The sequence below is a fragment of the Vidua macroura genome, chromosome 10, assembly GCF_024509145.1.
Source record: "Vidua macroura isolate BioBank_ID:100142 chromosome 10, ASM2450914v1, whole genome shotgun sequence".
NCBI lineage: Eukaryota > Metazoa > Chordata > Aves > Passeriformes > Viduidae > Vidua > Vidua macroura.
In genome coordinates, this window is record NC_071580.1 from 11377162 (window position 1) to 11447801 (window position 70640).

The 70640-nt window shown below is 45.7% G+C and overlaps 1 protein-coding gene across 2 annotated transcripts; it reads left to right on the top strand.

Moving 5' to 3' along the window:
* Window positions 1–1026: 1026 nt before the first annotated feature.
* Window positions 1027–45855, top strand: CCDC50 (coiled-coil domain containing 50). 2 transcript variants are annotated; one of them, XM_053986498.1, is made up of 11 exons: window positions 1027–1156; window positions 18900–18962; window positions 20289–20418; window positions 24914–25004; window positions 27831–27948; window positions 33841–33947; window positions 34478–34522; window positions 35065–35169; window positions 36087–36166; window positions 37171–37268; window positions 45662–45855. In XM_053986498.1, exons 1-11 carry the CDS (start codon window positions 1108–1110, stop codon window positions 45751–45753), a joined length of 978 nt encoding a protein of 325 aa, XP_053842473.1. In that variant the 5' UTR covers window positions 1027–1107; the 3' UTR covers window positions 45754–45855. The 2 variants fall into 2 exon arrangements, with proteins under 2 accessions (XP_053842473.1, XP_053842474.1); XM_053986499.1 differs by lacking the exon at window positions 45662–45855 and adding an exon at window positions 38268–40642.
* The last annotated feature ends 24785 nt before the right edge of the window (window positions 45856–70640 follow it).

Consider the following 70640-nt stretch of genomic DNA (forward strand, 5'->3'; position numbering starts at 1 on the left):
ATCCCAGTCACCCACAGGGCAGAGCTTCCCAGAGCCTGTTGGAGAGGTGGAGCAGCAAATGGGCTCAGCCTCAGTATCCCCCTGCTCACCAGTGGCACAGGAGCCATGGGTCATTGGAACAGATGCTGGGAGTAACTAATTTTGAATGTGGCAATATTAACTTCTTCTGCTGCCTGCATAGTCCTCAGTGTCATGCATTTTGATCAAACATAACAGCTGACATGACTGACTGGTTGTGCTGAGCACAGCCCAGAGAAGCTCAGACATCCCTAAACCCCAAATCCTCTTCCTCTTATCTTCTCCCCTTTGCCCACGGAACATCATCTCGTTCTCTTTCTTTGCTGCCGGCAAACCAAGGTGGGCAGCAGCTCTAAGTCCTCCCGTCTCCGCCGAGAGCTGGCAGCATCCCGTGTGTGGCAGAGCGCTGCCGGGTTCACAGGCCTCTCACGGTGCTCCTGATCGGGAATCTCTCGCCTCTCCTCGAGAGGTGCCCGTCCCAACACTGTCACCGCCCTCGCCCTCAGGGACACGGTGCGGGGGCCGTGACACCGCTGGGCGGTGGCTCTGAGGCTCCCCGGGACACGTCTGCTTCTCCCAGGCCGGCGGAACAGAGCGAGCACGGGGGTGGGATGGTTTGGGGATGAAGGGGCAGAGGCATGGGGACCCGGTACGGGAGAGCGCCGGGGGACCGGAGCTGTCCGAGCGGTCTGACAGCCGCCCCGGCCTCCCGGCCGTAGCCTCAAAGCAGCCAACACATATCCCCGCCAAACAATAAAACAACAATAATAATAATAAAACCCCAAATGTATAAATAACTGCCTTCGGAAGCTGCCCGTCCCGCTGAGCTGCCGCCCGAGCCCCGCCGGCGAAGGGGAGGGGGAAGCAGCCCGGGACGCCCCCGTCCGCCTCCCCGGAAGGGGGGCGAGGGGCGGCGAGGGGCGGCGAGGCGCCCCGCTCCGCCCCGCCCGGCGCTTTCTGTCCGCTCTCCCGCGCCGTACGGCCCGGCCTCGCCGGCTCCATCCGCTCCCAACTTTGTGGTGCGGGGCGCGGGCGGCACCGCCGCGCTGCCCTCAGCGGGGCCGCCCTCAGCGGGGCGCGGGCCCGGCCATGGCCGGCATCGGCATCGACCACTCCAAGCTGCCCGGAGTCAAGGAAGGTGCGGCTCACCCCGGCGCGGAGAAGAGGGGGCGCTGGACGGGACGGGGCGTTGTGGGGAAAATGGGACAGAGGCAGGAGAGAAACTGTTGGTTTGGGGTGGTTTTTCTTAAACATTATCATTTTACAATTTCCAGGCGCCGCTGCGGTTCGCGGCGCTGGCGGGGAGCCGGGTCAGCGGGAGGGGACGGGGCGCTCCGTGCTCCGGCCATGGCCCCGGGGTTCGCGGGGCTGGCGGGGCCGTCCCGCTGCCGGTGCGGGGTGTCCGGTGCCGGGAGGGGACGGGAGGTGGAGGCCGGCGGCGGAGCAGGGGCAGTCGCCGGACAGAGCCGCAGCCGCTGGACAGAGAGCCGTGGCCGCTCTGCTGGCCTCGCTTCCGGCTCCCCTCCCCGGGCGAGCGGCGGGGGTCGGGCTGGCAGCGCCGCTTCTCCCCGGGAGAAGGGGAGCGGCGCTAGAGGAGGGCGCAGCCCTTTGTCTGCGCCGGGGCCGCCGCCGGCGCCTCCGCCGCGCTCCCCCCGCCGCGCCCGGGCAGCCGGGCTGGGGGCGCCGGCCGGGGCTGCGCTCCCGCGGGGGATGAGGCAGCCCGGGCACCCTGCGGGAGACGGACAGCAGGGATGTCTGTCTGTCTGTTTGTCTGTCCTTGGCAGTTACGGCTCGGCCGGGGCCGGAGGCTCCGCTCGGGGCGTTGGAAAGTGGGAGCAGAACTGTGAATATTCACAGATTTGGCGATTTGAAGGGGACTGGTGATTCTGAGGCCCCGGTTACAAACACTTAACGTACAGGTTTTTATGAAGACTGGCCTGCACTGAGCTTGGGAGCGCCAAGCAGCCGCTCCCAAGAGAGCCCCGCAGAGCCCCCTCGCCCCCCTCGCTTTCAGGGGTCCCGCTGGCTTGGCCTGTGCTCAGAGCACGGATTCACCTTGTGTTGGGCCGACTGGCCTCGGCTTCCCTGCTAGCACAGTGTCTGCCTCACACGTGTGCCTCTGAGCTCAATTAAATGTGCCCTGGAGCTGCTTTGGGTTTAGAAAGCTTTATAGGCAATGGTTTGTTCTTTCTGACAGTGATTTGGGATATAAACCAGTAGAAGCTCTGTCATAATCAAGTTCGTTTAGATTTACTCTCTAGTAATAGAGAGCAATGGTTTCCTGCCTAAAAGAAGCCAAACTTCCTTAAACTTGTTTCTCTTGCCACTGGTCATTTTTTTTTTTTTTCCAAATTTCAATTCTTACAAAATAGCAGTTGTGAATTTGATGATTTAGCAGGACAAGAGTAGAAAACCTAGTTCTGTGCAGGCAGCTGGGGGTTCCTTTTGACCTCCTGTCAACCTTTAATGCTTCACTTAGTGTTACTGGAACAAAAGCTAAAGCTGACGTTTTAGGGGTTAATATTCGTCCTGTTAAGTCATTAGCAGAACTGGTTTTGACCATTTTAGTGTGGTCAAGCTCTCATCCTTAGTGTCTGTCCACACATGGTTGGTAATTCAAGAAAATGAATCCAATTAACCTTTCCAGTGGGTTGATTAAAGTGAATTAAATCCCTCTGTAGATGCTCATATTCACAATTTAAGTAGGCTGAACTTGATTTGCCTTTATTAGTTTTTGAATTGAACTAACTGGACTGAGCTAAGGTCGTTTCCATGCTGAATGAAAGTACATTTACTGCGTTACAGTGTAACTCAACCAGTCCCTGGGAAATTTGCAGCTATGGTATAGTGTGGATTGAGCTTCAAGAGTGTCCTGTTACTACGATCTGTTGTTACTTGATAGCAATGGGATTAAAGTCGTTTGCCAGAGCAACGTGCAAAGTAGATGAGGTTTGAGCCATGTTCTGCAAAGCCTCAGGCATCTGTCACGCTTTTAGTTTAATGGCATCACTTGTTGTTGTTTTGGAAAGTGTTGAGACTGAGCTATGGTTTGGATTAGGTCTTTTCGTGCTCTGTGTCAATGCCAGCCAAGGAAAGAAAAGCATTGCCTGCCATACCGAGGGAAATATTTATTGTTCCTAATAGAGAAATCACTGTTGATCTTTCTGGAAAAAGCATTCCCTTTCTTTATCTGGGGTAAAGGTCAGCTTAGTCATTCATTAACAATGAAGAACAACCTTTTGGTTTGAGTACTTTGTTCTTCACCAGCTCTGCATCAGGACAGGAGGTGTTGTGTCCGAGTTCTCCCTGTCTGCAGGTACCCAGGACTGCTGAAAGACAGCGTCATCCTCCTCTTCTGGAGTGATCTCAAAAGCTCTTCTAAAAGTGGGATCATTTCAGTGCAGCGATGGTAGTGAAAATCTGGTAACTAGCTAGGTGCTGCAGGAAGTCTTGCTTCTTGTGTTTACTTTCCTCTTTTATCTCTAAAAACATTTATATCAGCTCAAGGCCTGATGTGGATGGCGTTTTGCTGGTGAAAACCACTTCAGCTGGTCCAGCTTATTTTGTGGGCAGCGGTTTACTGGTGTAAAATATACCCTCAAAAGACACTTTTCCTAGTATAAACTACACCTTGCTGCTGCAGCCTGGTGTTACAGACCCATTTTTCCATGAGTAGTAGAGTGGATCTGACCTCTGTGGCCAGTAAACCTCTTGTAAGTTATTTGTTGAAGGTTTTGGTGTTAGTAGCAATCTGTGGCCTGTGCTTCTCTGCCTGCATTTCTGTTCATCTCCCAAGCGTCTGTGACATACTTGCTTTTCACAAAGCAGCCTTTGCTGTTTGCTCTTTTGACCTACCTCAGGAGATTGCTCAGCTTTGTGTGTGTGTAGATCTTTTTTTACTAGAGGTCTCATTTGTGAGCCTTTTGGTGATAAAAACATCCTAGAAACATTATTTTTATTAGCTACTTATAAAGCAAATAAAGCTGTCTTGGGCTCTGCTTGATCTCTAACTGCCTCTCATCTCTTGTGACCTGATGCATTACTAGGAGCTGTGTTTGGGAAGGGCTCCACCCTCTTTTGGCTGCCTGCTGTGAGTGAGCCTTTGGACTTGAGAGGCATTTCTGGCTGCATGCAGGCAGATTGAGCTGCACGGGAGGTGTTTTGGAGCTGTGCAAACCGTAGCCCTCTCTGGAGGATGTACCTGTAGTCCTGTTTGCTGTTGCCTTTCCAAAGGTCTGAGGCAACATCTTTGTGAGAGGAATGCCTGTCTGCTCAAGCTGAGGCTCAGTCCCTCATCCCTTGCAGTCTCCAAGAGCCATCAGTTGTTGGCAGCAGCAGAAAAAACCCAGGTCCAGGCATTCTCCCAGGGCCTCCTCATCTTCCTGCTAGTTTGAATCCTCTGTGAGGAGAGAAAAGGGAGAGGTGGGGTTGGAGGGGGGCGGGGGGACTCTAAACTCTGCTGCAGTAGTGTGCAGCTCTGGAGAACTGTGGAAATTTGCAGTGGGTGAAGTGTTTTTATTGACTTTTATTTTTAGTAGTACTGTAAGGAAATGCAAGGGTGGTATGTCTGGGCTGATGATTAGCACTGACCCTGCCACTACTGTCTGGAGCTCCAGCCTTGACAAAGGCTGATTGTGGCACCTGTGCATGGAGAGACACAACAATGCTCACACTGCTTTCTACTCTTTGTTCAGCACCTGATTTGACTTTTGGGAGCTGTACATTCAAATGCTGCTGGTTGTAATCTGCTGCCCCAGAGGCCAGTATCCAAACCGTGGTAGTAAAAGATACAGCTCTGACTGCAACCTTGGGGAAACAGGAGGAGCTTGAATATTTTCTGTCTTGGCAGGGTGTTCTCTGGGGCAGGTAGTCTGGCTGGCTCTCTTTTGCCTTAGCATAAATTGAATAAAAGTTTGCTGTTAGCATCAGTCTTCCTCTTCCTCCCAGCTACAGACCTATCTGCTGACCTCTGCAGCTTTTCATGACCTCTTCTGAGACTCCTGCAATAAAAACCTCCTGGCTACTGACCCTCCAAGTGACTGGGGAGGTGGATGAGGTCTGAGGTGCAATGTGTCAGGCTTCCATGGAGCAGACTGAGGTTATTGGCTTATAATGAGGCCTTTGGTGCCTCTCTGTGCTCAGCAACATGAGAGTGGACAGGAGAAATTTGATGTCTGTCAGAGATGGAAGGGGATTGAGGAAGTGTGAATGGCTGGCACAGTGTCTGATGAGGAAAGATTCTGCTTAGGGGTTTTTCAGGGGAATGGTTTTGAGGGATGACCTGTCAGCTGTGTTCATCTGAAGGAAGCATTGGCCTTTAACTGGATTAGTATAATCAGGGCAACAATTTTGAGAGCAGCTGAGGGTCAACCGGGTCATTGTGAAGCCACCTGCCCCATGCCCTTTGGCTCCAGCTGGGATTTTTCCTTGCAGCATCATGATTTTCTGCTTTGTGACTTCCTTGTTTAGGGGCTCTGAGAAATTCAGGCAAGATGGATGGCTTGAGGGCAGCAGGGAGGTGGAGAGTGATGGGTCATAGACACAGGTCACTGGTTCACATCCAGCTCTTCTGGGTAACAGGAGATCTGTTTTTCCAGCCTGCATGAATTCAGTAGCTGAGGCTGTGGCACTCATTTCACTTCTGGTTAAAGCTGGGTGAAAGTTTTATTTTGCATTCAGTGGTTCTGGGTCTGCAGTGCCTGGCAGAGATGGGCAAGATTAGCATATTTCATGCTCTTGGCTCTGAAAGGCAGCTGAACAAGCAGGTCTGCCTCCTCCCATCCCTAAATCCTTAACATTTGTCTTCTGTGAGCTGCTGTGGAGGTTGAACTGAGGCTTTTTGCAGAGATGTTTCCTTGGCTCCTGACAGATTTTTGGACAGGGCTAAGAGGGGACACAACCTATTTTTGCACTGATTCCTGGGGGTACAGGGGTAGCAGTGGGGGGTTTTCTCCTGTTTATGACACGACATTGTGTCATCCATCACAGTCTGGTCTCTGAGGAATGCTCCCAGCTGAGCAGTGTGTTTACGGTCACCACGGGCCTCTGTTTAATCTTTCATTTCCTGTGGCCATGGGAAGAGTCAGAGGATGCCAGGCAGGAGTTGGAGATGGCTGCTGCAAGGAGCAGGAAAGGCCAGTTCTGCTCTCTCTGGTGCAAGAAAAGCCCCACTTGGAAAAACAATGGGATATGCCTTGGAGCTGTGTGAAACTTCTGTTTTGCTGGAATAAGCTTTATTTTTCTTGTTCAGAGTCATCCAGTTCACATGAATGTGCTGATTTATAGGACAAAGTGACAAGTTCCCTGCCTGCTTCCTTCTCCCCTTTCCAGAGTGTCCCAGCTGGTTGGCTTCCTGCTCCTTCGCTGCTACTCCTGTGGAGTGCTGGTTTGAAGGCTGAAGGACTGAGGGAGGAGGTTGATCTGTTGGTGAAATTACCTTAAAACTTGAGAAGCTGTAGGTCCATTTTCTGGCGTGACACTCACAGCTGGTTTGACCTTCAGCTGTTCTCCAAGAAGGTGATAACGACAGCTGCTGTTCTGCTGCTGGTTGGCTGCATTTCAGGGAGCAAAGGGCATGTTTGCTGGACATTTCCACCGGGAAAGCTGCAGTCTCCCAGGAGGCTGATGTGTGTCAGTGATGCTCTCTGTTCACCTTACAGCACTGGCTTTTCCACAGAACATGTATAGGACTTTGTCAAGGTCCCTTGACACTTCATTTATACTTCTTTTTTGAGAAGTAGAAATTGGAGCCTTCCTGCTGTTTTCTTTCTCAGTACTCGAAAAGATACCACAGAGCTCGCTGAGTGAGTGTTGTGTGGCCTTGATACTGTATGGCTGCTGGGATAGACTTTTAGCTGGGCTGGGAAGAGAACAGGAGAGTGCTGTGTAAGGGGTGCATAAGGGGTGCAAGGCAGTGCTGTTGTGAACCTTACCTTGAGCAAAGGGGATCAGTTAGGCCTTAGTGCTCATAAAATTTACCCTGTAACCCCAGGCACCCTGTGAATTAAGTTTGCCAGAAGTGTTACACTTCCTGGGGAGAAAGGTGTAGATGAAAGCTTGCTCAGAGCCTAGCACAGCCCATATGCACCTGCCCAATTATTTTGTGTCAGACTCCTGAAGCTCAACTGATGGTCATTTTAATTGCACACCAACCCATGATGTCACTGCCACAATGCTCTGTCACCCAAACTAAAATAGTGAGATTTTTTTGTCTTTGGTCTGGCTTGGTAGAGGTTTGGTTTGTGTGCACTTGGTAGCTCTACCATGCATTATGTGCTCTTCAGGATAGAAAGTCAAAGTGGGTTTGTGAGTGAGTCACTTTTTTTTCACTTCTCTTTTCAAAAGAGGTGTAACAAGCCATGTGCAGTAAAACCGAGTTCCTGTGTGCATTTTCGTTCATCCTTTCCTGAGACTTTTTGCTGAACCAGAACTTGGTAACTAGAGGAATCAACTCTAAGGGGAAATGTTATGTGGGCTCAGTATGTGGTGTTCAATAAGTGATGACAAAGGGGAAAAGGACATAAGTGAGGAAATATTTGAAAACACTGAGACACAGACATTCCATAAGGACACTGACAGGAGTGACATGAGAAGTAATGGGGCAAAAGGGAGGAAGGAAGTTTATGCAAACAGGAGTGTTTCCTGGCAGTGAGAAGGCAGGGGTTTTAATTCCTTTCTGCATTATATGTGTAACATTGGCTCTTTACATCCAGGCAGGACAAGAGGCTGGAGTGTGCTCTGGCTGGAAATGCTCCTTGCAGAGGGACTGTTGCACTGACTTGGCACATGGGTTGGGGTAATGCTGGTCTGGCTCAGGGAAGCCTCCCCTGGTGTGGATAGAAAGCTTCTCCATCTCTGCACAGCACAATGACTGCACTGCAAAAACAGCTTATTACATCTATCTATTCTGGTTACAGCAAGCATTACTTGTAGCATCCTGGTGCAAAGAAATGGCCTCTCCTTCTGCTCTGGTATTAGTTTTATTATTGGGGTGCTGGCTGGTGGGATGGGAAGGATTTATGACCTAAATTCACCAGCAGCTCCTGAAGTCTTTGGCAGTGCTGCTGAGGTGAGGTGGTGGAGCACAGCACAGAGAAGGCCTGGGAATTTTCCAAGCCACCAGGGTGTTGGCTGTTTTCATGGCAGGCAGAGAGCTGTGCTGTTCTCAGGGCCGTGCTCTCCTGCAGGTGCCAGGTTTCCAAAGGAAGTTGATGTTGGGAAGAGGCTGGGCTCTTCTGACCCTAATTGCAGTGCTGGAAGGACTGAGTCCTTGGCTAGGGCTGCAAAGCCCTGCCTGGATTCCACACATCCCTGATGCAAGGTGGAAAAAGCAGGTTTGTCTCCAGCTCAGTGCTCAGTTACTTGGTATTCCAGGCAGCTGACATTGCCCACAGCATCCACTCTGGCTGTGTAACAGGTGAACTTAACTTGGTTCTGATTTAACTGTTCTTTTTTTTTTTTCACTTTTTCTTATTTTTAAGAAGCTGTGAGTATGCAATATCACCTGAACATGATACAGTTCCCAAAGCAAAAAAATTTACCTTTACTGACCTGGAGCTCATTTAGTACCCTCGAAGAAGAGAAAAGGCTGCCAGCCTGCTTCTCCCTCGTGCTTTGCAATGCATATGAACTGTGGGCTCAGATGCCACAAAGCAGTTTGCTTCAAAATGATGCAGGGAGCTCTGCCTCCCTGTCTATCTGGTCTCAGAAGCCAGAGACTTATTCTTACCCTTGTATGCCAGTGTTTTAAATCTGAAGTTGCACTTAGGGCAGTGTGCCAACACCAGGCTGTGACAGGAAAAGGAACATGTATTGTTAGTGCTGTAGCTTTACTGATTTGTGACTTGTAGATGGATGTGGAATTTTGACTGATCTGGGGCCAGCTTTGGTACTTTGTGTTCCCCAGAGCTGACTAATAAACCTGGAGAACTTAAACACAGGAAACAAGGAGAGAGAGGGGGGAGAGTACCTGTGAGGAGCTAGCGGAGCAAAGGAAAAAGGTTTTGAAACAAACCAACAGCCTTGGTTGGTTGAGTAGAGGATAGTTGTTCTTGCAGAGCAGCTTTACAGTGCTGGCAGCAGCTGAACAGGTGGCAGACAGGAGTCTTTGCTTGCATCCTAGCAGCCACCTTTCTAGGGAAAAGGAAGCTGATGGAATCTGTGCAAGAATTGGAGCTGACTGCAGGGTTAGTTCAGATACCTTCAGCTTTGAATGCAGCAGCTGGCAGGGTTTCCATCAAGGCTGGGAGGCTGCTCAGAGGCTCATCCTGCTGGAGCTTTGCTTCTCTTAGTATCTGATCTGGAGGAATAAAACCTGGCTGGTTGGAATGTGCACTGACACTGTGGTGTGTCCTTTCAGCTGTAGCTCTGGTTCAGCTGCAAGCCATGGAGCAGTCTCAGGCTTGGCTCTAGTCGTCCAAAGGCTGAAGAGGAGGTGGCATCTCTGGGGACTCTTTATTCTGCTTGTTTTTTCCAGAAGTTATTGTTTCTCTGTACAACTGCAGGTCACTGTCATGTAAAAGCACACTGTGGGTTTAGAGAGGAACTTGAACCTTTTTTTGGCACTTGGCAGCTTCTGTGTGGGTGTGAGGTTTCCAGCAGTCAGCCTTTTGTAAGCAGTCGCCAAACTGAGTCAGGGCATGAAGTTGTACCAGAGGGGCGTTCAAACCTCCCTTTTTGCATCCTGTCTCCCTTATATTTTTCTACATTATCTTCCAAGATTAAGCTAGAGGAGACCCCCGTGAGAGCTGATACTTTGCATTATCTCTGCTCACAGCTGCCTCTTTGGAGCTGCTGTGTGAAGTTATTCACTACAGCCTGAGGGCTAAGAAATGCTGGTGAAATATCTGCAATCCAGGGTGCCATGACTCCTGAAAGCCACCCTGAACCACAAAGTGGGCCTGCCAGCTCTCTGCAGAGAAACTGCTGAACTGAGCAAGGGGTTTCGCTGTGCATTCATCAGAGAATGGACATTTTGCCTATCTGGGAAACTTAGTGTGTGTAAGAGAACGGAAATTTTGCTTATCTGGGAAACTCACTATGTCCTTCCAAAAGTTTTGTGTGGTGTAAAATTGGGTAAAATGCTAAACTAAAAGCTGAATTAAATAGATAAAACAACAGAATGCAGTGATTGCTATTGGAGATGGGTGTGGGGTAAGGGAGTGTACATACAGTGCAAATCTCTTGAGATGCAAGCTCCATGCCCCAGCAGTTTTCTGAGTGGGTGGCTGTTTTGAGTTGCACTTGATAAGAGACTGTTTTTCTATTAACCCTCCCATACACCAATTTAAATGAGTGGTGTTGGGCTTAAAGCTAAAGGTGCCATGGCATTGTGTCTGCAAAAGAAACCAAAAAACCTTCCAGAAAAGGAGTGTCGTGTGATCCATGGGGCACAGCTAAAGGCGTGTCTTACAGTTACAGTGATGCTCATGGGGCCTGTATGGGCCAGGGATTTTAACCTCTCCTGGTGAAGGTAACTCCTGCCCTGCTCTCCAGTGATGTGTATGGTAGTTTGCTTTTGGGGTAAAGGGTAAAGCACAGTTGTTGGAGTCAAGTGTTGTTTGTTTTGCTGTGGTCCATGGTTGGGAGGTAGTTGTTAAAACTGACTCCTAGGAAAACTCCCTGCCTTTATTGCTGGTTGTTCCTTTTGCATATATGGTATTTAGCTGAGTCAACTGAAGCTGTGTCAAATGCTGGACAGGATGAACTAAACAAACAGCTTTTGTTCTCGCTGGTGATTGAGATTATCTTCTTCCATACACAGACTCAGTTACAATCTCAGATGTTGTGAGTGAAGTGTTTGGCTGCCTGAGGTCTGCTATTTGACTGTGGTGTCAAACCAGCCAGGCCATCCCTGACAAGTATACCTACCTTGAAGTTTTTGTGGTAGAGACCCACCTGTGTGTTACTGGTGGGTCTACAATGGCTGAGCTCACTGGTGATCTTTTGGGTGTAGGCAGTCCTGGACAGGTAGATGGACATTGGAGCAATCAAGAAATTTCTACAGAGATGAGTGTTCTGAGCCTGGCAGGTAACGACTTGCAGACATTAACACATATCATATTATCTATCTGCTCTCTGCTTTAAAGTGTTAATATATTCTGTGTGTTGAGCCCCTGCAATAGAAAGCAGCAGCTGTAGCAGCAATGTTGGCTGTAGGACTTGGGAGTGTTGGACAGCTCTTGTGACTCAGGGTACTCCGTGCCTGGGGACCCAGCTGGGCATGGCTGAAAAGGGTGAATTTTCAAAGCATGGATGTCATTACTTTTTAAGGCTCAATGCCATTTTTAGGTACATCTGAAAGTCTTGGCACAGAGTAGCTGGAAAACTTCCCAATGGAAAAGGACCTGGGTGTGCTGGTCAGTAGCCTGCTAAACATGAGCCAGTGTGTGCCCAGGTGGCCAAGAAGGCCAGTGCCATCCTGGCCTGGATCAGCAATGGTGTGGCCAGTGACTGTCACCCTGTACTGGGCACTAGTGAGGCCACACCTTGAATCCTGTGCTCGATTCTGGGCCCCTCACTACAGCGCAGACACTGAGCTGCTGAATGAGTCCAGAGAAGGGCATGAAGCTGAGAAGGGTTTGGAGCACAAGTCCTTGAGGAGCTGGGGATGTTTAGCCTGGAGAAGAGGAGGCTCAAGGGAGACCTTATTGTTCTCTACAGGTTCCTGGCAGGAGGTTGCAGCCAGGTGGCCATTGGCCTCTTCTTCCAAGTATCAAGTGATGGAACAAGAGGAATTGGCCCAAGTTCTGTCAGGGGAAGTTTATATGGGATGTTAAAAAAAAAAACATCTTCAGCATAAGGATGACCACTGGTCGAAACAGGAAAGTATTTGGGTCACCATTCTAGGAGATACTAAAAAGATGTGTATATGTGGCACTAAGGGGTATGCTTTAGTGGTGAGCTTGGCAGTGCCAGATCAGTGGCTGTACTTAATGACTTAATGTTTTTTTCAACCTAAGTTATTTGAGGATTTTGTGATTGAAATGCACCAACTCAGCATTCTCTTCTGGAAGTCAAAGAGATGGTCTTTAATATTCTCGACCTATGGGGTTTTTTTGTGTTTTAAGCTTTGGGAATAAGATTTGCTCTTATTTAGAAACATTGCAGATGAAACCAGGTAGGGTGGAGTTATCCAGTGATGAAAAACATGGCAGCCTTCTGTAGAAAAGCAGAATGATAAATCTTATCAAATTTTGTGGCTGGGGCTTGCTCAAAGGATAACCTTTTGAGGTGCCTTATGCTATTTTTCCACTCTCTTGAGTATCTCCAGCTTCCTGTTTACACTGAAAGCACATCACCTTCTGTTTTGAGGTCTTCAGCAGATACTCTCTCAGCTTCAGGACTAGTCTGTGATACAGTGTGCAGGCTTCTTTACAGAAGTGAGATTGCCAAACTAGTAGCCTTGGAGAAGGCACTTTGTGAATGTTGATGATTTCTGTCCCAAAGCAGGTTAAAAAATATAATGAAGTTCTGAGGGTTTGATTCCAAAATGCATAGTCTTCCGTTCTTAAAGCATTGTTAGGCAAGTGAGAGCTTAATGTTGGAGAATGGTGCAGACAGAGCACAAAAATCTCATGGCCTTGACCTCAAGGCATTTAGCTTAGAGCAGAGAGGATAAACTCCTTCCCAAATCCCAGGAGGTTCTTAGCTTCCAGGCCAAGACTGCTAGTAGAAAAACCATGATGGTTTGGTGATTTATTTATTTTTAATTATTATTATTTTGCATGTTTGCATTTTTGAGAATTCTACTGAGACCCCTCAGTTTGGTTCCCCACAGAGTCACCCTGTATCCTTGTGCTGCCTCATAGCTCCTAGCTATGTGTGATGCTCTGGTGCTGTGGCTGAGGAGCAGAAATTGTTCCCTTCTTCAGGCTGCCCAGACCTGCCCTCCATCTGGGATCCACCTTCTCCCTGCATGATTTTCTGATTTCCTTGGCATAATGGGGCCTGGTGAGCAAGGCTTTAGGAATGTCATCTGTATAACTGCAGCAGCCAGGCATGTCCTAGCCAGCCTCTGTCAGCACCCACTGTGGTGGAAGGAGCTCCTGGTGTGATGGGAGAGGCAGGGCAAAAATGGGAATTGCCGAGGCTGGGCCATGTATCTCACAGAGCAGCTTTGCTGGAGTTGAGATCCCAGCTGTTGCACGTTTTATCTGGAAGCTGCCCTCAGGGCAGCCCTTCACCTCCAGCTGGGTGGCTACTTGGTCAGGTTGGCTTTGCTTCAAGGAAATCCCAGATTTTGAAGGCTTATCTGTCTTGGAGTGGCCTGACCAGTCCCTGCTGGTAAGAGTCTGTAAGAGATCCCAACTTGCTTTCTAATCTGCAGGAATCTACATCACTCAGGCATCCTACTGAGACTGCTGGCTGCATTTGCTGCTTGCCATTAATTTATCAGCTCTGTAGGTCCTAAAAATGATTTTTAGCTGATGATACTGCTTTTTTCTGTTACTTTTGTCTTTCCTCTCCCTCCTGTCCTTTAGATTAGAATTCAAGAACTGCAGATGCTCTAAACTAAGTATGACTCACACCTAGTTTATTTTGTGAATTACCCAGCACATAGTGCTGTCGGGAAAATGCTGGGAGTGGAGGGGGTGGGGAGCAAGAAATGATTTTTAAGACCCAAAAGGAAATGCTTGGAACATGCATCTGTGGTCCCTGGGTCATTGAACTGGCATGTATCCTGGACACATTATATGGGCCATGTGAACCAAGGGGGCCCTTGGGACCCACAGTGGATGTCAAAACATGATCTAAGATTTCAGGCAGAAGTGAGGGGGGTGTTTTGCTGTGAACCTTGCTTGAAAAGACAGTAGGGGCTGACGTCTTGTTGAGACAGTGCACCACAACACCCATTCCTAGGTGTTACCTACCTCTTTGTCACATACCTGAGTATCACTAGCAACATCTAAGGGTGCCTTTGCTCCTCTCTTGTGGTTACCTTGATCTGTTTGAAACAGTTTGGGGTGTTAAAAATACTGAGCTGTGGAGCTGAGGTAATGCTGGAGAAAGTTAGTGAGATGGGTGGCAGAATATAAAATGGAAGAGGTTATTTCATGAAATTTTGCTGAGCTGTTGTACCTAGGGACTTTCTTATGTCAGCCATAAAGGCAGGGCTGCAGCCACGTTTCCAAGAGCCTCAGATGCACCAATGCACAAAAAGGCATATTTCCAGTGAGAACTACCAGAGAAGACCTGTGTTTGGAGTTTGCAGAGAGGCTTTTGGGGATTCCTCAAGACAAGTGAGCTCCCTCTTCCATGTATGGGTTTTGGATCCTGTCACTGTTAAGGGTGATGCTTCTGCCCTCATCCTCCCCAGCTGGCACCTCTGCTGGCCATAGCAGCCACTGGGATTCCTGGGCAGGCATTTTTTTATTGACAGCTGTGCTAGAGTGTATTCCTGGTCTGCTCCCTGCTGTGCCAAGGTAGATTGGCTCAATCAGTCTTGGTAAACCTGTTGTGAATGTTCCATGCTTCGCTGGACTTGCCAATTGTAGCTGCTCTGATTGCACCCCTGCTGCTTGTTTGACTGCCTGGTGGCTCCCAGCCAGGGCTCAGGGATGGGAAGTTAAGTTAATTTGCAACAGTGAAGATAATATTAATCTCACCTTTCATTTTTTAGACATACAGTTAGGGAGCAAGGAAATGGATTTCTGTTCCCTTAAATACAAAGCCTCTCAGAGAGGAGAAATTGAGTCTGTTGTCCTTGAGGCCATCCTATTTCTCAGCACAAATCCAGTGTATATAATACCTAGTAATGATTGTGCTGTACCCTGCTGAGACTGGGCAGGGAATTAGAACTAGTGCTGACGAAACTTCATTTCAGACCATGCCTGGCCACTCCACATCTCCAGTAATTTCATAGTTGCCTCATTGTTGGATGTGAGTCTTCAAGGATTGGTTTCCTTGGGCTCACTTGCAGCTGCTGTCATGCTTGGCTTGGTGCCATGGGTACTGGGTCTAATTGTGAGGGAATGTTCTGCACTGCCATCAGCCCCAAATCTGCTAGGGAGGTGCAGGTGTCCCCATCCTTTGCCACCTGGCTGTCGGACAGTGCTTCGTTGTGTTCGTAATGGGATGTTCTCATCTTCCATAGCACGTTGTTCTCAGGCTGATGGGACTTGAGAATAATATGCTCAGATGAGTTGGAGGCAGCCAGCCCAGCCAAGTTTCTGACAGTGACGAAAGGTCTTGTGCTGCCTGCCCTGCCAGCAGCCACAGCAGCACAAAGAGAGGGCTGTGTGCTCAAGCTGTCTGCTTGGGTTTGTAACAGGAGAGTGTGTGCAGCCAAATGGCTTCTTCAGCAATGCTCAAATAATTCCAAATGTGTGAACAAACCCAAGGCTTTCTGCTGCCCCACCAGTCTGCTCCATGCTGTGTCTGTCCTCTGTGAGATGGGAGCACCAGGGAGCCCAGACACGGAGAAGTTTCCAGTGTGCATGTCACTGGTAACTGTCCAGCTTTCCTCTCTCTGTACTGGTGGGTCAATATCACTGATTTAAGACCCAGCCCCTTTATTCATGTCTAAGCCCTGCAACTTGGTGGCTCATCTCAGGGCAGCATTCCCACTTGCTTTGTCAGTGTTGTGTGGATGTGGGACAGGTGGTGGCAGGGCACAGCCCCAGGTCTGGGTGCTGTGTGGCTGTGTTAGGGATGGCACTGGACTTAGGTGGCTTTGGGCCAGGAGCTGGAAGTTGCACCAGGGAAGGTGGTACTCTGGCCTATATGTGCTTATTGGCCCAGTGACCCAGTCACTGAGCTTCAAAACAACCTAAACAGGAGCCTTTGTCCTTGCTTTATGTCTGTGACATCCAGTAGCTTTCAGCTGTAGCCTGTAAGAACTGAGAATTTGAGGAATTTGTTTTGCTTGTTTTTTTGGAGACATGGACTACTCCCAGCACTTCTCTGGAGAAGCAGCTAGAAGAAGCAGGCCTGTCTGTGCAACACAAGTCTATATGGACTTTGCCTTTTTATTTTGAGCCCATGCTTTCTTTAGGAAGTCTTTAGTGGCCTGTCAATCCAAAATGGTTAAACAATCATTGCTGCATTGTAGGAATAAAGCTCATTGATAGAGGTGAGGCTTTTCTGGAGTGGCTGCAAGACTGTCAAAAGACAAGGAGCAGTGTCCTACCATGGCCCTCCCACTTTCTTGCCCATGTGCCAAGCATGTTTCTGTAATGTGTATTTTTCCAAACATAGAAGTGTGTCTGGGTGTGGGTAGAATGGAGAAAAAAAAAAAAAAAACAAAGCTAAAGTCCTCCTATGCTTGTGTGCCTCTCTGGGGAGGATGGGGCAAAGGTCTGCCAGCACTGGGACTGACTGACAAGTCAGAACTCTTGAATACCAGAGGGATCAGAGCAGTGTGTGAGCCTGTGTAGCATGGGTTTGGGAAGGGCTAGGATGTACTTTTTTAAGCATTTCTTGTAGCAGTGATCCTTATGCAAAAAAATGTGTAGCTCTGAAATGTTCATCCTTGCTCCTGTGCTGCGTGCCTTGTCTTGCTGGTACAGCTGTTCAGGCAGCTGTGCTGTGGACTTCCTCAGAGACCTATTGCAGTTAAAATAACACTTCCCTCCCATCCTCCCATTCTCTTTTTTGTTTGTTTGTTTTTTAAACAGTCAAGAGCAAGCACTGCTTCTTGAATACATGGCAGTAATAACCTAGATTTGGGCGGATTGGCTCTGTGCTGAGGTGTCTCTGAACTTACGATAAGGCTCAAAGCACTGAGTTGGATGTGTTGGATGGATCCTCCAGCAAGCCAGATGGCGGTTGTTCCACAGTCGTTCTAGGAAGCTGAAGTAGTATTAGGGATCACAGAATTAGTCTCTAGGGCAAGATTCCCTTGCCCTATTCTGTAAAAAGCACGTGTTGGTGACCACCAAGCACTCCGGGTTTGTAACCTGTGAACAGCTCTGCTGCCCATGACTCAGCTGTGGCTGTTCCAGATCTGTGGCTCAAGGCAACATTTCTTTCTTTGTACAGAAATGGCCACTGGCAGTATTTCAATGCTATTGAGTTTCATATCATCTTTCCTTTTTTAAAAGAAGTTGCAATGAAAAAAAGCAACAGCAAAACCTTAATTACACCATCCAGATTTATTCATGCTTAAAGTGGGCCACTGTGGGATCATATAACTGTAACCTTTGTCCTCATCTCTACCCTGCTGCGTGTCACTGTCCTTCCCTGAAGTGTTGCTCTGGCTGTTAGGAGCTTTTGTCATCTTAAAACACCTTTCAATGCAGACTGAACCAAAAATTCCATTGAATATGGTAAAGCATTATCTGATCTCTTGGTACAGACACCTAGAAACTCTTCCAGATATTTTGTGAAGGATACCTGGGTGTGGAGTAATGTCTTGATGCTTCTCTAGTGGAACGTGTGCATCTGTGAGAAAAGGGAAGGCTTGTGGGATCGTGGCTTAGGAAAATGCAGCTACTTTCTCATTTCCTTTGTGGCAATGGAAATGTTTTTTCTGACTCTGAACCCTTTCACAAACAGAATCTTCGTAAATTCCCCTTGTACTTTTGATGCATTCTGGGGGTTTTGGGGTTATTTTCAGTTTATCTTTGAGGCTGTGCCTGTGCTCTGCTAAAGGGAACTCCTGGTCTTCCCCAGAGGTTTTGCCAGTGGAGTGCAGCGGGAGGAGTTTGTACTTCCCTCTGTGGCTTCAGAAGCACCTTGTAGTTCTCTGCTTTGTGATGTGTTTCAAGTGGGAGATATTCCCCTCTGTGGGTGCTGTTAAGCTTCTTAGCTTGTCACATTGAGGGGAAAATAAATGACAGACCTCTCTAGTGTAATTTTTTTTGTGCCACTGCCTTAAACTCCCCTCAAAGCAGGCAGAAACCCCAGGTCTGGCACTTCTGTGAAAAGGGGCCCCATTCTGCAGTCTGGGGGGACAGGTCACTGTCTGTCTTTGGTTCACAGAGAAGCTGATGTGAACCTGTCACCAAAAGGCTGAGCCTGGTGCTGTGTGTCTGTCCCTGTCCCAGTATGTATGAGGCTTGTGATTTGTTGCCCTACTGCCTATCATAACAAGTTGAAAATATACTCTGGTGTTTTTCTTCAGTGTAGGTAGAGCATTCCTTTGAAAGTTCAAATGGGAAAGTGATAGGCATTGGCAAAAATCTGCTGCTCTTAAACTGGTGCCAAAGGGAGTTCGTCTGTTTCCCATTTCACTTGTCTCAAAGTCATTTTCATCATCTTTTGAAGAAGATGTAGTTATCCCTGCCCATAATGCTGTGATTGATCCCATATCTGGGTTCTAGATGCAAATCCAGCATCTGCTTTTAGAGTCAGTGAAGCTTACAAGAAACAACTGAAAATGATACCTGAGCTAGTAGAAATGCCTTGCAGTGAGAGCCATGGAGCTCAGTCTGCTCAGTTTTGGAGAGCAGCCAGTGTGAACGTACCCTTTGTGCCATGAAAATACTATTCTCAGACTCTTCAACCTGACACAGAAAGTCACAGTAAACACAAATGCTTGCCCTTGGTTTTAGCTGAATGCAGTCAGTGTGGGCATTGGTAAAAATATATTATATATATTCTGTTTGAATGGAATGCAGAGGTTTGTACATAAGGTCTGATCCAGTAGTAGCATGGACTGTTCTGTTCTTGAAGTGGAGATCGAGGGGAAAATGGAGAAGGCATTTTATGCCAGCAAGGACAAAGAAATAAACACACACTAAAATAGACATGATGGCAGGAGGGGAAAAAAACCACAATTCCAGACCTTGGCTAGTAGAAACTGTCAGAAGTTCATATGCTCCCCTGACTGCCATAGCTTATTTGATTTTTTTTTTTTTTTTGTTGTTGGGGTTTTTTTTGTTGTTGTTTGTTTTTGGTTTTTCTGGTGCTAATTCTCTTTACTTTGTTTCCCTGTTCAGTATGTCGAGACTTCGCTATTCTGGAAGATCATACCTTGGCCCATAATTTACAGGAACAAGAGAGTAAGTAGCAATGATCTTCAGAACAAACTGAAGCAAGCTTGTCCCAACAGATATCTGGCTTTATTTGTTTTTGCTAAGAAAAATGCTTCCTGCTTTTATTTAATTTTTTTCCTTTTAATGGAATACAGTTTATTATTGCTGTCTTCACTATCCTGTAACACTACACTTCGCTCTGCTCCAGCTCACATTGTACCCCAGAGATAGCTGCATTTTATATTTCAATTTTGTGCTCTCCTTTAGAGTTGAGTTTGTTTATGCCGTTTATGATAAAATTGCATGTAGGAGTGCACTTGGGGTTTGTTGCTGTGCAAGGTTTTTAGAAATGACTAGCAATTTTGGAAGCTTCAAGTTTTATAGTCTGACCTGAAGTACAACCAGAAGAGGTCTGTTTGTTTACTTATTTCAGAATTACCAGTGTCTGCCTTTTGAAAGGAGCCTTCCTTCTCAGACATTTTGAGGTAGGGCAGCTGTACACTAGAAGAGTTTATAAAGGAGGAATAAAAGGACAGCCAGAAGCTTCGAAGTGACTGGTGCTTTTTAAAAAAAATTTTTTTTTTACATGTTTATCTGTTACTTTGGGTATGTTTACATTGCAGTTTCAGGTGTGGTGGCTTCTCTAATCAGCTTCTCACGGATTTGGTATCTGCCAGTACCAGGTGCTAATGCTATTCCTGCTGCTGCACCAAGGGTGCAGCTGCTTGCGCCCTTGGTGCTGGAACTTGAGACCACTGAATTAAAGAGGACTCTGGGCTGCAGCTCATGTAGCCATTTTTTCTGGCAGGCAATATCCATGTATGGTAAAGGACTCACTGGAGCCCTAAGTTGCTCTGTTGCTAAATATAAGGGTAGGGAGATTTTTGGAACTGATTCTGCTGAGAGTAAGAGGAGTTTTCTTCTTTAGACGTTATTGAGAACAAATTAGGAAAGTATCCATAATAGTGGTTTAGGTTCAGCTCATCCTCACTGGTCTCTGGTGGTCCCTCCCAGACCCACTTCATTTGTCTGGGGTGATTTAATGTGGTCAGAAAATGAAATTCAAAGCCTAAAAAACCATTCCCTATAAACCTGGATGTGTTTAAGATATGCAGAACTTGTTTTGGTATCAGACCCGTATACAGCCCCCTCAGTGCTGAAAAGAGGCAGTCTCAAGCTGCTAGCATAATTTCAGTTCAGGACTTTCCCACCTTTAGAGAGATTGCTTGGTGTTTCCCTGCCAAGATCTGTCTTCCTTTTTAGGCTGGAATCTCCCTCCCACTTGGTTTATCTTGTTCATGCAGTGAAGTTCTGCAGCCTGATTTGAGGCTTCTTGTCTGTGTTTATTTCCAGTTGAGCATCACTTGGCCACAAATGTTCAGCGTAATCGTCTGGTGCAACATGACTTGCAGATGGCCAAGCAACTGCAAGAAGAGGAGGATAAGAAAGCCCGTGCTCAAATCCAGAAACATCAAAAAGACTTGTGAGTTTGTGCTGGAGATCTTGGAATGGGAATGCTAGTCCCATTTGGTCAGAGCACTAATAAGCAGCTGCTTTGAGTTGACTGTATGGGGTTCATCAGCCTTTTGCTTTTATTTCTTTTTTTCTTTGGCTGTCCACTGCTGTAAAAGTAGTGATACCAGGCTCTGGCACAGAGGAATGAGAGCAGCGTGGGAGCAGATGGTCTTGGAGCCCATCCTGCCTTAGATACTGTTGCCTGTCCATGAGAAGGAGCCTTCCCATTCTATTGCTTGTTGTGAAAATGGGGCAACTTGGCCACCTGTGTTGACCTTGTCCCTGGCTGAAGTTTGAGAGTGAAGGAACTGTGCCACAGAAATACCCAGTGCTACAGGGAATCTGTCTCATGTGGAAATTGCAGATATTGGTGTGTTTGCCCTGTGCCTGATGAGTGCTTTTGAGGAGCTGGGTGTGAGCACTGACAGCCCCTGCATGTGCTTGAGGCTACTCAGTGTGAAGTGACCTGGGAAGGGGAATTGCTGCTCCAGGGTGGCTCAGTGGGGATGGGTGTTGGGGAATTGGCCTTCTCTTGCAGTCACTGACTTCTGCAGTAACTGGGAGGGTGTTTAATATTTTAATGTTCTGTGGGAGGGTGTTTAATGACTGATCCAGTTTGCTCTGCAGGTTTGCTCAGTCCCCACATGCCACATCTTAACCCTGTGGTCTGTGGTTTGGCTCTCTGTGTGGCATGGCTCTCAGCTGTGGAGCTGGTGTAGAAGTGAAACATGGCAGCACAGGGCAAAACAAACTGTGCTTTCCAATCCAGAGTGGACTTGCAGAGTACTGATGTAACAGATGGTTCATGGAACAGGGCTCAGTCAGATCCCACTCATGAGACGTGGGTGGATGGGGGTCCCTGCAAATACAAGGTCTGCAAGGCAGGATGCATCTCCCAGCAGCTGTGCTGCCTCCTGACTTCTGTTGGGTTCTGGAATGCCACCCACCAGGTGCAGTTGGTGGTGGATCACAGAGCCTGGGTGGCTCATCTGACAGGACCAGTGACAGAGCAGAAGAGCTCTGTGTTGCAGATGTGGGAGATACAGGACTGGCTTCAAAGCAGCAGCTCATAAAAGCTTTGAAGCTGGGGTGTGACAGATCAGTCACTGTTTTCAATGTTCCCAGCACACTGGGACAGACCTTGTGTACATTTGTATCTCTCAAGTCTGTGCTTTTTTCAATAGTTTTGTCTTTATTACCAATTAGAGATGTGAGTGAGTAAATGACAACATAAAAATTGATTTTGTATGGCCGACATGATTCTTCTTTGTTACTTGCTGGGAGCTGCAAACAATTTTCTTGTTGTAGGACTCTGTAAAATGGGATTTACAAACTTTGTGAGCCAAAGCACAGGCAGAACTGCTGATATAAAACATTATGTCAGCAGCAGTTCTACTGAGAGCAGGAGCTCTTCTGCAAGAATAGCAAAAGAAGTTGGAGGCATCCTTTTGTAATTGGATCTTTTTCTTCCTTAATTCTTTGTAAATTCCCACTGTCTCTTCCCTGTCCAAGAGTAGCATGTTCTGGTAACAAAATAATCCCTGTTGTTGTTGCTTTCTGTGTCATGTAGGACAGTTTGATGCTACAAGGTGATGGGAGGAGTAAGAAGGCAGAACTAAGGGGTTTTTAGAAACAGGAAACAAAAAAGCTCTTCAAATTTATTGGCTTTCTTCTCCCTTTCAAATCTTAATTTCTCTGAGAAAGACTTTGTGAAGATAAATAAGTGAATATAAACATTTCTTTTTAAGAATTCAGGGAAGCATCAAACCTGATTTTCATGCTTCTTAAAAAGCATTTCTCACATCTAGCTGAGCAGCCTGCACACTGCTAAGCATAGTAGCAAGATTACTAAAATAAAATAGTGTGAAAATATGTTCTTTCCCTGTTTTGCTCCCAGTGCTGTGATAGTTCTGTTGCACTGATGTGAACAGTTCCCTTAAACAATCCCTTTTTTTCTCCTCATCTGGCAACAACTAGTATATGCAGTCACTGTGAATGGGAGGGAGCTTTCTGATCACACAAACTTTTAGTTTTTTTCTCTTTTTTGTAAACTAATGTAGAGTTTTCCCAACATTCTTATCACTCCTGGCTACCCAGTAGTGAAGGATACATGAGTGGGATGTTCAGGAATTGTGGTGTTTATGTTGCTCTGGCTGATTTCTGGGGTCTGATTGGCACTTGAGCTCACATTAAGGAACCTGAAGGGCAAGAAGAGCTGTCAAAGCTCTTGAACCTATTTTCTTCTGTTCACACATGTTAATACATTCGTTTATGTTGACTAAGTAATCAAGTTTCAGTATTTAATTACTGCTGAGGAATAAACCCCCAAATCTAATCCTCTGTAACTGTTCTTCTCAAGAATTGATGTGGTGTATTCCAAGATGTATCATCAGAAAGAAGAAAATGCTTTTGTGTTTGCAATACTTCTGGTTCTTTGCTGGTAGCGGAGAGGCAATGACCTTGTTGTCTTGGCTCTGAAAGATGATTAGTTGTTTTTCTGTCCTGTTTGTTTTCAATAGGATGTATTTTAAGCATTTAGCAAGTCAGTTTGTGCTGATGAACTTGGCACCTTAGCTCTGCTCACAGGTGCCAGGGGAACTGGAGACGTGCAATGCCTTGATGTGTCTGACCTTTCTAACTTATTTTCTACCTGGTTTCATGTCCTCAGAGCCTGGGGTTGTAAAGGATCCACTACCAGGCTCACTGACAGCCTGCTCCCTAGGATTTGCTTATTCAGCTACTGTTTTCCTGGGAGCTGTGGTTCTCTGCTGGTGCCAGGTTTGCCAAAGTCTCTTTTTAAAAAGCAAGTTCAAGAACTAGATTTGCTGCTGTGTGAACTCTTGTGGCTTTGAATGGATCTGTCCCCAGAGTCAAATGAAACACACACAGGCACACATAAAAACTGCCAGGTTTTATTACCTGAATGAAAGAAACTCGTGTCCTGAAATGTTTGACCTATTGATAACTCCAGTCCAAAGGTCTGCTTCCAAGGAGCTATTGACAGAAATTGTCTTCTTTTCCTTCCTGCTGTGTGTGCCTTTTTGTTGCCTACGACAAATGAGTTGTTTCTTAGTGACATCTATCCTCTAAACCCTCTTGTTGCAGTGTCCTTCCTCTCTACCCTTGCCACATATCCAGCCCTTCTGCTTCTCTCCTTCTTTACTTTCTGTAAAAGAAGGTTCTGTTGTGCCACTGGATGCTCCAGCCATGCCACATTTCTTGGTTTTGCAACAAAAATTGCTTGTCTGCACTTAAGTGTTTTAACTTCCTCTTCTCATGTCCTAGATTGTCTTCCAGTCCTTTGCCTCCAGATTCACTAGGTCATTTATGCCCAGATTCTTGCTCAAACCTAGGACTAGTTGCTCCAGCCCACATAGCACAGCTTTGACACAGCTCAGTCTGCTTCAGTTAATTTGTTGTCTTCCACTCTTGGTAGTGTTTTTATCACCTATCTGATCATTGTCAGTATATTCTTCAAAAGATTGTATTCTAATAAGGCAGACCGTGCTTGTTGCTGCTTACAGCTGTTTTCCTCCTATGCCTTGCCTCTCAGTAGTTGCAGTTGTGGGGATTGACTTTCCTGACATGTTTAGAGCTGGTCTTCAGCTCAATCTCAACAGTGCTGAAAGAGAGAACTTTTAGTCTTTCTTTTCAGATCCTCCAACCCATTTCTGAATTGCCCTGAGGAGTCCTTGGCAATTGTTCCAGCCTGTTTGTTGGACATCAGAGCATGCTGCTGAGTGTGGCACTGTTCTTGCAGATGATTTTCAGCCTTCCTGGTCTGTCTGCACAGCCAAACCTCTCATGTCTCAATTGCTCTGATCTCTCCCTGTTCCCAGTTAATGCAGTCTTGTGTTCCTCCATCCACACTGGCACTGTGGCAGCGGCTCCTTCCCCCTTGGTTTGACACATGTTGCTCCCTTGCTTCTGGGCACTGGTCCTGCTTTTGTATCTTGTCCCACCTCAGTGGCATTTCTCATTCATTACTGAACTGCCACCTCCAAACTCCACTTGGCTTATGTACCATATTCCTGCACCTCCTTCTCCTTGGCTTACATGTGAAAGCCACTTCCCAGAAGTGCCTGCATTAACCATAGTCCTGAACCTCTCCTTAGATACCACATGTACAAAAATTCAGCAGAATTAGGCTGTTTGCAGACTCCTGAGCACTACTTTGGCCTGCCCTATTTTGTGGTACCTGTCTCCTTTCTTAGCAATCTGCCCATGAATCTCTTTTACTTTTTACTCTGTGGATGTTTTGGGAAGTATTTTCTAAATTTGGCCACCAGTAGGTACAGGGAGTCCTGGTCCCTGGTGAGGATTCATAGCTCTGCACTAACACTGAGTAATAATTCTTTTGTGTAAATCGGGTGGATTTTTTTTTAGCTCTTTTATCCCTTTCTCCAGGCTGACTGATGCCTGTGACTGCAGCTGCCTGTAATCCCTGTCTCCTTGCCTTCTAGGGAACGACAGGACTGCGAGATTGCTCAGGAAATCCAAGTGAAGCTCGCGTTTGAAGCAGAGGAGCGCCGCAGGCAAGAGGAAAAAGACGAGGTAACCTTTAAAGCTGCAGGGATGGCAGGGCTATTTATAGCAGCCCTTTCAGGCCACACATTTCTTGGCCAGTAGCCACAGGAGTTGGCTTGCATGGTGGCAGTCCTTGTCATGACATACATCTCTGTATGCACAGAGATTTTGGGGAGTCCTGTTACAGGAATAAGATACAGTCATAGTCCTCACACTCAAGGGTCATAGGGTTGTTGATGACAGTGGCCTTGCTAATGAAGAGGTCAAGTAATAAGTAAGCCTTGCTGAGGTGTTTATTGCCCTGTTGTAGGAAGTTGTAATTGTTTATACACTCTAAGACCTGCTTGCTTTCTCAAATGCAAGACAGGTACTGCTCTTGCGAGAATCCTGGGTCATTATTTCTTTGTCTTTAATGCAAAGATTTCAGCGGGATTCTCAGCCCAGCCATCTGTTTCTGGCTTCTCCATTCTTCAGTTTAGTCTTTCAGAGCCTGAACACCCTGTTACAGTTTCTTGCTGTAAGGAATCTGTAAGCAGATTCCTTTTGTGACTTCAGAATGTTTCTCTGCTCCTTTTGCTTGAGAGTGAGTGGTATGGTTTGTTCATAGTGTACAAAGGGTTTTACTTCTTGGTCACCTCAATGGATCAGCCTGTCAGATTGAGTTTTCAAGAAACCCACAGAGTAGAGGAATGTGCGAACCTGGAGTTTGTCCCCTTTTTTGATATCAGATGGTTTCCTGAGAAGCCTGAGTTGTCTCAAGATGTTCAAGAGGCACCTGGTGGCATTCTCTATATTAGGAAGAGCTTGAACACAAGGCTATATTTCCTGGCAGAGCCTGAAATAAAAATCTGCCCTTACCTGACAGATGCATTGTTTTTTTTTGCAAGACTTCATTTTCTTCTTCTTCTACCATTAATTCCAAGCAAGTACTGAAAGACTGCCCAGACAGATGGGAAGGGCTTGGCTTCCAAGAGGAGCTTGTGCTAACAGGGTGGGAGGAGCACTTTGGCTACAGAATTTCTGATAAAAAAAGGTAGTGATCTGTCATATTTTTATCAGGAAGGTGAAGGAGATGCAAAACTAATGTTGACTTGTGGAATTGCACCTTTCCTTCCTGCTTTATGTAGAGAAATTCAGGGCTGTCAGTGATGTGACAACAGGTCCTTGCAGCCTGTCAAACCTGCCTGCTGACCATCTTGTGCAGCTGGGAGCAGGCTTCAGCTGACTGTGGCTTAAAGCAAAGAGAAGTCATAAATATTCTCTCTCTTCCTGCTGGTACATGGGAAGTTCCCAAGTGTGTCTGAAATGTAGCTGAGGACTGAGGCAGATCCTTTCTGGAGTGCAGGTATTTTAAATGAAGCACTAAGCCTGCCTGCCCTGCCTGTTTATAAATCCTGTTTGTAAGAAGTAGTTTGTGTGGATTTGCAAGTCCTGAGCTGTCTCAGTCCTGGAGATAATGTGCTTTAGCTCATATATTTATAGACTTACAGTAGAAAGGTTAACCTTGTCAGGGGAAGGAGTTTGTGGAGGTTTTGTTTTGTCATTTTTTTGTTGTTTGTTTGTTTTTTTTTGGTTTTTTTTTGGTGTTTTTTTTTTTTGTTTTTTTTTTTTTGGTGGGTTTTTTTGTTTTCTTTTTTGTTTTTTTTTTTGTTTGTTTTTTTTTTTTTTGGGGGTTTTTTTTTTGTTTGTTTGTTTGTTTTTTTGTTTGTTTTGTTTTGGAAGGAGCTTGTGGCATCCCCAGATTTTCCACAAAGTTTGTTTCAGAGCAGATCTTACCTGAATCCTGAAATGATAGTTTGTACTTGAGCAGCCATCAATGTCCTCCAGTGCTGGCTTGGCTCTGGAGGGTGTTGACTCTTAGTTTGCATTTCAGCCATGCCTTTCCTGCCTGCAGTGTCCACTTTACATGCATGGCTCTGTAAAGGTCCTGAGGATTAGGAAGGCTTAAATGGATAGCATCCAAAGGGGCAGCATGCCCTGCTGGTATCTCCCAGCTTTGCTCCCTAGCTCCAGATTGGCTTCACTGACTCACAAGCTCGTGGGCCTCAGAGGAGCAAGCCCCTGGGAGCTGTTTGCAGTTCCTAGGCCTTGTTGATCCATTAGTCATCTCAAAGGAAAACCAATTAGGAAAATGGAGTGCTCTTCTCTTTGGCATATCTACCAAAACTGTGACAGAAGACAAATAGCTGCAGTCCCCACTGTGCTCCTGCCTTGTGCCTAGTTTGCTCTTCCTAATGTCCTTTCGATTTTCTTTTCCTTCAAGTCTCTGTCTGTCAAACTGATGCATTTCCCTGCCTGGCATCATGTTGTCCCTGCAAATTACAGCCAGTGTGAAGTGAGTTCATGCTCTGGGAACTCCTTCCAGTCAGAAGTGCATTTAGCTGGACAGTCTTTGTCTCTGTGCTTTTCTTTCCCTGGTAGAGTGCAGGGAGATCAAGCCCACTTCCGTTAGTGGCTGTGCACTTCTGTGACTTCCAAATCCTTGTTGAAAGCCTGAGGTTGCACATGCAGTCTCTTCTGCCCTGCTTTGGCCATTAGGGCTTAGCAGGCTTGTGTGCAGAGGAGTGGGAACCTGGGAGTTTGCCATGGTGTTGGAATCTCAGTACTGGGCTGAGCTGACTGCTGGTTGAATACTGGTTTGACTCCTGGTTGCTGATATGGTCCCTTGTGTCACTCATTAATTTGAAAGCCTTGTCCAGTCCAGGGGTTGAATTTGAGTAACTGTTGTTGTGTCTGAAAAATTAAACTTTTTTTTTTGTAAGGATTTTAATAATTGAATAAAAAAATTGACCAAAAGAATCTGGAGATACTTTTTAGTGGTGATTTAATGTCTGTTTTCTTCCATCTCTGCAGGATATTGCCCGTCTCCTACAACAGAAAGAACTGCAGGAAGAAAAAATGCGCAAGAAGCACTACCCAGAGTCCCAGGGACGCACAGGCTATGAAGAGAGCTATTATGCAGAAAATGGAGGTATGTTTCTGCAAGATAAAAGCTCAGGATCATGGCAGTGTAGGTGAACCTGGTGGTCTGACAACTCTTTATCCATCAGACTCAACTTTAATCTACAGTCCTGCATTTAACACTGTAGCATTACATCAGTTTCCAGGGTCAGAATCAGATTATTTTATAATCGGGAAGTATTTAGTTAAAAAAAGAAAAAAGCAGAGAAGACAATTTAATAGTTTTTATTGTCCTTGAAGGTGGCCTAAATGACAGGGATAGGTAGTGTGGTTTGTGTATGTGCAAGTGCTGCCACACATGCATGTTTTAGAAGTGCCTGTGGAAAAAGACAGTGGCTGATAAAGTAGTTACTGCTGTGTGACACCAAGGGTGTGGGGGAGAAATGCTGGTGAAATTCCATGCTTGCATTTTGAAGAGAGACAGTTCCATGTGCTCATTTGTGATGCTGGCACAGCTACATGAAGGAATAAATGCTGGTTCATGGAGATGTGTTTCAAAAATAGCTCCTTGCAGGTATGTACCCAAGCTGTAAAATTAGCACAACTGCCTTGAATGACTTACTGAAGAACAAGGTCATCTCCGCAGAATGTCTCTGCTGTGATTATCATCTGGGACTGTACAGTGTGGAAATCATTTGATCCACAGTGCTCTATTGCTTCCTTTTGGTCAGCTTCTGTGATTGAATACAGACCTTCTTTAAACTGGGAGGAGAGAATCAGTGTGTATTTAATTATGGAGCAATCTGGGGATGGCTTTGCTATGCTGGTGGTGGTTCCTGTGTTCTTTCTTCAAAAATGTGGTGGGGAAGATGGGTTGCTTTTGATTAACAGATTGTGAAGATGAAGATCAAACCTCATTTCTCATTTTAACATCAATGCCATTGGCAGTTTTAAAGTCCTTTATTTGAACTTACACAAAGTATTTTAGTTTCAATTTGGAAGAAGTTCAAAGATAGCCAAGAAAGTACAAAGCACAAAATTCAAAAGTGCAAAACAGTAACCAAGTGGAAACTTCATGATCACAAGTCCTTCTACATGTACAAAGCTGGGAAAAATTGATCTTCGAGTCCTACGGCAAACCCACTCTTCAGGTTTTCAGAATTAAATGGGAAAAGTCTGAAAAAATACAACATAGGCAAAAGCGTGCATGCAGAGGTGGTAGGACTGGATGGATTTTTGTAACAATCAGCTGTGACTTCCTGAAGTAAGACTGTGGTTTGGATTTGGAGAGAAGGATATCTTGTGGGTCTAAGTTTTCTTCCTGCAATAATCCATAATTTTGAAGGTGAGGCAGGAGGTGTTTGCCTGACCAGTCATAGCAGTGCTGCACTTGATCTGCACTCCTTAAAAGCTATAAAGGACTGGAGTGGATTTTATGCTTGGATCATCTAGCTTGTTGTTCTGGGAACTCTTAATTACTTGAGTACCATTTGATTAGGCTTCAGCAGCCTTGGTTTGTATTGTCCTCATTAGTTGTAAATTGAAAGAAATAAGCCCTTGCTTTGTTTAAGTTTCTTTTGTTTTGGTGGGGGTGGGGTATATTTTTGGGGTTTTTTTAATTGTTTGAGACTGAGGTAAAATTTATCCACATCCAGGAGGAGTGTGGATTAGGCCTCTTGCTCCAAAGCAATCTGAGCTCTTTAAAAGTGGAAAAATAAACATGAGAAAAGGCAGAGTTCCTCCCAGAACTGCCTGTGCCATGAAAAACATTTTGGTATTCACTCAGTCACTTGCTGCTTCAGAGAGTAACACCAGGGTCTTTGGAGTGTTTACATGGCTCCTGTGGAAGGTGCCACAGGAACCAGCACCTGTTGATACCACAGCACAAGATCACCCTGCAAATTATCTGCAAAAAGCAAATTATCTGCATGGGTTGTCTGGCATGGTTGTGTTACCTGCAGCAATCCTTTCCCAGCACAGCCAGGCTTTGCTCTTTTTTGTTTTCCTGCTCTCTGCTGTTGTATTTATTGAGCTTTCCTCAATGACAAAATTTAATTAATTTTCACACTCTTGTGACTGTTGTTCAAAAATTGACTCTTGCTTTCAGGCTCTGGTCTCTGTTGTTCAGTAAGTCACTTGGATTGTTTGATTGGGTATTTATTTTCTGTAAATCATATGTATGATCTAAGACTGAACAGAAAAAATCCAACCAGTTAAAGAGCAACCACAGCAGTTCCTGTTACAGTTCTTGGACTTTTAAAAATACACCTGTTCTGGATAAAAGTCATACAGACTTGTTTTGAAGGTGGATTTTCTGTAGGCTCTATTTTTGCTGGCTCTGAAAAAGTTTTTTCTGAATAGAATGACTAGAAGGGAACATTCAGTTTTAGTGTGAGGTTGTTTTTCTCTCTCTGAAATCTAGATAGATTGTGAGACAGAGCTATTCATTAAAACAGAATGCAATTCATGTGCAGTGAAATCTATTTTAAATATTTTGAGATACTATAAAACAAACTCTGGATGGTTGAGGAAAGTCTCTGGTGCAGGGTTTTTCTGGTGGGGGGTTGTGTGTGTAGTCCTGTTTCAAATCAATCTCTGCTTCAAGGCATTTTTTTTCATTTTGAAAAGCTGCTGTAGAGAGATAATGGTTCACTCAGTGCAATGACTTTTCTTAGCAAATAGGTTAGTTGAAAAAATAAATCAATTAGTAGATTGTATGCAGACAGATTGCTGCATCCTCGTAGCTGTTTCAGGTTTATTACTGAAACTAAAAGCAGAGAAAATTTCTACCTGCTTTCTGGAAAGCACAGAGGAAACAACCCCACCAGAATGCCAAGTAAGCAGCTTTTCTAGCTACAATGCTGAGGTCAGGAGCCTGGGTTTTCTGAAGTCTTAATCTGCCTTAAAATTTCTATCTATAACTGTCTTGCATTCAGAGCTGAAATTTCTTTTTGGACAATGAGTAAGTGCAGGCCCTGAAACTTGTGGGTGTGCAAAAGATATGTGACAGTCTGGTGGAGGATGTATGGATGCTGCAGCTATCCTGTTCTTGCTTTTAAAGAAAAAAAAATCCTATCCTACCTGTTCACTTCTTTTCTGCTTTATGTAGGTCTTTCCCCTGGTTAGGTGAGACTTTTTTCTGATGAAAAACCTTGTGCCTGAAGCCAGGGCAAGGCTCACCCATGCTTATAAACCAGGGTCCAACCTGACCACTCTGCTTGGCCCCTCCTTGCCTTATGCCCCTCATTGTCTCCCAACTTTTCCTGCATCTTGTGCCTTTCTTTGCAAATCTTTCCCAGGTGGTTTCAGAATCCTGCAGCAGTGATGTGTCATCAGGAGATGAGCTGCTCTCTTGGCAGTTTTTCAGCCCCAGTGGCATCATTAAAAGTCATTTGTCTCTGTATTGACTTGTCCTTGTCTAGGAAGTGCTCAGACACTTTTGGGTTGGACCTGTGCTTTCTGCTCCAACCTTGTTGCCTCTTGTGCTGCCCTGCTAGCCAGGCTGCCATTTTACTGTGTCCTCTCTTGTATCCTGCAAGCCTTATCTGTCCCTGTTCTTATTCCTTCTTTCATCATGCTTTGCCTGCATTTTCAGCACCTTATATCACGCTCCTTCCTCTCCCTGCTGTGAGTCTGGTCTCGAACCTCCATTAAACCCCTGCACCACTAACCCCCTCCTTGTTTGTCCCCCCATTGCTCAGAGCAGCCCTGGGGTAACCCCAGAGAGCAGATTTCTGAACCTCCCAGAGCACACAGTCATGGCAGGTGCAGGCACCAGCAGAGAGAGCGCCGAGGACCCCCCTCACCTTTGCCCGGCCATGCCCCCAAACACGGGCACTCCACCTCAGAGGGCCGCCGAAGGTCTCCTCAGCTGAGAGAGGCCAGCAATGGCCATCAGCAGGAGCAGAAGACAGCCAGCCAGGGAAGGTCCAGGAGACATCTCAGCCTTGACCTGGAAAGAGAGACCGAGCATCGTGCCTATGATCACAGCAATAGCTGGGAGCTGCAGGAGAGGAGGACAGCTGGCAGGGAGAAGGAGAGGAGACTTCTCAGTCTTGACCTGGAGTTGGAGCATGGATTCACAGAGGAAGAACAGCACAGCAGAAAGCCACGAAGGCAAGACAGAGAAAAGCACCTTCCCCTCCTTGAGATGGAACTGGAGGCACAGCAGGACACCTGGCATCAGGGTGGCAGACAGCACCCTGAGAAACACAGATCTCACCATCAGGGCCACTCGTCACACAGGATGGCACATGACGAGAAGCTCTATGATGCTGAATCTAGAGATGACCATAGGAGGGGTGAGGCAAGAGCCTACAAAAGGGCAGGACACAGGAGACACTCCCCCTCCCCTCATGCTGAGAGCCAGGGGAAGGTTGGAGACTGCCAGCGAGACCCAGGTAACCAAGTGATGGGGAAGGTGTGCTTATGTGTGGGGATGGACCTTTGCGTGCCCCATACTGGTGTCCGAGATATGTTTGCCTTCCTTGAAGATGCTTCTCTCCAGTATCTACCTGCAATGTGTACACAGGGAATCTTGCCCACGTTTCTCCCTGATTTAGCAGGATTCTTCTTATCCATTAATGTTCTTGCTCTATATCCTGATGTTCCATGGCATTGGAGAGGATAAGTAAGAAGGTATTGTTGGAGGTGGTGCCCTTGGTATCCTTTTGTTTAAGAAAACAAATTTCTTCTCCCCCCCACCAAAAAAAAACACCACACCATCTGCAAAGAAGGACCCCCTCAGAAAATTCCAACCAACACCCAGCTTTTGTTTTTGAGATACATTTTGTGCGGTGGCCTCCTTGTACAGGAGAAAAAAAAAAAAAGGAACAAAGCCCTGAATGTTAGGTTACGGTTGTGTTTTGTGGAGTTGAGATACAGGACTGTAAGTGAGGACACTGTGCTTAAGCACTAAAAAAACCAGCAATTTTCATACACTTCTTATTGAAAACCCTGCTGGCAACTTAATTAATTCACTTTGGGCAAAGTTCACTAGTGGCACTGGGCATCCAACTGGGTTCTATTTGCAAGATTCTTGCCAAATTCTGTGCAGGTGGAATTTTCTGGGAAATGTGTACCTATGTAGTTCTTGCTCAACAAGCACTTGGCTTTAAAGATCCAAATCCATCTTTCTACTTTTAAAGCCACAGTGGAGTAGGGGTGACCTAGTGACAGTAGGAGTTTAGAGATCTATATCTGTCACAGTGTGAGGCAGCTTATGCTTTAAGCCATCTAACTGATCTTCACATGAAAAAGGTGAGGAAGATAATGTGTGTCTGTCTCTGGAGATACTGGGACAATTATTCTTCTTCCTCTTGATACAAACACTTTCCTTAGGGAAATAGAAGGTGCTAATCAGGTTTAGCTTTAAAATAACAGAACTTTATACTCAAAACAAGAACTGAACATTATATGAACTTCAAAAAAGCTTACTTTTCTGTTTTCTCATTAAATTGTAAAATTAATGGGTCATCCCAAGGAAGAAATTGTCTGAAAACTCATGTGAGCCTGTCCTGGGTAACCCTTGCAGCCCATGGTGCTTCAGCAGTGTGTTCAGACTCTGCTGTGCTCATATCAAATGTTGGGCTGCTCTCTGCTGCCCAGTTTTGCCACTGTATCTGCATCAATGCAGAGAGTGACAAATTATAATTCCTTTGCTAGCACTGCTGTCACCAAAGACTGCCTCAAGGGATGTGGCCTGTTCTGCCTTGGAGTTGCATTTGTTATCTGAGACAGGGTGTAGCAGGTACTGCTGTGTGCATAGAGAAACCTCCCTAAGGTGTGTGCTGCACCTCAGCTGAAGGTGCTCTCACACCAGCGGTGTGGCACGTACACTGTGATGGTCTCTGGTTCTCTTGAGGGGTGGGGTGGTTTGCAGGTGGCTGAGGAGATGGTGGGGATCTCCTTACCAAAGAATTTGGAGAATGGTTGAGTTGATTGTTTTCTCTCAATTCTGTAGGCACTAATTTGAGGGGGAGGAAACAAGCCATGTACGATGGACCCCGAATGGAACAGGAGTTGTCTGATGCAGAGATGGCTCGGAAGCTGCAGGAGGAAGAGCTCCTGGTAAGGAGAGAGGGTGCAACTCGAAGGAACTAAGGCAACGAGCACGGACAACTTTACTTTGTAAACCTTTAATATATAAGAGTGACTGTAAGACCTAAGGTCTTGCTCATGTGCATTCTGCTAATTACCTTTGTCTTCCATTCACACAAATATGAAGTGACAGCTGGCTTCCAACTAATAAGCTCTATTTTTTGAAATAAGCACCCCAAAATTAAAGTACTGAAGCAAAGTGATATTAAATAGACGTTTCCAGGCAGGTGAAGATGGCATGTAGTCAGTGTAAGCAGCTCACAAATGAGACAGGCCATTGCCCATCTTTGAGAGAAAAGGCAGCAGAGTGGAGAATGCATTGTGGTGTGGCCAGGTACATACATGAGGGCAAAATTCAGCTGAAAAGCTGAAATGGCAGATTGGAGTTGCGTTGTGAGGTAAGTTGGGGTAGCTAAGTGTATTTGAAGAGGATGATGGTGTATTTGTATTTGTAATTTTTTGTCTCTGTTTTTCCTTCCCCACTTTTTTCCCCCTTCCAGGCTAATGAAGCAGATCAGAAGGCAGCTCAAGTAGCCCAAGATGAGGTGAGCAACAAGTCAAATGCTTGTGGAATTCCTTTACTTGCAGAAGCTGCTCAACAGCCCTTGTTTTCTCTGATCCTCTAGTTGTTAATTTCTCTCCTTGTAGGGGGAGCATGGGGCTCCAGTGGGATTTTCTCCCAGTTAGGCTTTGTGTATATGCTCAGGCTGGTCAAGCAGAGAGTTGCACTGCCTGTTGCAATCATGACAAAGTCAGGAAGTTCATGGTTCTGTAAGAGCATTTCTTGTAACTAAGCCCATGGGAGACTGTTCGAGATGCTGTGAGATAAACCACTACCCCCTTTAAGCAGAAGGGATAGAGGGCAGAAAGGCTCTGGAAATGCAATTCTGGTAAATCAGGGAGTTATTGGACATGGTGCATGTCACTAGTCTTAATGTTGCCCTGTCCCTTGGTTTCTGATCACAGATGGATGAAATCCTGGATTTGCACCCTTCCCATTCAGCAGCTGTCCATGGGAAAGGGTTTGAATAGCTCAAACCTACAAGAGGAGTAAAACTGTCTGACAGAGTCTGTGTTTTCCTTCTAGGAAATTGCTCGTCTCTTGATGGCTGAGGAGAAAAAGGCTTTAAGAAAAGAGAAAGAAAGAGAAAAGTCTTCCTTTGAAAAGAGGAGGCATGATCAAGATTGGAAGGTATGCCAAGGCTTCAGGAGGCAGCACAGATAAGGTGCTATAATGTTATTTCTATTTTTAGAGGGATAACATTAACACATTAGAGTGTGTATGGTGAGAGCAAAAGGTGGTGATGCATCTAAAAGGTCTTGCTGTCTGTTACTCAGCTGCTTCCTGAGCCTTTTGGAGGCACCTCCTTGCTTAGATGCTTTTGGCTTCAACTTCAAGCAAGGTAGTTCTTGGGGCTCTGGCCTTGGAGGATGGCTCTGGATGTCACAGCACCTTGTGGCCTCCCTGAAGCACTGTCAGTCCCTGGTGGAAGACCTTCCCTTTGCTGAAATCCTGACTGTAGCAATAAAAGCAGTAGTTGGTTCTGTTTGTGTAAGGGCAATGAAGCTGCTTTAGTTGTCCCTCTGCCTCATAACTGGCTGTGTAATGAAAGTCCTGAGTCTATCATACCTGGCTTTGTAGGAGTAACACCAGAGAGACTTGGCTGACCAGAAGGACGGGGATAGGAAACAGCACTGCTAAGGTGCTAAAGGGGACGTGGTGTTAATCTTGGGGCCAGATGGCAGCAGCTCCGGTGTTTTCAGTCTCCTTACTGAGTTTCAGTGGTTGCAGGAGCACAGCTGCCTGCAGCTGGTCCTTCCTGCTCAGCCCTGCCTTGTGCACTGTCATTACACCCAGATTGTGTTTGGGCCCAGCTTCAGAACAGTCCCTTACTGCTGTCACATTTTAGCGCAGAGATGGAGTTTGGCTCAGCAAGGCTGGGTTTTTACTGAAAACGAGTCCTGATGCTGCCATTTGCATGTCTGGCTGTAATTAATTTTGTGTGTAAACCAAGCACAAAAGGGCTGTGTGAAATTGTGGCAGTCCCAGAGTACTGGCTGGTGTCTAGCAAGGCACACAGACAAGCTGATTTCCCTTCTTCCCATCAGCCTGATGCAGGTGAGTCCACGCGCTCAAGGTCAAGAGAAGGGCCTGAAACTCAGCGACACAGAAGTGACAGGCCTTCAAGGTGAGCTTGAACTGGCTGGCAAGAATGGGGAATGCAGTTGGGAAGCTGCTGAGAAGCTGAGTCCTAGAGAGGAGGTGTGGGATGACCAGCCTGACCCACACAGAAGGGACTCTGGTGGAGAGCAGGGCGATGGGGGACACGGAGCTCATGAGGTGTTTGGCGACGTGCGTCACTCACTGTGCTCGTGGCACTTGTCCATCTTGGCCCCCGTGCCCGGTGCTGACAGAGATTGATGAGCTTGTGCAGTGACATTTGTTAAATGGCAGAGAAACACTGAGAGGGTTAAACAGCTTCTGGGGATGTGAAACCAAATGTCATCTCTGGGCAGGAAGGAATAATCACCATGCGTTTGCACAGCTGCTCCCTTGGTCCTTGCTCCCATTTAAGCCCTGTGCACAGCTCCCACTGCTGCATGTGAACACCACCCTGCAAACAAGAGCACTGTGCTTTGGGGTGTCTCATCCCAAACTGGGAACATGCTGTAGCCCAGTGCTGCTTCTGAATCCCTTGGTACTCTGGCTCTGTGGTCTTCATGAGGTACTAAACCCTGAAAGTGACCCCAGTGGCTTTGATTTCCATTCCAGAAAGAAACCTAGAAATTCTTGTTGAACTTGCAAAAGAAACAACAAATGGAGGTGCAGGTGGAGACTGAGAGAGATCATATTAAAATACTCTGGGGGTAAAACTGTGCAAGCATTAACCATTTTAAAACGCTGTCCTTTTGGGTGAAGTTTGCAGTAAACTTCATAGTGGAAATTATTTCCTGATAACTTAAACCATTATTAAATGAAAGAGTTCCATGACAAGCAGTACTCTGCTTTTCTCACTGCAGAAACAGTAATTGGGCTGTGCTCAGAGGAGCTGTTCTGCAGGTGGAAGGTCTGAGCCAGGCAGGGTTGGCATCAAACTGACAGTAAGAGACCAGACAGCTGAGATGTTGCTCTTGCTGCACTGTTGTAACTTTGAGTTATTTCCCAACACTCCTTTGACACTTTGCTTGGCAGGTCACAGCCTCTCCTCGATGATTTTGAACACTCTCGGTATTACACGAGCCAGCCCAGCCCCTTGCGCCAGATCCCCAAACCTGAGCACTCTCCTAAAGGTAGGACCACCCCCAGGGCTGCCCAGCACTTGGGTTATTGTCAGCTCTTTTCCTCACACAAGGAGCCTGCAGGGGACAGAGTAATAGAAAGTGATGCAAATAAAGAAGGGGAATTAATGCCCCAGCGGGTAGGTGATGCTGGGCAGTGTTTGGGTTGGACTTGCTGAGCACATTGCAGGCTGTGACACTAAAAAAAAATGAATTGGTTTGCCTGGAATTTGTTACGGTGCTGTCTGTATGTCCTCTGTGATCTCTTAGTGATGAATGACTGTAAATCCAGGTAGCAAATGACAAAGAAATGTCATGAAGACAACATTATGATGGATTTTAGGTGACTCACTATTCTCAAACAATCCAATACAAGACAGAACCTCGCCTGTCTGGCGAGCAGATGGGATGATCAGACAGAAACTTGTCCTGAGAGCAGGCTGGTTTTATTCCTGTAGCATCTCAGCACTGCTTTGTTGGTTTGTTTCCTAAAATCACTTGGCACAGAGCAGTGCGGGTAGGGTTGCCCCTGCAGTAGTTTTAAATCTGAATGCCCATTGTCTGAGTTGTCTGTAGAGCCTCTGAGGAAGGAAGGGGGCAGTCTGAGTTTAACTCAGTCTCAGATTTCTTCCAACTCCACTAGTGAGACTTGAATATGGACACTTTCCCTTCCAAAATTTAGTTTGGTAAACTTATGTTCTGTCTTCATCAAGTAAGCTGGAAGCTGATGGCACTTTGTAGGGTCTGTTTGCTTTAGTGAGACTGTGCAATGGGGCTGCAGCACCATTCACACCCTAGAAGAAATGCACATCTGCCTGTTTCATGGATCTATCCTTCCTTTTGCTTGAGTCACGTAACATATAGTTCCCATTTTGCCCTTTGACTTTACTAGTACCCTAGAAGTCAGACAGACAGACAAGAGAGCAGGCCAGGTAAAATATGACTGCAGGTAGTAATTTTTTCACCAGGATATAGCCTCACAGACTGTTTCCTTTCTGTTTTGTTTTCCAGGTTCCCGTAGGAAGCACTAAACTGTGCTAGCCTTTGCTTTGGTACTGACTCTTCTGTAGCAAACATTACTGGAATTGCCAGGCAACTTTCTCAATTCCTGACGTAATGGGAGGCCCACCCTCCACTCCCAGGATCATCTCTTTAAGTGTCATCATATTAAGGAAAATTGTTTGTTTCAATTTCTTACTCATCTGTGATGACTTGAGTAGTGCAGTATAATCTAGCTGCCACTGAGCTGTCCGAATCAACCAGCTGGCTCAACAGCTCCCTCATGCATTCTGTTTGGGCTTTCTTTTTATTTTTAAGTTTGGCTGGAGCTCTGATGAATAGGACAAATTGAGATGCATGTACAATGGAGGAAAAGTGAAGAAATGAGTTGGGTTACGGCAATGCAGCAGAACATCAGAAGTACAAGTCCTTTTTACTTTAGGTTAGCTTAGCAAAGAGAGCTATAAGAGGAATTGAGTTTCTTCCTGTGTTGGATAGGACAGCTGAGCCAACCTGACAGTCATATGAGCTTGCAGGAAGGAGAGAGCATTGTCAAACATATACCAGCAAAAGCCAAACTCTGAGACTGGTGAGGCAGCAATGGCCTATGAAACAGATTTTTTCTTTTTTTTTTAACTGCTGTATTTCTTTCTAGGGTTTCCAACAATCTGAGTAGAGTGTGTATAGGCATTTAGCTCCAGGATATAGGATAGAACAGTTAAAAGGAAAGACAATTCCAACTGAAGTTAAACCTTGTGTGCATTACTTAGGATTTGCCAGGGAGTTCAAGAAGCTGTGAACTGTGGTTTGAGAAGGCTCATACAAACAGATCTATGTGTCTGAAGAGACCTCTGTGGTCACCTGCTTTGAGCTTCAGTAAGGTAGAAGCCAAGGAATTTTATTAAAGCCAAGTTGGATCTCCTGTAACTCTTAGCTCAGTTGCTGGTGCACTTGAGTTACTTGTTTCTGAACTTGGATATGTCTTGTAAACATGGGGCTGATGGAGAGAGTGCCATATGGGCATTGAGCATCAAATTCAAAATCTACAATTACAGGCAACCTGAGCCAGACACAGAGTGCTGATCAGTCCACACGATGTCTGTGCTGACTGCATTTCCTCTCCACTGCTCCATCCAGCACCCCAGGCAAGCTCCAGTCAGGAATAAAAAAATCATTGCTCTCTAGGGCCCAGCAGGGTCTGCAGGTTTGTTGTCTGTAAAGATTTTCCCATGCAGTGATTCCATCCTGGCTTGTTTTCCCTCCACTCTTTGAAAATAATTTTTCTCTTACACAAAAAGTAGCCTTTTCCCCTGGCCTCCTCTCATTTAAATTCTTTGGTCTTTTTAATAATTTTTTCACGTTATTTTCAGGTGTATTTTTAAACCACAAAGCTGAACATCTGCACACTGTCTTGGAGGGCAGGGAAGGCTGGTTATTCATGGGCCAGCCCAGTTCATGGCAGAGAGCTTGGCTGCCTTGCCCCTGCAGCCCAACCTTAGTGCCAGCACCAAGTCTGTCTCACCACTCTCTGTTGTCTCTGGCAGCTGCAGTTCTGCCTCTGGCTCTGCAGAGGAGGGGAGACACCTGTGTCTAGAGCAGGAAACATGGACTTGTCCTCACCACTGATCTGTCTGGGAAAGGGGCCTTGGCAGCTCTCTGGAGCTTTGTGGGGAGGAAGCACCTCTAGGAAACAGGAAGAGACCATGGCTGTCTGCTGTTCCTCTAGTGCACAGCTCAAGCCCCAAGGCAGCTGTAAGGCTTTAACCGTGGCTGTTCTTGGTCAGGATAATTACTGGGCCAAATCACTGGGAAGACAGGGCAACTCTTTTTTCACATAAGTTGCAGGGGCAGGTTTAATAGCACATAACAAGGCCGTGTCTTGCCTTGACCAACAATTCAAGAGACTTCCATCTCCTACTCATACTGGCCCGTTGGCAGCAGTTCAGTACCTGTGAAGAACCACATAACCCCAATGGATCTCTGCTCCAGGGATACCCTAATCAAAAACCTTGTCATGTAGGACTTTGTGTATGGGCAGAATCCTCTACCTGCATACCCTTGCTTCCAGACTGTGGCTTTCCTGCCTGCATGGGCTCCTAAGTGACTTGCAAGGTCTTGCTTGCTGCTGCTTCTCAGGAAATATGCCAGTCAGCAGCTAGATTTTACTGTCCTTGCCTTGTTCTAGCTTCTCTTTCTGTCTTTGTCCATTCAGAAGTGTTCATGTTGTTTAAAAGCATTCAGGAAAAAAGCCAACATAGATGCTATTTTTTTTTCTTATTTGATAACTTGGCCCAGTGTGGCAACCTCATCCACCAAGGTTTTATTTTGTAAGAATTTATTTTTCTATTTCATGTAACAGTCAAAATTTCTACTGCTGAAAATGTTTTTCTTGGTTTTTTTTTTTTTTTTTTTTTTTTTTTTTTTTTTTTTTTTTTTTTTTTGTCCTGTGGGCTTTTTCCTTCCATTGCCATCAGAATAATTATTGTTGTGAAAAGGATCCCTGGTGGGTTTGTAAGAATTAATACTTCCTACAAACACCCTAGTCCAGGCACTTCTGCTTGTACCACCTGGTGCACTTGTGAAAACTGGATGGAGAAAAGTCCTGCCAAATCAGAAAGAGGTTGAGCTTTGTATTGGCTGTGCTTGCGAAAAACTGGTGATTCTCTGCAGAAGGCATGGGGAAATCACCAGCTAGGAATTCAGCCCTCCATGGGCCTCTGTATTTGGCTGTGGTGGACTTTCTTACACTGCAGTTGGCTGGTGTAGCTTTTGTTTTAACCTATTCAGAGAAGTCATGAAGACCCTGAGCCCTCTGACATTCAAAGAGCCTATCAATTCAGGAAGGATGGTTGGGAGTGTGCAAGCTGTTGGTGTCAATGGGAGTGAATAGAAATGTGAGGGAAAACTCTGGCATATTTAGTTTGGGTAGTCTGAAGAACACCTCAGTGCCTCCTCTGTGGAGCTGTAGGATCTCCTTAGTGGCTAGTCAAGCTCTCTGGCCAAGACACCAAGAGACAGGAGCCCAAGAGAAGGATCCCAGGAGCAGTTGCTGCTTCCTTGGATGCCTTTGGGGTTGCTGAATGCTTCATGGGATGTTTTGCTTTGTATCCTCCCTTAGTCCTCATCCTTTATTCTTTTTCCCTACCTTTATTCATTTGCTGTTCCTTGTAAGTGTTTCTCCTGTTTTATTACTCCATAGTCCTTGTGAAAAGGAGGTTCCTAAGGCTTTGCTAGAAAAGGGAGAGAAATGCTAGGAATGGTATCTGAGGAAAGCAGGTAGTAAATGGGATAAGAACAGAGCAGGTCCTCATGCAGCCATGCAGGTTAGAGACCTCCTGAGGCAGAGGTTGCAACTGGACTTGCATCTTTAGTGACCACTTTTGAAAAGGGATTCCATGGTCCCACTGAGGTCAACAAGAGTTAAGATTATGGATGAACAAAGAGCCACGTTTCCTTGGGGCTCAGCAGCCACAGTTCTGCTGAGAGTCAAGAAGATGCAGTTTGTGTAGGTGAGATGCAAAATCAGTACCTTGGACATTGTTCCTGGAAAGAGGCACAATGAAGCTGATCTTTCAAAAAAACACTCAGCAATATTTCTTTCCTATGACAGAGAAATGTTTAAGTATCTTGGTTTTTTTACTTGTTTACTCTTGCCAAGTTTCAGTAGCTTTGCCTATGGCTTTGCTCTGGATTTAGTAGCATGTTGGAGCCCTTGCTGGGACCCCTGCCAAGGTTGTTTGGGTCCTGCATCCCTTTCTGACTCTGTGCATTAACAAGGCATCCAGCACCACATGGAAAATTCATCTTGAAATCCTGGCACTTCCTGACCTTCCTAGTAGGCTCATCTCAGCAGGAAGAGTTCTCACCACCTCCTCACCTCCGTCTAAAGCACAGTGGTCTGCAGAAGAGAGGTCGGGTGACCTGGAGGGATCGTGCCTTACACGCAGGGATATTCGATGTCTTCAGCAGGCTGACCTGAGTCACCTTGCTATGAAACACTGTCTTAATGTGGACTGTACAGCTTCCTGCAGCAAGAAGCAGTTGTCGCCACAGGGATAGATCCAACAGGTTGATTTCATCTTTTTTTAAAGAACTTCAAGGGTTTGAACTTGGTGGGGTGAGGAAATATCAGCTGTTAAGGAATAGATGAATTCTCATAATTGAATTTCTCCTCTTGGGGAAGAATGATAGAAGTTAGATGCTGCAGTCTGCTTCTCTCTCTATAAAAGGGATCTTGTATGTACAGTATTTTTATATCTCTGCATTCCCATCTATCAGGATTTGAATCAGGATTCTCTACTTATGAAAAAATGGATTGTTATTTTTACAGTGCTAGACGTCTGTGTGTTTATTTTGTGCCAAATTACAGCCACTGTTACATTCTAGTGTTTTCATTCAGTTTATTGCTGTTCATCAATGTGTATATTATATATTTTTATTATCAAGGTTTTTATTTTAATTCATATTATCCTGTATGCAAACTAACTGTGGATTGCTAATTTATATATGTATAAAGGGGAGCACTTGGAGACAGTGTGAGGATTCCCCTACTTAGTTTACACTCTTGTAATTGAGCACAGCCAGTCCATGAAACTCACTGTTTCCTTCACAGAGCAATCTGCTGTGTGTTTGTCCCCTGAGCAGATGGCTCCTGCTGTCCCTCCTGGCAGCACTGACACTGCAGGACTGTGTGGGATGCAATAGGAACTGGAGCACAGCTCCCAGCACAGCCTGATGGGTGCCTGAGCTCGGTGCTGCCCTGTGCCTGGCAGGAATGCCCAGTAGGGTGGTGGTGTCTGAGCTTTGCTCTTTATCTGTCCCCAGCCAGTGGACACTTGGTTTTGCCCCACTCTCTCAAGGTGTTCAGGGCTTAGTTTTGCACTTGCTTTGGGAGGTGGGTGTGGGACATATCCCTCACATGGATCACACCAGGGGTAGCTTGTCTTCTTTTTGTTGCAGAGGACAGGCAGAGATCCCATTTTGCTGCACTCCAGCACATTTGTGGCTGTGCAGCACTGCTAGGGAGGTGCTGGCTGTGCTGTACACAGGTGCCACGTGGACTGCCCTGCCCAGGACAGGCAGAGGGACATGGGTTTCATGTTCAGGAGCTGCCCAAGCCTCAGTTTCTGGGCTGGAGATACTATCAGCCACCTCCTTCCCATCAGTAGCACAGGGCAAGGCTTAGCTGGGCAGTTTCGGCTCTTCAGAAGAGTCCCAGAGAGGACAGTGGCACACACAAATGAGTATTTTCTACTTCATAGGAAACAAGTTCCACTGTATCAGTGTTCACTCTAAGTAGACTCCATGGTCTGTCTCCAGCTGCATCTGTGCACTGCAATATAGTTAATTGCCTCAGATAAATAACTGCAGTTGTCTCATTTAGCTCTTCAGGGTAAACTTTCAGCCTGTTGAATCTAAATATTAGCCATGCAATGAGGTGGATTAGTCAGAAGGCTTAAATTTCTCACAGCTGCAAGTGTATCCTGCATTGTAAAAGCTAATCCTTAAATATGAATTGCACACTGACAATAATCTGTCTATGCAAGCCTATTCTTGGTTTTATTTTGACTGTTCACTCTATAATTTTACCAGGTTTGGCATAGAACTTCTGAATGACATTTAACCAAAGTATCATGTCTGTGTGTGTGTGTATAGCATGTTTTGCTTCGTACTCCTGAATTGTCATAGAATGTAAAGGGAACATTGCCTTGCCCCATTTTGTTCAATAAATCACTGTATTTTGTTATTCACCACTTCCTTCTGTCCCTCCGTGTGCTTTTCTGGAAACCTAAGTGGGTTACACAGAAGCTGAGGAAACCACCTTTGTTCCTGAAATCTAGCTGCTTCTACCAACAATTATGTTCTTCCACTGTAATAGATGTAGCAAACAAACAAATTTGTATTTGATTTGATTATTTTGTCGACAGACAGATGGGAAAAAGGCTATGTAATATCTTGGAAAAGATCTGGACTGTTTCATTTCCTGAGACTGTGATACTGAAAAATAAAGCAGTATGATTATTTGCAACGATAGGATGTTCTTTCTTATTTCATTAACATAACATAAAAGTCTGCTTGAAGATTCCTTCAAACAACATGTACCTACAGTGATGGGACAGAATGTAAGAAGGACAAATGGCAAATGCCCTGGGACTGACTGCTGTCTTCAAAGGCATCAGCTGAGGATGCAGCCACATGCAGCTCAAACATGAGCAGACCTGATCCCATTGTCATGTCACAAATTCAGTTTGTGACTGAACATTCTGAAATAGAGAGGAGGTTACACAACATAAATTCCAGATCTTGCATCTGGGCTGTAAACCTTTCTTTAATGCTTATTTACTAATTTCTCTCTGCTTGCCAAGAATAAGCTTTGCACAGGGGAGCAGAGAGCCCTTTGGCGCCCCAGCACAGGGTGCACTGGGCTTTCCCTCTGGGCCAGGGCTTGGGCTGCACAAGTGAGCGCTCTGACTCCAACAGAGTTCACTTCTGGGCTAGATTAGGCTCTGTGTCACACCACTACCCCAGTGCTTCCCAGTGCCTCCATGTCATCTTTATCTTCCACCAGCTGCATCTCAGAGTCCCTTGGGTATTCAGTGAGTGGGTACGAGTTCAGTGGGTATCAGTGAGTGGAAGTACGAGTCAGCAAAACACACGTGGCTGGCAGGGGAAGAGCCTGGTTGTAAAAACAGGGCTCTTGGGAGTGCCAAGAGCTCTGCCAGCTTACAACCTATTGCAGCCTCTTGTCTGGAGTGACTGGGGCAGCCTGTTTTCTCTGAAAGGCTTCTTTCATGCCAGCCTTGGCACTTGTTGAAGCACTAGGCTGTGGTGGGAGCAGGGCCAGCTGGAGCCCTGAGAAACATCTTCCACCTGGTGCAGTGATGGGCACATAGAACTGGGTGTGGGGACCATAAAACAAACACTGAAGAGCCCCTGGGGACTTTTTTCTGTAGCAGAAAACTTTGGCCTCTGAGTTTCCAAGTTGCATGCAGCTCCCAGGCTGTGGGTGTGCCATGGTGGGTGGATCCAGTGTGCCACTGGTGATGGATCAAGGTTTCCCATGTATCCTCATATTGGTGTTGGGATGTCTGACGTGGGAAGAATGATGTGTAGGACTCTAATGATTTTAGAAGGTTAATTAATTACTTTATTAAACTATATTATTACTATATTATACTAACAAGAATTATCACTAACTAACTAGAAAACTCGTGACTCTCTTCTGAGAGTCCTGACACATTTGTGGATTTAATTGGTTAATGAATTTTAAACACTATTACTAGAATCTAATTAAGTCATTACTTTGGGTAAACAATCTCTATACTACATTCTACATGGGTATAAACACAGGAGTAGCAAGTGAGATAAGAACTGTTTTGATTTTCTCTTCTCTGCTTCTCTCATAGCTTCTCTAAGAACAAATCTTGAGAAAAGCTTAAGTTTTTCTCTGTTCAGAGGGTTTGCGGATACCACATCATCCATCTGTGAAAAAAGTTAAGCCACTGGAGATTGCTAAAAGTCACCATTGCTGGGTGCCCAGCAGCCTGACTGTCCCTTTGGCTGCTTCATACTGCTCTGCAAGGTGGGAGTTGCAGGTGGCAGCTGCAGTCTCCTGCCTGTGTGCATGTCCAGGTCCTCATCTCCCACCCAGCTGCATGCTGGTAGGGGTTCCCTACCTGGAACCAATGCTCCTTTTGTTCAGAAGGCAAATCACGGCTGCAGAGACCCAGAACATGAACCAGGTGAGGTATCTGAGGCACAAATTACTTGCTGCAGTACACATGGTAGGTATGTACCCTTCCCAGTTCATTTTCCAGTGACCTGGTGGGTTACAATATGGCTGGAGGTGGAGAGCATCCTGTCTGCCATGTGAAACCCTGGTTTATTCCTGAAGCTATTCCTTCTCAATTTCAGTATTGGGCAAAGCCAGTCCCTACATTCTTTGCACCATCCTGCTAGCAAAGAAGTGATAGCTCCTGGCACCAGTCAGTTATCTCAGGTCTGAGGTACACGTGTCCATCACTGATTTCTTCTTTTAGAGACAGTGATCCTTGAACAGTGCCCTGAGTTGATCCTGAATCACTCTGGCCAGAATTACTGTCACAGTTAATGGCAAAAATTAGATTTACTAAATGAGACCTGGGATCAGGCTGCAAACCAAGTTTAAAACAAGCACAGAACTTGTATCTGGCAGCTGGGCATTTGTTGAATGTCAGTGCTCCCCTGACCCCAGAGAGCCCCAGACAAGTACCCAAGCAGCTCTGCCAAAAGCTGCTCCTGTTTCATGTCGTTGCTGGTGAGTGGCAGCTCTGAGTACTGACACCAGTTTTCACAAAGTCTCCTTTCCCCTGGCACTGCTTTTGCTTAGTAATAGCTCCCACCCTGCCCTTTTCCCCCCAGACAGATCCTAGCTCCGCCTCAGTGACTCACCTCGTGGCCATTCGAGGCCAGGCCAGGCACAGCCAGCCCCTGGCTGGGGCTGAGGGCTCCAAGCCATGCTACACATGATTTCTATTTATGTGCAAACAGCGTCATGCCACGTCACAGGACAAGCTTTTCCTCTCTATTTTAGATTTGAATGGTTTCTCATTTTACTGCAAACATGGTTGACATATGCAGGGTTTGATTGTGAGCCAGAGGAGCCTGTGTGTGTCTCACTGGTGGGGTTTATAACCAGCTGAACAGAAGTGCACCAGCACCCCCCTCCCTAGGCTGAGCTTGGAGCTGGGACAGGTTGTGACCCAAGAGGGCTCTACACTGCTGCCTTCCTCCCCTCTTCATCCTCCCCGGGTGCAGATAGTGTCCAAAGAGTGATGACATGGCCATGCATGTGCAAGGCACCAGAGGGTGCTTGGGGACTGTGAGCTTTGTCCCAGCAAAACTGAAAAGGAGCTTTAATAGGTGCTGGTACCACAGTAGGAAGTTTACTAAGGGGAGGTAGAGTCTGGGGAGAGGATGAGATGCCCACACACACAAAGTTTATTCCCACCACTGGTACTGACTGCCTGTTACTGGCCACACAGCAAGTTATCCCAAAAGGTTCTGCTCAGCCTGCCAAGGGACACATAAACCCTACTCAAGCACCTCACTTGTGTATTCTCATTAAATTGTTAATTGCTCACAACTGATGAAACACTGAAGATCAGCCTGAAGGTGCCTGTTAATGTCCAGGAACAAAATGAGCTAGTAAACCTGAAAAACAGAGTGTTGGCAGTTCTTGCAGAAATAAAACAACAAAAAATTTAAGTACATATGGTCACCATTTTAGTGGGTTACTGGAATATTTAGAAAAGCAGTACAAACCCAGGCAAGAAGCTGAAGGCCTTATTCTTTAAATTCTATTCCTTGGTACCGCACAGCCCAGACTGAAGTTAGTGCTGATCACCTCGAGCTGTGCAGAGCATCACTCTGTGCAGGTTTTGAGTTAGGGCATCCAGTTCTATCCCAGAGCATTCAGTTCTATCCCAGAGAATTCAGCTCTATCCCAGGGCTCTCTCTAGCGGCCAGAAAGGAAAGGCTGGGCAGGCGCTCAGCGGAGGCGGCGCTGCACCTGCACCCAGGGACACGCACCTGTCTGTGGGTTTAGGGATTTAGGGACACACACCTGCACCCAGGGACACGCACCTGTCTGTGCACTCAGGGGCTGTGATTTCGGGTGCTGACAGCCCCAGCACACAGCAGAGAAGCCACAGGCTCCCCTTTCACGGATCTGCCTCCTAATTGGACCAGAGGAGCACAGGGAAATGCAGCCCACACTTTTGGGGTGTGCAGAGAGAGGAATAAACCCAGAACTGATGGGTCGATCATGCTTTAGTCCTGCAAAGTCCTCAGGGTAAAAAAAAAGTGCAAGGGGGTTGTGTTGGAGGAGGGCATTTGGAACCCCCCAGGAGTGGAGCACTGCTGGGCTGAGCGTCCCTTGGGCAGCTGGATGGGGCCAGTTGTTCACTGCAGGGCTGTGCCAGGCTGCTCATGGACAGAGCTCAGTTTGAGCTGCCACTCTGCCTTTCAACACACTGCAGCCGGGAACTGACAGCAGAGAGGACTCCTCCTCTAGGCTGACCAGCAGTCTTTGGAGTCCTATGTTCCTTTAAATTTGTTTATATATATCATTTGGCAGCGTAGGTGGTAGTAGCCATTGGCACCTAAAGTATTGAGAGCTTGCAGGGTAGTGTTTAGGCAATTTTCTTATTTGCAGTATTGAACACCTTCTGTTTATCTCATTACATAAACTGTGCAGGAAAATGTGGATTTTAATAGTGTTGAATATGTGGCAAAGCCAAACACCCAAAAACTTAAAAAAAAAATTTAGCAGAATTGAAGTAATAGAAGCCCCTTTGGCAGTACACAGTGTAATCCAGGGAAGATCAGGGGCAGTACTTTTCCCTGGCTCTTGCCTCAGGCCAGGGCAAGCTCACTGTGATGAGCTGTGAGTAGAGATGCCATGACCTCAGACTTGGGGTGGCAGTCACGGGAATGTTGTCCACTACCAATACAACACATCAGCTACTAGGACATTATGTAAAAAAAAAAAAAAAAAACTGACAAGTTTTAAAGCATTACATGAAGTCGAAACTCCCCAAAGAACAGGGAGTTCTGCTTGACAAATAACACAACCACTTACACCCAACTCCTGCTGGGAGCCAGAGTCTCCACCACCTTCCCCTATAGGCTCTTAATGCCCTGAAGAAAGTGACTCCTCCCTTTTATCGTCAGCCCTTCCCAGCTTGCTCTCCTGGGAATAGGCTTTTTCACACTTGGAAAGACTCTTTCCCATCCTTCTGATTGATTTAAACTTTTCTCTCCTTTTGTCATGAAATGTTTTGGTTTACTCTTCAGAGGATTCAAAATGGACTCTTACATGCTAAAATTAATTCCCTAGCTTACCTCCCCCGTGTTTGTTGTAACTTTTGGTGTGAAATACTTCAGCCTGTGGTTCAAAGGCAGTAAAAGCTTTTCTTGGACTTGCAGTGTTTTCTGTTTTGAAGACTCTTATCATACTGTGGTGTGAATCCCAGAGAAATTTGCGGCTGCAGCTTTGAAGCTTGCAGTGACTTTTGGATGTGTGGCAGCTCTGTAAGGCTGTACTGGGTACCCATGTGTCAAGCAAGCTGAGAGCCTGGCCTGGCAGCCTCCCCTCAAAGGGGACAGGAGTGTGTGTCCTGCAGTGCAGGAGGGTCTGGGTGGGGTATGGGCTGCAACATGGCTGCTGTAGTAACCTCCTAGTAAGTATTTTAAATGTCTTACTGAGCTACCATAACCTGTGGAGGAGAGATGTTCTGTTGCAAAACTACCCCTTAGTGCTGAAGGAAACCTGTTACTAACCCATTCCCCTTTTGCTGAGCATGAAGGCAGGAAAAGCATCACTACTGTGCATAAAACTGGGAAATTCCCTTCAAAATACCCATCCCACTGTGCTGGTGATGTACAAACCTGAAACAGAAAAACAATTCTTACCTCAAATTGCTTGAGGTGCACATGTAAGGGAGAGGAAATCTAGCTACAGAATAGCATCTTAATAACCCCAGATTTTTCTTCTGTTCTGATTTTGTTTGTTGTCTTTAATGGCTCTTCAGGAGCAGAGCTGTATCTATATGCCAGAGTCTTGTGGACTTAGGCATATCACTATTCCTGCATCTAGTCTTTCTTTAGCTTTTTTTGTATGTCAGTTTTTATCCTGTACAGCTTAATTGGGTTCTGTGTTACTGAAAGCTGCTTACTACTTAAAGAGCATTGGAGAGTTGCACTGAAATATTTATGTCCAGTGCATTACTTCATTAAGGAAATGATCTAAAATGAATGGAGATTGAATTATGCCCAAAATGCCTATAAAACTGGATGCTGACTGATTACTTAATGGTTCTCCTGATACGTGATGCATTAGAGGTCTCTGTTGCCTTTAATTTTTCATGGGCTGTGCTCAGGCTTGCAGCAACCCCACACTACTGGTTAATGGCATTTCCTTGTAACTAAGCATCTTGCTCCTTTTTTTTTTTTTTTCTTGACATAAATGGTGTTTTCATGATATATGATTTGAAGTGTCAAAGTATGTTTTGTGCTTGAGAATGTATTTGGGGTCACTAAGGGGATTACTCCCGTTTCAGTGCTCGGAAGCCAACCTGCTCTGAAAATACTGCAGCACCTCAGGAGAGTCCTTGTGATGGGTTTTGCCTTCAGCCATTCAGAGTTAACTGTCTCAAAAGTACACTGGCTGTCGTAAGAAAGTGGTTCTGTGGTTAAAAGTGAAAGAGCTTAATCTGGTGCTAATCATTCAGAAGCATATTTGGACAGCAGACAACTTTTACCAAACCCTTGTTTTCAGGGCTTATAGAAAGCTCAATTTGGTCTTCAGTAACAGAGAATGAGTTCATCCAGCTGTGATCAGGTAATGCAAGCAGCAATACAAATGTTACAGGATGCAAAGGAGCACTATTACAGGTCTCTCAGACACTGCTGTCCTCACTTTGAAGCATATTGCATATTCCATTCTCCTCCTGAGTCTTGCATTCGTCTCATTGCTCAGGATAATCCCTGTGTGCTCCCATGGTGGAGATGCTCCAGGCTGTGTGGGCTGGGCAGGGCTCAGAGTGGATCTGGGGACAGCAGAGCCTGCAACAGTGAGCTGGGACCTGGCAGGTCTGCCTTGTGTGTAACACTTCTGCAGCATCATTCCTGCTTCTCAGGGCCTGCAGGACCAGTCTGGACAAGCCTAATTTTTCAGAACCTTTTTCAATACCTGGGAGGGATTTATTCACCCACAGTGTTGGCCTGGCCTTCTGCAGGGCAGGAGTCCTTTGAACCTTCACTTAGGAACCTTCACTTGCACAAAGGAAAATGTCCAGGATTTAACAAAAATGCCTTTTTATAACAGAATTTTCAGCTCTGTTTCCCTTTTGGCCTGTCCTTTAATCTGTCTCTTGCACTAGAGAAATCCAATCCTTGCAAAGTTAATTTTATTAACTGATGCTTATTGGATTATCTTTGAAATCAAATAAGCTTTAGCTGGGTAAGCTGGAAATAAAGAACATGCAGGGGCTTAAAGGCAATTCAATTCATTAGTATCCCTCTGCTAGTAAAAAGTAGCTCCTGAAGAGCCCAGTTTCCTGAAACACTGGGGATTCCTCTACAGAAAGGACAGTAGTAGCAGAAAATGGGAGATCTGGGGCCATCTTCTAGTTCAGGGGAAGTGCAGTATTGGCAAGGTTGAGGGTACCAGTGAGGGGTGCCTGGTGACAAGCAAGGTATATGAAACACATTGCCAACACCAGACCTCTCCTGGGGAAATCTGGGATTTCAGCAGCATGACTTACAAGTTCAGTGTATTGACACACTTTGGACTATTGGCCAGGAAGGAAATGTGTGTGGGATGTGCCTGGCTCAGGCTGGCATCAGCTCCCACGGCTCCAGGAGATCTAGACACACTCCAGGCAGCACCCTCTGCATCAGCACAGCAGCATTCTGCATCCAGAAAGGAGTGGTTGGCCAGCTGAAAAGCTGGGGTTTCTTCTGCCTGCGCACTGAGATGCAAAGCCATGTCTCCACTGAGCCAGGAGAGTGTGCTGGCTACACAGGTTTGCTCTGATAACACTCTGCTCTCCAGGCCCTGCTGCTCAGGATCTGCTGCTTTTTGATGAACTGAGCCCCAGACCAAGGGAAGTGGTGCAAGGGGGAGCCTTGGTGTCCCTTGGAAAGAAGGGAGCCCTGGATCAGTCCTGCCTCTGCAGTGATTCAGGCATTGACAGAGTCACTGGATTAAATCCTGAAGTATCCAGGCTGCAGGGAGCCAAGCTCAGCACTGGCTGGATGTGTAGTCCTGAGGCAGCCTCACCTTCAGCACATGGATGGAGTTGATGCTTATGAGGATTCCAAGGATCTGCTGGGAGCTGTGTCCCTCTGGATGATGGCAAGTAATGAGCCTGGGGGCCAAATGCAGCAGCCAGACAGCAAACAACTCTGTGGATAAATAATCAGAGGGAGATGCAAGGAACTCAGGATTACTGTGGAGTGGGGCATGGAGGAAAAGGCCACAAATGCAAAGGAAGGAAAAAGAGCATTTTTGTTGTGTTTTTTCTAGAAGAAACTGGGGGGGTTTGCTTTGCCTTCCTGGGGAAAAGGGAATATCGTACTTAAAATACTCCCTGTGTCACAATGCAATGAAAACCCAAAGCAAATCTTCTGACTCCTGACAGCGTGAGGTTTTTAACACAGTAAATAAACCAACATGTTTTCTCAAAGTCAAAAAAAGGACCTGTGGTTTGTGACAAAAGTTATTAATAAAAAGTGTTCTCTTGGACAGTGAATTCAGAGGCTGCCTCATCAGACAGTTATTACCAGCCCAGCACCACCATTCCTGAGACAATTGAAATTTGACAAAAAATTGATTTTGAAGATTAATTGTCCCCTATAGCACAGTTTTAGACCAATCTGAAACACAGAGAGGACAACTGTCCTTTGGGTTTAATAGAGTTGTCTGTTTGACATCCACAGAGCTGGAGCAGCTCTGTGCAGTTATGTCCTGACTTACAGACAATTGGGGCAGTTTCAGAGAGGTGCCACTGCCAGAAGAGGGAACATCCATGGGTGATGTCTATCCCAGCTGCACTCCTGGGACCTGTGCTGAACTGAGGGTAATTGCAAACAAACTTTGCATTTTAAATGTGGAATTTCCTCGTGCAGTTCAGACTACAGCAATGTCAGTTCTTACAGACTGCACAGCTTTTAAAACCTGAATTGGAAAGACAAATCCAGCTGGAAAGAGTTGATCTGGATGTTATTTTCAAACGTATGAAAGGACACTGCTGGGAGCCCTGGGGAGCTCTGGTCTCCCCAGAGAGGACATCCACAGTGCAGTAAAACAAGCTTTGCCCTGTCAAACACAGTTATTGTCTAGCTATTGTGGAGGTGCTGTTTGAGCTGGAGGAACTCTCCTCTGTGGAAATTCTTTTGGGATATACCTTTTTCCTCACCTGGCTTCCTGTGGTTTGAGCTGAAACTCTGTCAGTGCTCTTCTACCCTTTGAACCTACACCAGGTGAGCTTTAGTGAAATTGGGCAGAGGCATGTTAGGCATTGCTGTGGGTGCTCAACAAGAGAATCCACAGTGGTGCTTGTGAAGGAAAACAGGTTTGGCATGTTCTGCTGCTCAGGAAGCAATGCATATTTGATTCTCCCCAGAGCCAGGCAGCTGAATGTGAGTTGGGCATTAAACCTCCACAGGCAACAGTGGGAGAAGGAGAAGTGAAGGTGTGGCTTAGAGGGAAATTTGTCATGATTTAATGTTTCAGGACTGCAAGGGCTGCTGGTTCAAATGAGTGCCTGAACCTGTGTAAAACACTGGTCTCTTGGCAGGTTTAATCCAGGTTTTCTGTAACAATCCCAGCACACATGGTTTCCCTTTACACTGGCATGCTTACAGCAGCAGGGAGACTGAGAGCTGACCCAGCCACGTCCTTGGTGGGTCCTGGTGCACGGTTTCTTCTCTGCTCTGTGGCTGGGGACAGATTTCCTCATGCCTTCAGCCTGGCCTCTCTGCTCAAGTGCCCATGGTCTCTGTCCCAGGACTCTTCCTTCTTGTTCCTTCTAGGAAATTGAACACTTGAGGAGTTACTTGCTCCAAGCAGGAGGGATTGACTGTGCATCTAATTAAGATGGTTCCTGAGCAAGCTGAAGACCTGGAAGCATGAGAATGGTCTTGGCTCTTTTGCAGACTATGATGGGAGTTCTTGGGAATGGAAAAGCAAAAGTCTCTTCTGAAATAGCACTGCTGGAAGCAGAGACCCTGTTGAGGTGTTTTAGAGTTGAAGCACAGGAAACCTGTAAGGCTGGCTTGCAAAAGCTGTGACTGTGTCCTTCACCTCTGACACCTGCACACAACACTTGTCCCATAAATTCCTCACCCTCTTAGCTTCTGGTGTGAGATTGAATCAACTGATTTAATACAAGTTTTAGTAAGTTGGTTCCCAGAAGGTACTGGCAGGTTCCTGACAGCATCGTCAGCTGGGGGTGGTACCTACCAGCACCTCTGGGACTCCTGGACTTGCTGCTGAGGTCCCCAGCCACAGTCTGTCACTGTCAGAGGGAAGGTGTAGAAAGGAGCAAGTGATGTGAGTTTTGGTCTAGGATTAGCTTTGAAATGTTTTTTTCCAACTCTCTTAGAGAAAGCCATCTCCCCTCTGTTCTGTTCTGCTTTGTGTTGCTGATAACATCACAGCAGGGATTCAGAGGGAAAAACCCCCAAACAAACAGTAATAATAATAATAATAATAATAATAATAATAATAATAATAATAATAATAATAATAATAGGCATTTTACTTTATACAGGGAGAAGGAGAGGGAAGGCAGACTCCAGGAAATAAATTTGCACAACCTGTTTCCTGTGATGCCTCTCCTGCCTGAGCACAGGCCCCAGTGCCAGGGTCTCCTTTATCAGATTGTTGTGTTGAGGGGCTTTGTCACACACCCTACAGGGGCAGTGTCTGTGTGGAGTGAAGGGTCTGTACACTCAGTCTTCAGGGATCACATAGTTTGTTTTCTGTTTGCTTTGTTTGGTGGAGTTTTTTTGTGGTTTTGTTTTGTTTTTTTTTTTTTTTGCTTGTTTTTACAAGGGTTATAATCAAAAGAGAGAAAGGAAAAAATGTGGAGAAAATAATCCTTGCTGGGTTGTCAATGTCCCAACTTTGCTTAAGCTCAGATGTTCCCCTCTCCTCCCAAACCTTCCTCAGCAAGTCTGCAGTCTGCTCAGTATCTGCGACTGGATTCTTTGGCCACTTGATGTCTCTGTGGGTTGTGGAGAGCTGCGGGTAAATAAATAGAGGTCATGCTGGAGCTGGAAGGAAGCAGCAGCAGTGATGGGTTTGCTTCTCAGAGACGAACCTTTGATAGAGCACTGTGCCATTCCCCTTCCCTGCTTGTTCCTGTTAATTGGAAAACCAGGAAGATTTGCTTAGCCAGGTTCCACAGGGAGCTGATGAGGCTCTGCACCCACCAGTGCTGTAGGTCTGGAACGTGCCACAGAAGTCTGGGACAGGGAGTCTTGGCCAGCCCCATCTCTCTCTGCTTTCCCCAGAAATGCAGTGGCAGAAGGGGGCCAAGATGCCAGACTGTTGCAGTGTCTCCCTACAGGAGATGAGGCTTAGCAAATATGAGGCCAAAATCCTCACCATTGCCTGGTGGGGTCTTGCATGGGGGAATTGCTGTGTGCTGCCATGAACAGAAAATCCAGCTCTGTGTGGGAGTGGGTCATAAGGAGACCTGAGATGTTCCTGTGGCTTTGCAGGTGTGCCAGTCTGTCCTCTGGGACTGACCGCCCCATGACACCGGCACAGACCGAGAATCCAGGTAGGACAGAAATGCTCCTTCCAGTCTGACACCATCACGGTCCTAAAAATAACATTTGCCACAAGTCTTTAGTTTATGTCTTATTAAAATCTAGATTACCTTTGCTGTGATATCAGCCAGACTGTGCTATCTCTGTGCCTTCAGCTGTGGAGACATGGATGGGCCTGAGATTGCTTTAGGCACTTCATAGATAAACTGAATGTGATTACAGCCATGGTTCCACAAGGAAGTGCCTCAGGAAAAGAAGTTTCCCATACTCATTTCTGCCCATGGTGATAAACTTCACTGTGATAGTAGCTGGAGGATCCAGCTCTCCTGTGGGAAATGTGTGCACAGCTGGTTCTTCTTTCAAATCTTTCTAGTCCTAAGGAATTTGAAGCTTCTTGTCTGCAAAGCCAGATCTGCCTAGATACAGGCTTTTCCTCATGGTGATTCAGCAGGACTGTTGCTGTTCCCTAGGAATGTACAGAACCTTTTTAGGCACAATTAAAAAAGTTCCAATGACCTTTTTTCCAACTCAGTAAGAAGTTCTGAGATGTTTTTCTTAAACAAGCAGTTTTAGCTCACTGTTTTCAGTTTGGGCCATTTACAAAGCTTCTGCCTGCAGTGTATCCATCACTTTTCCCAGAGCCACTTCAGAGGGAGGAGAGCTTTGTGTTGGAAAGATGGTGCCTGGGAAAGTGCTCATCTCCAGCAAAACAGCTTCCCTGAGCCACTTCCCAGCCTCAGGGCACTTGAGCAAAATTGCACACAAGGCTCACACTACAATTTGCTGTTACTTGTGTGGGAAGATAAACTTGAACATCTCAATCTATCTGCTAAACTGCAATTTTTGAACTACAAATGGCTGAGTCTTAGAGGGGAATAACAGATTTAAACCAAAACTCTGCCATTCTGTCCCCGGAGGCAGAGAGAGACCAGTCAAAATACTGCCTTGAGTGGAGCATATGGATTTGTAGAGGTGACAAACCCTCTCAGGAGGTGTCAGCAGTGCCATGGGCTCTCTGCTGCAGATCAAAGCAGCTGGGGCTTAGAAGTGATAGGCTTAAAGTGAGTGGCAAAGGCTTGATGAGGAAACGGTCTGGGAAATCCAGAGAAATAGCAAAGGCTTCCCTGTTCATATACACTGCTCCTGTACACTTCACAGGAGAAAAAGGGGGACTTTGTTTATTGAACAGCTTTCTGTGTCTTATTAATTCCATTCATCTGAGGGTAGAGCAGCTCCCTCCAGAGTGCTTGTTATTGCTTGCCTGGAAATCAGTCAGGGTCTGTCCATGAAATAATGTTCTGGTTGAAACTCCTTGTTCTGTCAGTAATTTATGCAATTGCTAGGAGACTGCTCAGATGGCTAAATGACTTCTATTAACATAGCTTTAATTCTGTACTTTTAACAGAAATAATTTATGCTTTCTGTTTCTTCAGGACCCATTATTAGTCTTCAAGTCCAACTTCTGGGGAGAGATCAAGGCTCTGTCTTTTCACCAGTGATTGCCTCAAGTTTTCTTTGAGGCTTGAAACTGCTTGAATTTTCTCAGTAGCCAGACTGGGAATATGGAACAGGTCTTGGCAGGTATCAGTCCCTAAAGCCTCTTATCTTCTTCCAGGGAAGTGTTTGTCAGGACTTTGTTACACAGATAATTATGGTCAGGTTGGTATCCCTGAGTGGGTGCTGGTGCTTGCAGGCTTAATCAATGCTTCTAGCAAATGTTTGAGGTTTTGACTGCACTTATCTACTGAAGAATAAAGAAATTCTACTGATGTTTGGTGCAACAGCTTCTCTAATAGCTGCTGTGGTCTCTCTCATTAAGTCTGATAGCTGTGATTTCGTGCAATAGCTGCACCAGCTGGTGCCCTGCCATGTCTCCATTTTTTGCCAATTAAAAGCTGAGCCAGTTCCCCATGGTAGATTATGGCCTGCCAGTGGGATCTAGATAGGAAGTGCGTTGAGAATTTAGGACAGAAAGTACCATAGAGGAGATTTAGCAAGAGGTTCCTATTAATTATAAAGGTGGTATAAATTCCTAATCTACAAACTGTTTTATTAATAGTGACCATCATTAATACAAAACACTCAGCTAAATGCTGCATGAGCCATGGAGCAACAGATGGGAGATCCAGTTCTTGCTTTGTGTTAAACAAAACCACATGAGCACACAACTGACAGTGTGGGGAAGTTCCTGAAAACTTGCTTCTTCCCTAATCTCAGAGGAGATGGTTTTATTTGAAAATAGACACCATATGTGGAAGAATCCAGTTGGAGTCCTTCAGCTGGATTACTTTGTAATGCAAAAGGGGGAAAAGTCTATCTCCAGTTATGACAATATATTTTGCCAGCCTGTACTGATGGAGTGTTGCCAGGGAAACTCTCTAATCATCAAAGAACACACTAGTGTTAATGTGATTTTTGCAGGCCTCCTAAGAGAATGGCTTATGTCCTTCCAGGAGAAAGGCACTGCTGAATAAATTATGCAGCATTCCTTACCAATGAGACCCTTTAAGTCTACTGAACAAATGAGGATTATTCTCCTGAAAGAGGACATGGTTCTCCTTTGAGCAGCATGCCAGGCATGCTGGCAGCAGCTGCTTGGAGGCATGCTTGGCGCTTACATGGATTTTTTTCTTGGGGGATGATGCCCAGAGAGCCCCTCAAGTTAGCAGGGTGGCAGGTGGGACAGCAGAAACATCATGCAAGCAGGTCATTAGCCCTTTTGGGGGGATAATGAAACCCAGTGGCAGACAGTTCTAGAAATGAAGCTGTCCTGTGCTGCTTTGTTCTCCAGGCATCCTTGCATCTGGCTATTGAGCTTTCTGCTTTCTCTGCCCCTGGCAACAAGGGCTTTTCTCTTCCTTGGTGCTGCTGCAGAATTGTATCCAGACAAGCTGCAGAAGCTTTTCCTGACCTGTGGGGAGCTGTGCTTGGGGCAGCAGCCACAGTCTCTCCCTGAAACTGCAATGAGCTGCCTTTCTCTGCAGCAGGCAGGAGGCACCTATGGGAGTGAGGCTGCCATTTGTTGGAGTGTATAACTAACCAAATCTTTCCAGGGATATGTTGCTTTGGATCTGGGCTTTCAAGGTAGATCACAGAACCCCCGAAAATGTTTAAACAAACTGTTCCATCTGTGGGAGTTAGAGCTGGGAGGTTTCCCCTGACTTCAGGGGTTAATAGGTACATGATTGGTTTAGGATTTTGGGTGCTGGTTATGGAGCTCACCTGCATGGGACGCATGGTACTGTGTCACCACAGGCCCCCAGCTGGGTAATAATTAGCATTGACTCCATGATTCTCAGAAGGCTGATCCATCACTTTATTATACTGTATTTATTAAGAAACCCATCACCCTTACAGACAGTCTAATACAGGTGGACCCAATTGGTCCTTCAATCCAAGCACCATCACCATTGGCTAATTAAGAAACCACCCTTTGGTAAACAAATCTCCATAACACATTCCACATGTTCACAACAACAGGTTACAGCAAGTGAAGATGAGAATTGTTTCTCATTCTTTTCTCTGCTCTTGTCACAGGACAATGCCTGGAAAAGTTGTGCATTGCTCTCTGTGGCCAGAGAGCTGCAGCCACAGCACCAGAGTGCCACCTAAGCCCCAGCAGGACCCCTCACAGATACTGTGCTGGTTTTCCCTCTTACTCAGTGCCTCACATGAAGGTGGGAAGAAATCTGGGCTCCTGTGCATTCAGTCCCTGGCTCTGCTGAGGACACAGCACAGCCCAGGTGCTGAGCAGCCTGTCACAGGTAGGCTCTCTTGCTTCATCATATTTTATTAAGTTTTCAGGAGGTGAAGGGGGAAGCACATTCCTTGCCCTGTTTTGGTTGAAAGACTCCTTGAGGTCAGGCAGACTGTTTTGTTCTTTGTTTGCAGACAGCCAAATTAATTTCCAGGACTGTTTAGCAGGAGCATAAGGTTTACCAGTGTGCTGTCCTCGAAAGCTCTTCTAATACAAACCTACATCAATTATACTGCCCTGCATCAATTACCCTGCCTAAAGAAGTCTTCCCAAAGACTTACTTTGTTCTGCCCCTTCTCTCCAGCTTTGTATAAAATGAACTACCTTGGCAAAAGTCACAATCTTTCTGGCTGTCTGCCCACAAATATTCCCTGCTTATCCTTTGAGTGTTGGGGAGGGCTGGTGAAAGCACGTGGGGCAGCTTTGGCTGCCTCTGGCTCATGGGTCCATCATTCCCTGAGATGATGCCTGCAGAGCAGACTCAGCCCTGGGGCTGTGTGGATTTGGATAGGTTTGGGGCTGTGGGGTCTGAGCTGTCTCAGCACAGCCCAGGGAGCAGTGGAGGTAACTCTGACCAAGCTGCCTTCTTCCTGCCAGTGGCAGACTGTGCTAGAAAGCTCTAAGTGCTCTTTCTCTTCATTCGTGCTGCCAGGCAGGTCTCCAAGTATACAGACAGTGCCCAGGAGTCGAAATCATTGAGAGGAGGAAGGAGGAAAGGGAAGATGTGTATAGGGGTTGCAGCCAGAAGGTTTGAGCCTTGCTGATTTCTACCCCGAAGCCAGAGAGGAGCTGAGCCCCAGTGCTCAGCTCAGGGATTGGCTGGGTGCCATGGAAATGGGTGGGACCATTAGAAAAATTTGTGTTCTATGTTTAGCTGGAGACCACTGGGACTCAGCAAGCCAGCACTGGGAACTCTTCAAACACTGTTCCTGCCCTTGGGCCACGCTGGCCCCTCATGGTGCTTATCCAGTAACTCTGGATACCTTTGGCTAGTCATGTTATGTGGTACTGTGCCAGTGGAGACAGAACTGGAGAATTTGGCCCATTTTACTTTTAACTGAAAAGTAACAACTGATTAACCAGATTTTAACTAATGTGTGGCTAGTTTCTCTTTGCAGTTAACACTGATGACAAACCATGCATGATTTTGAGATGTTCATTAAATGTTAGATATAATGCTCTGTATCTCTTATCTCCTCACTCTTCTTCTTTCTTCCAAAGCACAGTTCATGTTTAGATAGTTTTTTACATTTTTTTAGAGCTCTCTGCAAACATTAACTAATTTATCCTCTCAGCCCACTATACATATGCTTCAATTAATTAGCAGTCATTTACTTAACTCACACTGTCTCATTAAATATAAATTGAATATATGTTTGTGAACTTTAACTGGAAACATTAGTGGGGATTTATTCAAAGAATGAATGCAAAATATGTTAATAGTGGCTGGAGGCAGCAAAATTCAAATACTAAGGTATTTAGTGAAAAATATGTTGTGGTGTCAGTGAGTAGAGTCAGACAATTAGCTGTTCCTACAAGATGCGTATGTTGTCATGACCTTGAAGTCATCATTCACTCCCTGTTGTTACCATAGTAATCCTGATAATTTGCTTCCCATAATGTCTGTCTACACACTTTGTTCTGTCAGTGGAATTTTTCAGGCTTGCAGAAGCTGGGCTGGCAGATTGCTGTGAGCTGCTCAGAGCTGGACTGTGCTGACACAGACATGTGAATGCTAATGCTTAGACTTGCTGTGGACACTGGGGTGGCCTTCTGCATTGTCATGCACCCAGCAGAGCTGCCTTGAATCTGGTGACTGTCATGATCGTCTCAACAGCTCTGTCTGGAGGCTGCTGTTGGCAGGAGGAGTAAAACAGAAAGTGTCTCAACTTCCCATTACCCAACATCACTCCTGGAGAGGACAGGGCATTTACTGCTGCACGCTGACCAAACTCTGCTTGGAATAACTGCACTGTCACAGCTGCCTGCAGTTATTTAGGGCCACACTGCCATGGGTGTCAGCGAGAGTTAGAGCCAAAGTGCTCCAGGGGATTTGGGCTGTTTTGCCCAGGTATAATTCTCTTGGCTCTGTCTCATCTGGTTGCATCCTCAAGCACTGAGCAGTTTAAGTGCTGCCTGCCACCCAAGAGGCAATCACAGCTCAGTGATAACTGAAGTGTTTTCCTATGAATAAATTTGAAAATCAGAAAAGGAAGAGTTGAGGGTTTTTATAGGGTTGTGAATGTCATTTATGTTGCAGACATGTGGTTAGAAATGAAGTATTATTTGGACACTTTAGATTCGGGTTAAGTCTTCTAAATCCCATAGTAGTTATAAAAAAATATCATTTGAAGTCTCATGGATTATTTAATATTTTCCATCTTCCCATACCTTGGAGAAATAGTAGGCCAGAATTCTGACTTGTTGCGAAGAGCCACATCCAAATGTAACTGAACCATTCCTCCATATGAAATTGAGAGATTTTTCTCCTAAGTTTTGTTGCCAAATGGTAGAATTGTTTTATTTCCCTTTGTTTTTAATGCCTCATGAAGAGCTCACACTTTGTGTGTGAGAGACCCAGTGATGAGTGGTGAGGGATGGAGGTCCTGCTCATCCCACAGAGACCTGTTCTTCTAGAAAGAGCAGCATAGGCCCCCTTCAGTTTTGATAACGTTTGTACATGCCATTGCAAATCTGAACATGCTTTTATATAAGAAAGAACTTTCCATGCACAAAAAATCTCTTAGTGATGCCTGATCTTATAGCTAGAAATATATTTCCTTACAAGTTTTGTGCTACCTTGCAATCCCAAAGACATACCAGGGATCTGGGAGCTGTCCTGGGTCTCCTCCTTCTCATGACTTACCTGTATCAATAAGATTCTTGCAAGCAGAATGTAAACTCTTTATGCAAAATCTGACACCTTCAGGAAGGCTTTCCCTGAGTACTCAACTGTGTCTTTGTGATCAGTGTTCTTGGTGACACACAGAAGAGGGCAAAGCTCTTCAATTTCAGGGCAAGCAGGAATTAGGAGGAGCAGAAATGTGTTCTATTGCTCAAGCCAGCAGATTTGTGTGAGAACACACATAAAGAACAAGTGCATTTTGAATGGCACAGTAACACTTCAAAGCAAGCTTCACTCGAAACTGTAATGAGGAGCACATGGCATGACACCAAGGTTACTACTGGAACAAGAAGCATGATTACATTTTGGAAAAACATTGTAGGCACTGTTTTCCATTGAAGTTTCTGGAAAAGTAATAACTTCTTTCTCTCCTGTTTTTAGCAGAATACTGAAAGCATTCAGTAACATTATTTCCTAACCTTGTTTTTCCTCCCAGCAATCTTTTGTCTCGTTCAAAAAAAAATAAAAATCTCATAAGGGTGTGAGAATAAACATGCTGGATCTACCCCAGTGTCTCATTTACAGCAGCATACAGGCAAGTACAGTGGTAGTTTTCAAAATGGTCTTGCTTCCAGCAGTCTGTACAGGGTGCAGGGCTTTTGTACAGCAAAGGCAGTGCCTGTCTTTGTACTTTATTCTTCAGATAAAGGTTCCAATTTTTAGTCTGTGTCAACTTCTGTCATCCACAACAAGAACATCCAGAACAATGAGCTCCTTGGCTGCAATACACATTTATGTAGAACCACCTCCTTTAGATGGTTTTGAAGCCGTTCTTATGGCTTTGTCTGATAGCCCTTAGTTCTGATTTGGAGACAGTGCATGTGCAGCTTATACCTGTTCCCTGTCTCCATGCCACTCCTGATTTTATGGATATTTTTATACTTCCCTTAGTTGTTTCTTTTCAGGATTGAAGAAACCTAATCTTTTTAGACTGGAACCATTTCAACTATCTTTGACTGCTTTCTCAGGATGAAGGTATGGGTATGTGGAGCTGTCATTCAAATAAACTCACTGGCCTGTCCTTAACCTGTGGGAATTGGTTTACTGAAATCAGTGCCATTCTCAGAAAATGAAGCTTTGGATAACAGGGAGTCAGACTATTCAGACCAATCTGAGGGCACATGAATAAGGTGACCTTGCAGGATTTTTTTTGGCTTTGGTGCTGTTTTTGTGCCTGATGAGTATGGGGGAAAGAGCAAAAATAGTTTTCATATTTTAAGGTTTTTCTGGTAGATTGCAAGTGTGCAACACCACAGCTATAAGTAAAGGAAAAGGCTACTTAGAACTGTGAAAATAATGTAGGAGGGGATTGATTATACTGTCCTCTTAAGAATGATAATACGGGTTTGGAAGAAATTTGGAATGTGTTAAGGTATTAGTCAAGTCTTACTGATGCTTTTTAATTTTCATTTGGATAGCTAAGGGTAATTCATTTTGTTCCAGCCGGGAACATGTCTAGTGAAAAGGATAAAAAGTTGAATTAAAAATCTCTTGAGGCAGTTGCAAAGAGAATAAGCATTGCCTCAGAGGATGTACATTGTTGGCCAGTTCTAAGAGAGTTGTTGCCTGTCCTGTGATCCTAGAATAGTTTGGATTGAAAGGGACCTGAAGGAACCTAATCCAACCCCCCTGGCTAGGGCAAGGACTTCTTCCACTAGACCAGGTTGCTCTAAGCCCCACTCAATCTGGCCCTGCCAGGGATGGGACATCTACGACTTCTCTGGGCAACCTGTGCCAATGTCTCACTACCTTCACACTAAAGAAAACCCTGGATATTATGTTTTGAACTCCTTCCTTGTGGTCCATCAGTTCATCACAAATTTTCCTATATAAGACATTATTCAATTCTCTTGAATAAAGCTCCTCTGCTTCCCTGAGAACTTTTGTCTCTTTCTGCAGGGTGTCATTCATCCATCTGGGCAGTTATGACAGCTCAGAGTCCTCAGGAGAACCTGCAAAGGGATTTCTTGGAGCCTTTCCTCTTAATAACTTATTTCTTAAGTGGCAGCACTTTTTTTTTGCCTGTGACCTTTATTAGAAAACAGTGAGGGGGAAGCAAGAGGAGTGCTCTGGTCCTTGGAGTTCCCTGGGTTCTGCTCTCTGGGATGCTGTGAGACCCCAGTCAGGCTGCCTGTGTGTGTGTGTCTATAAAGCACCAGTGACAAGGCCTCTTTAGCACTTGTACCAAAAGCCTCTGGAAAGAGGGACTCAGTGAACCAGGGGTGATGTAAAATCCTCTGGATGTGTCTGGACAAAGGCAGGCTCTATTTTGTGACTGACTTCCCCGATAGCTGGTGCTTTTTTTCTGGGCTTTGCCAAGGAATGAGAAGTCCAGGTGAACTTTGATAGCTTCTCCAGTCAAAAACATGGGTGGGAGGAGAAAAATGTTACAGCCCAAGACTCTGCCTAGCACAGAAAATACTGGGATTGATGACTGTGGACTGTGCTTGCATGTGAGTTTTCAGTATCTTCCAGAGTCATTAATTTTGTTGGGAGCAGTTTAAAAGAGAGATGGCAGACAAAATTCCATGTGGCTTTCCAGTTCTATTCCTATTTTTTTCCTATTATAGTTCCATTTGCCTCATTTAGTGCTTTTGTTTCTTGCCAGAATTCTCAGATCAATATTTGCAAAAAGGATTTTTTGTGGGATCAGCTAGAAAAAGAAATGCACAATCGTAAGTGTGTATGCAAAGTTTAAGACCATTCTTCTTGGCCAGCTGCAGAATGGAGACACAAAGTCAATGTCTGCAAAGAGTTTGCATGATTACATTTCAGAATTACTTCAGTATGATCCCATAGAAAAGCCTCATCTTTTGGTTTCCCCTAGGAAAATCTAGCCCTCAATTTGAATTTGGCAACTCTCTTTTTGGAATGAAGACATACAATGTTAAACCCCCTTACTTGTTGCAAACTGTAGTATAAGTGTAAAATGCTTGAATAATCCATTTGAAGCTGCTGCTTAAGAGATTTTTCTGGAGCCAATTTTGTGGCCTTCAGAAATACCTGGGCTGAATTTACCTGAGAAGGAAATTTCTTTCTGCTTACCTAAGTCCACCCCCACAGCCCTGCCACAGTTTTCACTGGCTGCAGGAGTCTGCTGTACTTCAAAGCCTTCCCCAATTTGCAGTGCTGCTCTGGGTTGTTAAGCACACAGGACCTTGTCCTTCTCCAATGTTAGCACCACTGATATCTTGATGAGTTCAGAGATAAACGCCTCCATAAAGCCTGTCTGCTGCTTCTCCATTCACCTCTTTATTTTTCAGTGGGGAAAAGAACTATTTTAGTTCTTTTCATTTCAATAAAAAAAGCAATATTGCTTTTTTAATGGATCTGGGTTTTTTCCTCTCTGCAAAAACCTCATGGGAGAATGTGGTTAGGAAGAGATGACTTAACTGTTTTTCTATTTTGTGGGAGATGTACTGGAGGTGAATGGAGAAGATTCCAATTAAAATGCCTTTTTTTCCTTGCTCTGTCTTTGGCAAAGTATGTTTGAGGAAGATGAGAAACTGTTCCATTTTAGCAGGGCAAGTACCAACAATAGAAGTCACAGGAGTTAGAGAAAATTGGGTTGGAAAGGCCATAAGTCTGTGCCTTTCTTTCTGTTTAAAGACAGGATTGACTCACCTTGCTGTGCCTCTGAAAGGTCCTTTTCTAAACTGTTCATGTAAGATTTCTGTGCCTGGAGCATCCAGATCTCTCATGCACAAGAATTTCCAGTCCTCCTCCATTTTTTTTTCCTTGGCTAAATATTAAGAATACTTTTGGAATTTCCCCTACTACAGTCCAAGCCCTTCCCTTCTTGCCCAGACCACCAAAGACAAACTTGTAACTTTATTTTCTTGAAAATGTAGTAACCTCTTGTTTGCAGAGCACTGAGTGCTTCCCCTCTCCTTTTTCTAAGCCAAGCAGTTCCTGTTTCATCCTTTTCTAGTTTACTGAATTTTCTGTACCTCTGAACATTTCAGTCTGCATTTCATCCACGTTTCTGACCTGTGGTTCCCGGCCTGGACACATCTCTGGCAGTGCTGGGTAAAGAGGAAGACTTTCTAACTGGGTCTTCTGGGAAGCAGAGGGAGTTCTTCATCCTGGAGGGTTTTTGGCTTACCAGCAGCTGTTTGACCTCCCTATCCTGTGATCATTCCCGCCTCAACCAGCTGCTCTCCAGTTTTCCTTGATGTCTGTGAACTATTCCAGGTGAAATTCAGACACTGTTTGTTTGTCCTTTATTGAATCTTTTTGCCATAATTTGTCACAACTATTTTGAATTGTTTCACATCCCATAACGTGCTCTTCCCAGCGTAGCAGTGTCTACAGATGGAGTAAACACATTTGTCCCTTCTTTGTTCCCGTTTGTGCTGGAAGTGTTCGACAGCAGCACACCAGGGCTGCTGTCTGCTGCCTTTTGCTCTGTCAGCAAGCCAATGGAAATGGCTCCTGGAGTCTGTTTTTTTCCTAGCCCCTTCTGCTCATCACAGCTCTACCTGTTCACGTTTCCATAGCTTGCCTATGGCAACACCCCAGGAAATTAGGATTAATTGGTATTTGTGCTTCTTCACCCACAAGATATTATTATTCCTTTAGAAAGAAATTAGAATGGGTTTAAGTGATTCAGTTTTGACAACTGTCAAATTAGTCTAGAGTGTTTCCCATTTCAGAATCAAAGAAAATTCTGGGTTGGAAGGGACCCACAAGGTTCATCAAGTCCCACTCTTAAGTGCATGGCCTGGATCGAAGCCGTGTCTTTGGTGTTATTAGCACCATGCTCTGACCAACTGAACTAATCTCCCATGGCTCTGTGATTTTTAGGTGGTCTGGTGAAATCTGGCACGTCTCCAACACCACAGCTCCTTCTTCATGTCTCTCAAAAGCCTCTCAAAAGACCCTTCGTCGTCTGCTGATTCCCTTGAAGGTAATTTCATGAGGGGTGATTTGCCCATAAACTGGAAGTAATTTAAAAAATGAAAAAAAAAATTTCAAATATAGAAGGAAAGGCTGAAGAGTTCCAAACTAAGACTTGTTTTCCTTTTGTCTTTCTCCCTCTTCTCATAGCCCCACCAAGAAATGAAGCTTTTTTCCCCTCCTGACCTGCTCCAGGCTCAGAGGGAGCTGAGGCAGGAGAGATAAGGGCTTGGCTGAGGGATTCAGGGAGGTCAGAAAAAGAAGAACACAAGAGTCAGCAGGATTGAATTAATACCTGGTGCTCTGAGTTCTTCTTTATGAGGTGGTATTGCATGGTGTGCTCAGTGTGATCTGAGCTCCTGAATGTCACATATCCTCCAGGACGTTACTGCTGTGCCTCAGTTTCTCTCTCTTTTTTAAAATGAAATCCATGATCCTGAAGACCTCTGCAGTGAGTTTGGAAAGCCAGGGATTTAGTATGCCTGCCCTCAGTGGAGGTTACAGCCTGAGAACCAAGGACAATTTCCCTGGATTGCCCAGTTCAGGCCTTCGGGATGGCACTTGTGCTCAGACACGTCTGTCTGGGGCTGGCAGGGATCTGCCTCTGGGGTTCCAGAGAAGGGATGAACTGGCTCATCACTGGTTCTTTGTTACACAAATCAGAGGGTGTAATTGGGTCAGAATTAGCCCCTAAAGGTGCACATTTCTCCACTTATGCCTCTGTGTGGATCCTCTTGGAGGTCAGAACAGTGACAACACAGCCAAAGTGCTTTGATTACCTAGAATATAAGTATTTTCTACAAGAATGACTTAATCTGACTTGCTTTTAAGGAGTGGAGACTAACTTTACCAATCCATGGAAATATTTCCTATTCTTTCACAATCTCATGCAGCTGCTCTTTTTTCCTAGGCAGCTGTTTCTGTGCATGTGTCAGAGGGATTTGTCCTGCTTTATTAGTTGAATTTATTTTCTTTCCAAAGCAAAACTGCAACTGATGTCAATGAGCACCTCATATTTCTTTTGGGCTAGAGCCATCTCAGAGCTGGGGCTGAGCAGCTGTTGCTGTGCCATGTCACAGAAATCACAGCCCTGTGTTTGCAGCTAGCCAGATGAAATCTCTGGCAAATTAAATCAGCCCCAAACTCTTTATACAGCTGCTGCACAGCCAGGGACCATTAGATGATGAAATGGGGAGAATAATGGGCATGATCAGAGGTATTCCCCACACCATCAAAATCCCACTGCTGAGACAAGCCTGGGAGTGCAAGTGTGCAGCTCTGCAGCTCTCCCTGCCAGCGTCAGGAGATCCCTGTGAGCTGTGCTCTGCCTGCAGGAAGGGTGTTCCTGAGGGCAGCAGCCACTCCTCTGCTTGTCCTTTATGATCATTTTCCCCTGGTGGGTCATGGGGATCACACAGAGCTGCCCTGTGGTCTGCAGGGAGTAATGGACTTGTCTGGGCATGCCTAAATCTGCATTGCCACCCTAAAGGTCTCTCTCCTGGGAGGGAGGTGCAGCTGTCACCGATGGTGCAGCCATGACCTGGCTGGGAGATGGAGCTGAGCAGGACTGATGGGTCTCAGGTAGATCTGCAAAACTGAGCATTGGACTAAACTGTTGTTTCAGTCAGTAACATAAATACACAGCGTGCTTGGCCCTGAGAAGGTGGGAATTGTGTGGAAGAATAGGCATTAAGGTTATTTGTTGTCTAACTGCCCAGAGATAAAATATTGGGCTTCCCCAGCAGTTTGGAGGCTTAAAGCACATTTAAAGCCACTTTTGAAAACTAATTAAACTGGGACAAATATATTTGAACACCCATGCTTTGCAGTAAAAAGGACTTATCCTTCACCAAGGAATTTATTGTGCTTTGCTTACCTTAACACCAAGGCCAAATATGCTTGGTAATCAGGCATGCATTACATTGTGAAACCATAACACATCTTCTCATTTCTGCCCTGTGTTACTGAGATGCCCAGGGAAGGGAGGAGTCCTGCAGCAGCAGGCACTGAGAGCAAACAAAGCCTTGCCTCGGTCACTGATCACACCCGCCGGGAGAGGATTCTGGAATTTAAATCACAGCAGATGACACTGGCAGCTTTCACTGGGGAAGCCTGACACTTGAATTGCAGAACTTGCAGCAAGAATAAATCCTGAAGTGTGTTTTCTCCCCAGCACCTTGGAATGCAGTGCTTGTTCATCGAACTCTCCAGTGGTGCTGCTGCTTCTCTCCTTGTCTAATGCTGATGTAACAGCTGGGCTGGAAAAGGGAATTTCCCCTGCTACTTAACTCTATTTTTTTTTCCTATTTTCCTACAATGTAATAATTTTCCTACTGCTTACCATTGCTCACCCTACCTCACTCCTTCCTGTCCAGGCAATCCCAAATATCCTGACTCCCCTCTGAGGCAGCAACTACCTTCAAGGGTCAAAACTTTGCAGGGAGGAAGGAAGCTTTACCTTCTCTTGCCTTATTATAAGGACTCAAGGTCTTTCCTTCCTTGGCTGAGGCTTGCTGCTGAAATACCTGGTAGTCCAGCTTGTTTATCTGGCTGCTGGCCTTTGAAGGATGTGCTGCCACAGAGTTGTCATGAGAGCTGCTGGCTGGAGCAAATGAGAACAAATGAGAGGCAGAGAGATTATGGCCTGAGCAGCAGCAGCCCTGCCAAAACCTGGCCCCACGTCCACTAGCTCTTAAACTGTCTAACAATTCAGACTAAAGGAGGTGCCTCACAAGAGGCGCTGGCAAACAGCAGCTCTGCCTGATTCACCTTCCAAGGGCAGCTCTACAAACTGCACTTCTGAGGTGCTGCAGGCTGAGCAACAAAGAAAGCAATGCCCTCCCTGCTCCTGCCCTGTGGCACAGCAGCACCTGCCTCCATGCCCAGGGGAAAGGTGGCACCGCCTGCAGGGGTGCTGTGACGGGCACTGAGGGCTGGAGATGGGAGCAAGGGCAGGATGATGGCACCTCCACCCCTCCTGCACGGGGCTCCTGAGCAGGGGGGAGGGCAGGGTGTCCTCAGCAGCTCTCACTCAGTCTTCTGCCTCAGAACTGCAGCTTCAGGAGAGGTGCTGCCTCTTTTTCTAAGCCCTTTCTGTGCAAGAGGAAGGACAGGCAAAGCCTGCAGAGGAGGAATGATGATGGGATCAAAGCCTGGAAGCAAGAGCAGGGATCAGCTTCCCAAAGGCAAAGAAAAGCCACAAAGCCAGGCTCTGTGGCGAGGGATGTTTACAAAAGGTGTTTCTGAAGACATCTGAAGGCATTATCAGAAGTTAATGCCAATCTTTTCTATAAATTTATTGTTTGGTGTCTTGCTGAAACTGAAAACTACAGTAATGGGGATTAAACAAGATAAAACCAAGGGGAAACAGGAAGGGGAAGGGCTCATCCAGGGCCACATGGCAGTGTTGAACAGGGTTTGGTTTCCTCCCAGTGCCCTGAGTGACCAAGGTGCTGTGTAGCTCTAACATCCATGGAAAGATTCAGTTTACTAATTGCAT

Bases quoted from the DNA above. Each gene is read 5' to 3' on its own strand.
- CCDC50 (XM_053986498.1), top strand. From the start codon at position 1,108: ATGGCCGGCATCGGCATCGACCACTCCAAGCTGCCCGGAGTCAAGGAA. The intron at 1,157-18,899 runs GTGCGGCTCACC...TTCCCTGTTCAG, and splicing joins GCTGCCCGGAGTCAAGGAAG to TATGTCGAGACTTCGCTATT. The intron at 37,269-45,661 runs GTAGGACCACCC...CTTCTCTCATAG, and splicing joins ACCTGAGCACTCTCCTAAAG to CTTCTCTAAGAACAAATCTT.